General features: G+C 48.1%; 1 protein-coding gene across 4 annotated transcripts; it reads right to left on the minus strand.

The window, feature by feature from the left end:
* Window positions 1-2,476: 2,476 nt before the first annotated feature.
* IL1R1 (interleukin 1 receptor type 1) lies at window positions 2,477-57,649 on the minus strand. Of its 4 annotated transcripts, XR_013961464.1 has the most exons (12): window positions 57,060-57,268; window positions 35,390-35,456; window positions 19,621-19,855; window positions 19,323-19,512; window positions 17,318-17,486; window positions 15,738-15,803; window positions 13,596-13,713; window positions 12,057-12,208; window positions 6,498-6,641; window positions 5,634-5,801; window positions 3,374-5,087; window positions 2,477-3,293 (listed from the first exon to the last, which is right to left on the minus strand). XR_013961464.1 is itself a non-coding variant. In XM_080684747.1 (11 exons), exons 2-11 carry the CDS (start codon window positions 35,448-35,450, stop codon window positions 4,639-4,641), a joined length of 1,752 nt encoding a protein of 583 aa, XP_080540873.1. In that variant the 5' UTR covers window positions 35,451-35,456; window positions 57,520-57,649; the 3' UTR covers window positions 2,477-4,638. The 4 variants fall into 4 exon arrangements, 3 of the variants coding, with proteins under 3 accessions (XP_080540873.1, XP_080540872.1, XP_080540874.1); XM_080684747.1 differs by lacking the exon at window positions 57,060-57,268 and adding an exon at window positions 57,520-57,649 and having other exon boundaries at window positions 2,477-5,087; XM_080684746.1 differs by having other exon boundaries at window positions 2,477-5,087; window positions 57,060-57,315.
* Between the last annotated feature and the right edge of the window lie 13,478 nt (window positions 57,650-71,127).

Genomic DNA, 71,127 nt, shown 5'->3' on the forward strand with positions numbered 1-71,127 from the left:
GACCCCGCCCCCACGGTGCGCACATGGGACCGTGGAAACCCTGGCAGAAGTCCTGCGAAGCAGCCGCCAGCCCCACCCCCGCTGTGTGTGCCACTATCTTATGACAGCATTATTGAGTGAGGGTTAATTTGCATATTACTTCTTTATTATTTATATAGGATAATGATTATACTTCAATTAACATTTGGGGAGCCCACTATGTCAAAATACCAAGACAGGATTAACTCACTAAAATTGTATTAAGTAAAACCTATCATCATTTTAAAAAGTTAACACCAAGATTATACAACCTGCTCTCCCTCCACACCCCAAACCCTAGAATTTGAAAAAAGACACATTTTGGATATATAAATTTTTCTTTTAACTGTACTGACCAAGAGCTAAAATTAAGAAAATATATTTTGTTTTGAGATTCCACTGTTACTGTTCAGGGGCTTTGTCACATATAAAACCTTGAAACACTGGAAGTCCTATTTTACAGATTAGAAAACTGAGGTTCAAAATAACCAAGTGCTTTGCTTTCAAAACTGTGACAGTGCAGGAATTTATTATACTCAGGCCTCCTCCCACCAGTTGGAGAAGTTATTCCAAAGACAACAAGAAGAACATGAAAGCTTTTCTAAGGAATAGTTATCTGGTAAAAAGAGGAATAAAAATCCTCACAACAAAAACAAGACTTTTAGATGGCTGTATTGACTTTCCTGTTTGTTAATACATTAGCTTGTAAAATAACCAAAATATTATCTTAAAAAACTCTCTGAATTCTTCCATGAGAAATTGTGCATAGGCAAGCTTTCTGAAGAGCTGATTCTAACATCTTTATGTTCTTACTAGAGGCCCAGTGCATGAATTCGTGCACCAGTGAGGTCCCTCGGCCTGGCCTGCGGGATCGGGCCGAAACCGGCTCTCTGACATCCCCCAAGGGGTCCTGGATTGCGAGAGGGCGTAGGCCAGGCCAAGGGACCCCACCAGTGCATGACTGGGGCTGTGGAGGGACGTGGAAAGTTGGCCAGCCGGGGAGGGATTACGAGGGCTCCAGGGCATGTCTGGCCCATCTCACTCAGTCCCGATTGGCCGGACTCCAGCAGCAAGTTAATCTGCTGGTTGGAGTGTCTACCCCAGGTGGTCAGTGCACGTCATAGCGAGCAGTTGAGCGGCCTTAGCATATCATTAGCATAGTATGCTTTGATTGGTTGAACAGACGACCGGACACTTAGCATATTAGGCTTTTATTATATAGGATACTTTTAATTTTTATTAAAAAATCTCTTAGAGGTTGTTGCTCTCCCCAGTCTGTGAGACAGCCCGGCTGGGTCCTTCTCCTCCTCCTCCTCCTCCTCCTCCTCTAATCCTGGTTTTTCTACCCTCCTTCATAATGAATCTCGCTCATTAGTGCAGAATAAACTTCCTCTTTCAACACACACACACACAAAAAAATCTCTTAGAAATGTGTCAAATCTTTTTATTTATTTATACCATCAAACATCCTTTAGAGCTGGGGGCTGGCAGAAGGTCAGCACGAGCGTCAGCTCCAGCCATCAGTGGCCAGTGACCACCTCCTGGGCTGTGGGACTCGAGCTCCCAGCGCCCTCACCACCTGGCGTCAGTGGCTGTCTTCTCCGTTGTCCTTGGTTTCACAATGGCTTTGCTTCCTCCCGTGGCATCAATGGTCACCCCTAGTTTATCTTCTCTCTACCCATTCTTTCTACTATGACTTGAGAATGCAAAGTTTATGCATAGAACTGCTACTAGCAAAGCTACCATTTTCTGAGGACCTACTGTTTGCTAGGCACTGTGTGCGTCATAACCTATTTCATCTTTTTAATCCTTACACAATGCTATGAATTAGGCATTTTGTCCACTTTATAGGTGAGGACACTGGGGCTCAAATTGTTGGTCCAAGTGTTGATACAAAGTGGATGGTGGAGGCAGGGTTGAGGGAGGGCTCACACCATGTGGACAGTGGAGGCAGGGTTGAGGGAGGGCTCACACCATGTGGACGGTGCAGGCAGGGTTGACTGTGACTCCGCCCACTCTAGCTGACTAGCCCTTGGTGGACCTGCTCTGAGCGGAAGACAAAGGCACTACAGGTGCTGGAAGGGAAGGGAAGGGCCCGATCACCAGAATCTGTGCTCATTAGAGCTTGCAGTTTGACACCACATTTGCCAATTGTGTTTACCTCCTGGTCAAAGAAGAAAATAAAAAGAAACCTTTTGCAAAATGTGCAAGTCTATACAAACGTTGTCCTGCCTTGCTGGACAGGTACAGGTTAATAATCATAAGACATACATTACACTCCACACAGAATCAAGCAGAGGGAGCACGCTGAGGCCACTGGTGGGAGCTGGGGCTCACTGTGGGCTCCCGGGCCCTGACCCTCCCCGGCTGAAGGTGCCCTCGCCCTACATGGGGCCTGGGCATGTGCGTGTGAGCCCGGGAGGCAGGCGCAGAGACACTGCCATGAGAACCCTCAATACCAGGTTTTGACAATTTTATTAGAAAACAAGTACAGTCCACTGATCAATGATACATGCTGTACATGAATTGGTGTTTTTACTAAAAAAATATTTGGTATCTGCTGCTGACTTATTTATACACATGAGTCTGTAAAAATGCTCCTCCTCATTAACAGTTACAGATATAATTATCACAAGTGTCCTTCACACCAGCTCCATACTGCAACTGCAAATAAAATGGAGCCAGGAGGACGGAACAGAAACCCTGCTGGGCCCATGCAGCAGCTTGAAATGAAATACTTTGGTGCACGTGCAAACCCATCGCAAGCACTCAGCTGACAAAACTGTACCATCAGGGCACAGTGAAACCTAGTTAGCGAGGAAGCCCTGACAGGACAGGCTTAACGGAGGTTTTGGGGGAAACAGTAGAACAAAGGCAGTTCCCAGGGAACTCGGGGGTACACCTTCCTCTGGGACACTCCGCCCTCCTCTGCCAGGCATGGCCGCCCCTGGCTGTTTGCCCTCACCTCAGTTCCTAGCTAGTCCTCAGGTTCAGAAGTGGCTTTCCTGGGACTCCCGTGCGGGTATATTTCTACAGCTGACTAAAACTCTCAGCATGATGTGAAGCATCTGATTGGCCTGTGGGGAGAGGACAGTCCCTCCATGCACCCCCAAACTGCTGGCCAGGTCCCGAGCGCCGCCGGGTGAAAAGAAGGCGCTTTCCTTAAAAACAGCAGCTCCACAGCCACGCTGTCCCCCAGGCTGCCAGATTGAATCCAAGAGAAATAGGTGGGAGGAGGTGGCAGTGAATCCGTTTCTGTCCAGTTCTGATTACTTCTGAGGAAAAAAGTACCAAATGAAAGTTTGTGTTCACCTATAATATTAAATATTAAAAAGACAAAAAACAAAAGGCCTACCATGTCCATGTGACCTCAGCAGACGGCACACAGCTGTGCAGTGTCCTGGTTTTCTGTAACTGTCCTGGGACTACTATCCAGTGTTTAAAATATTCTTCTACACCAGAGAAATACAACTTGCTCTCATTTTTATTTACAAATATTTACTTTAGGGGAAGAATATATGGAGGCAGAAACTTTTCCATAAAAATCTAACGTGATTTTTGTTAACCCCAACATTCACAGGAATGAGAAGCAGGCCTGGACTTGGCACCATCCTGCAAACTACCATTTCTTCCCACAAGAGGCGGGGCGGGAGAAGCACAGGTGTGGCCCTGAGGTCACACCTCAGCCGCCCTGGATGCAGCGTGGCCAGCCCAGCGCTGAGAGTGACTGCTGTAAGCAGCTGCTGGCTTCATAAAATCAAGGCGACGGCAAACAGTGAAAGGTAGTCTGTGGGCACTCTCCACGTAGCACTGTGCAAACTGGCCTGGAACCCCCAGTCTGGACCACAGCCCCACAGTGACATGCCAGTGGGTAACTTGGCTTTGCTCCTGACCCTGGCAAGCTGCGCGGAGGAGAACAGTGGCTTAGGAGGGTGGCTAATCTGTGGGTCATGTGTGACCCAGTGGAGGAGGAAGGGACTTGGAAGTTGTCCTTCCAAAGAAGAAAAGAGCCAAGTGACATGCAGAAGAAAGTGGGACAGAATGGCCACCCAGGGCACCGCAGAAGGGTCCCTCTCTGCTACTCTTGCTTTGGACTCTCTCCCTGGTGGAAAGCCACGGTTATTGTAAAGCCTTGGAGTCCTGGAGAGCCCTTTTTGTTGCAATGGCAGTTTTAAAGGTCTAAACAATAAAACTCAGTCTTTGGAAGCTGTTGCTGGCTGTGGATGCGTGTGAAAACGCACGGCCAGTGGACAGTTCTCCAACACATCTCCTCTTTCTGAGAAGTAGCAGTCTTCCCACCTCCTGCCATCAAGGGACCCTGCCATCCCTAGTCTGGGCACAGCCCCCTTGAACTGTTGGTGACTTCATAACACTGTCTCTAGATCATTGATATTTTCTAAACGTTCTTTCTAGTTGTTTGCTCCCCCAGGGCCTTTTCTCGGCAGCTCACACGTCCGGAGGGCAGGTGCGGTCTTTGGAAGGCCTTCCCCACTCCTCTGCTTTGAGGTGCCCGGGCTGCTGTTGTCACCCACCCTGGTCCCTTAACAATCCGACTCCAGGTGGCCTGGGGTGAAGGGTCATGTGAGGGCACTCTGTGCCTGTACATCAGCGAGGCACAGGTCAGCCCAGTGCTACAGGACAGGCGTCACCTGCTCCCCGAGAGGCATGGGGCCCCCACCTCGCAGTCTCTCCCTGGAATCGGCCTTGGGGCTGCAGACAGCCACTGGCGCTTGGCTGGAGGGGCTGCTGAGCCGGCATGTGGTACCGAACCTTCTTCCAGAACCTTGTCTTTGCGGACTGGGACCTCCCTGCTGTCCAGTCCCCTGACCAACGGATTGCCCCCTGCTTCCGCTTGAGGAACTGGATGGACTCGGGCATTTTCTCGTAGTCCTGGATCTTCTCCAGCTCCAGCAGGACGACTTTGACCCCATCCTGAACGAGGGCATTGTACAACACGATGTGCTCTTCAGACGAACTCCCCAGCCAGCTGAATCCCGATGTTTCTCGGACCAAAATTATAATCAGCCTTCTGCTCTTCTTTATGTTTTCATTCGTGACCTCAACAACATCTGAGAAACACGAAGCATGGCATAGTAAGTGCAATTTCTATTTACAATCATTCTCTCCAGAACCAAAACCCCAGAAGGACCCCCATCCCCCATGTCCCCTAACACTTGCTTGCCTTACTTAGGGTTAAAGGAGGGTCCCACTTACAGACCAGCTCAAAACACTGGCCCCAGAAGCTGAGCTTTCTCTTAGGACTCAGAGCACTTTCAGTAGAAATTTAAAATCTGTTGTTAAACCGGTTGACCTATTCCTCTTTTATTTTATTGTATAGGCTGTAAAGCAATGTTCAGATCTAACTAGCAATTATGTTTTCCAAAACGAAATACAACTCAGTTAATTGTTGCCTAAACAAAATATGAGAAAAGTAAATACTTTGCATTAAAATAGTGTGAAAATCATCATTATGCACCACTGAAGAGGGTCTTAAAATTGTCAAATATGTGAGCCTATGCTAGTCGCCTAGAAAGATGAACCCCAATTTAATTAAACCAATTAATTAATAAATTAGTTTCAAAACGAGACTTTTACTTTTCCCTTTACACTCATACCTTCCCCAGCGTAGTCATCCCTTCCATAAATGAACAGCTTGTAGCCACACTGTTTTTCTAAGACCTCAGGCAAGATTTTAAACACAAAAGCATCCGAGTGAGAGGTGGACCCTTCCACATGGGCCTTTGGATACAGTATGTATGCATCATAGGTCTTTCCATCCGAAGCTAAAGGGGAAATGCGATATTTTAGAGCCACAAGGAAAAATACGAGGCTTGGAAAAGTCGATATTGCACACATGCACTTCAGAATGAACTATTATTTTGTATGATGGCATGAATGAAGTTTCAGTACAAAACGCAGCACACCTTTCCAAGTGCTGTGCCCTGACAAGTGTCTCTTTGTTACGTTTACTGCAAAACTGTTTTATGTTACTGATGGCCACCCACATGCAGCGCCCTTCACCTCTCTGAACGGGAAGGGCCTCCAGTCCTCATCTCCCTCCCCACGCCACAATGCCCAATTCTACCATTCTCCCTTCTATGTATTGTTGCAGCATTTATTTTTTGCAAGATTTAAACAAAAGAGAGAGTGCATGCATGAAAATTGAGTCCTTTCTTTGATTTGGTAGCAAATCTTGGGTGATCTGTCTTCTGCCCAGCACAGAGCAGGTCCTGAATAACTGGGTTTATGAAGACGCTCTAAATGCCATTTACCCACCACTATGAGCCTAAAGCAGTAACTTGGAAAACAATGTCAGTCTGTTCAGTTATGAAACTATAATTATATATAAGAATAACTACTACTTTTATATATGTTACATTTCATTTTAAAATTTAAGTAAAAACCCTCTTAGTTATCTTTTATCTCTCAACTATCCCCTCTCTTCAACAAGAAAATGTTGCATAAAATAAAAATTGTACCTTTTTTCGAGAGAAAATCATAGCAAGAATCCCTGTACCAAAGTACAATGTCAACCTTGAAGATTTTATAGATGAAAACAAAGCTCGTAATCACTACTGTTAATATGACAAATATACCAATCATGGGCTTCTGGAAACTGGAGACTATAGCAGAAAAGAGACGAAACTTTTATTAGAACCAAAGAATTAAAAATTTGAGCACAACAAATTAAACATCATCCAGTCCCAGAGAAACCATATTTGGGACTGGCCTATAATCCCAAATCTCAGATAGTATTAATCCATTCATTATCACTTAATAATGGGTATTAATGTACAAAGACATCTAGAATAGATACCATGTAGAAAAACTACAGTGCATTGTACTAAATTTCCACCTAAGTAGTATAATATACAATCTCATAGAAAAATAACAAAGACCATAGGATAGAGCACTCTATAGTAAAAGAGTCTAAGTTATTCAAAAGCCAGCAAAAGTTCCTAGAGGTAGAAGAGTCAGGTGGGAAAGGTGAAGGGTAGGGGGAAAGATAAGGGTGAGGGATGCCACACAGAATGTTTAACAGTTCGATGTTCTCCAGGCTTCACTGGCTAATTATTCATCCAGTGATTGATTACAGAGTGGGGGGTGGGGCAGAGGAGGAAGGTGAAGGAAAGATAAGGAGAAGAGGGTAGAGAAGAAGAAACAAGAAAGGTACGTACAAATGTCAGGGGTCAGGAAGAGAACCAAGATGGTGGTGTAGGTAAACACTGGTACTCACCACCTCGGACAATAACATTGAAACTACAACTAAAATACAGAACAGCCATCATTCAGAACCGCCTGAAAGCTGGCTGAATAGAAGTCTTACAATGAGAGAACTAAATAAGAAAGTACACTGAGATGGTAGGAGGGGTGGAGACATGGAATGGGCTGGTCCAACACCCATGTGTGGTGTGTTTTTTAATCGGGAGGGAGATCATCTCTGTGGAGGCCTCCCATGAGGAGTAAGGGGTCCCAGCCCCACACCAGACCCCCATCCCAGGGTTATAGAGCTGGGAAGGCAAGTCCCTGTAACTTCAGTTTGTAAAACCAGTGGGAATTTTGGCTGAGTGACTCATAGGCAGCTGGAGACCCACATGTTCTTCTTAAAAAGCCAGAGCACAAACTTACTCGGACTTGATTTCTCAGAGCTCCAGCACCGGGGCAGCAGCTTGAAAGGAACCTGGGACATTCAGGGAGGAACTGGATTGTCTGGCATCAGGGCAAGAATTCAGGGGCAGTTTTCTTCCAGACAGGGGGGCTCACAGAGGTCATTGTTCCTATGCTGGGACCTCCCCCATTGCAAAATTGACTGGCAGCCATATCTGCATTTCCATCAGCCAGGCTCACACTGTTTGCTCTGCCCTGGTGATTCTGAGAGCCCACCCCATCCAATTTGCAGTACCACCCAAACTGTTTGCAGTGGCTTTTTCATATGAATGGCCTATCCTGGCTCAGGCTTCAGACTTTCCTAAAATCTCTTAAACAAGCAGCATCTGGCATCAGCGTGCCCCAAACATATCAATAAGAGGCCCAAGACTGCCTTGCTTCACAGCTTGACCTCGCCTGGGCACTTCCAAGTCAAATACAAGTAGCAACCATCTATAGATCTCTCTGTAGCTCCTGCCCAGTGGCCCCAGGCAGTGGCTGACTTTGCACCTCCTGGGAGGCCCCTTAGCCCATACACCTGGTGGACAGGTTCAGACCAAACTAGATTAAAACTCTACACATCCACAGTGACACACTAAAGAGGCCGACTCAGTGAGCACCAAAGCCCCATTGAAGCAAGTCTGCTTCATAGGGGTGTCACCTGCACAGCAGCTCTTCCACTGTAGTCGCAGCTGGTCCTCAGCCAATTGGCCTAGAGGTCAACTCCTCCCAGTGATGCCAACAGCAATCAAGGCTCAACTACAACAAGACTGTGCACACAGTCCACATAGGGGTGCACCTAGAGTGCCCAGCTCAGGTGATTGGGGAGGCTGAGTCACTGGGCCCTATAAGACACCTATTACACAAGGCCACTCTACCAATTCCAGGAGACATAGCAGCTCTACCTAGTACATAGAAACAAACACAGGGGAGCAGTAAAAAATGCAGAGACAAAGAAACATGTCACAAATGAAAGAACTAAAGAAATCTCCAGAAAAAGAAGTAAATGAAATGAAAGCATGCAAACTACTAAATACAGAGTTCAAAACAATGGTTATAAGGTTGCTCAAAGATCTTAATGATAGATTCAAGGAATGTAGTGAGACTTTCAATAACCTTAGTGAGAACATCAAAGACATGAAAAAGGACCAGTCAGAAATTAAACTAAAGGTGGTGTCTGCCAACTAAACTGAAGATGCAGCATTTTAGACATTCACAGATTGATGTTTCTACAGTATTGCTTGCTAATGATCTGAGTGCACTGGTGATGATATGTATCCTCATTCTCTCACCTGAGCAAACGAGACCTTTTCTGAGTGGCGTTTCTCAAGGAGTGTGTACAGTGGGCCGGCAGACACGTGGGTCTGGGTGGTACGTGTGCTCTTCCTATTGTGCCAGTGTATTGGTGTAGACTTGCTCTGTTTTCAGCTTTATTTATAGCTGAATTTCTCAGCATAAACTTATCCCATTGTATTTTTTGTAAATAAATATTTTTAACATTAAAAAAAGAAATTAAGCATACACTAACTAAAATAAAGAATAATTTACAGGGATTCAACAGTAGATTAGATGATTCTGATAATCTAATCAATGATTTGGGATATGAGAAGGCAAAAAACACCCAATCTGAACAGTAAAAATAAAAAAGAATCCAAAAAATATGAAGATAGTGTAAGGAGCCTCTGGGACAACTTCAGGAGTATCACCATTCACATTATGGGGTGCCAGAGAGAGAAGAGAGAGACAAAGATATTGAAAACCTATTTGAAGAAATAATGACAGAAAACTTCCCTACCTGGTGAAAAAACAGATTTGTAAGTCCAAGAAGGACAGAGAGTCCCAAAAAAGAGGATCCCAAAGAGGCCCACACCAAGACACATCATAATTAAAATACCAAGGGTTAAAGACAAAGAGAAAATCTTAAAAGCAGCAAGAGAAAAGCAGTTAGTTACCTACAAGGGAGCGCCATATGACTATCAGCTAATTTCTTAACAGAACCTCTGCAGGCCAGAAGGGAGTGGCAAGAAATATTCAAAGCGATGAATAGTAAGGACCTACAACCAAGATTACTCTACCCGGAAAAGCTATCATTCAGAATTGAGGATCAGATAAAGAGCTTCGCAGACAAGAAAAAGCTAAAGGAGTTCATCACCACCAAACCAGTATTATATGAAATGCTGAAGGGCATTCTTTAAGAGGAAGAGGAAGAAGGATAAGGAGGAAGAGGAGGAGGAAAGAAGCAGAAAAATATGAACAATAAAATGGCAATAAATACATATGTATCAACAATTAAATCTAAAAGTCAAAGTACATGAACAAGGAATCTAATCAACAAAATAGACTGATGAATAAAATAGAACCAGAGGCATGGAAACATGGAATAGACCGACGAATGAATCTCAGAGGGAAGGGGGACAGAAAGAGATTAACCAAAGATCTTATATGCATGTATGCATTACCTATAGACACAGAAAAAAGCGTGGTGAAGGCCTGGAGTGGGGTGGGAGCTGCCTGGAAGGGGGCAATGGCGGGGGGAGAAAGGGGTACCTGTAATACTCTCAACAATAAAGATTTTTAAAAAATAAAAAATAAATAAATGTCAGGGGTATGTAGGCATCAAGAAAGAGAACCTGCCCAGACAATGGGCTCAGTGGTTGAGCATCATCTCATGCACCAAGAGGCCATCAGTTCAATTCCCGGTCAGGGCACATGCCTAGGTTGCAGCCTTGGTGAGGGGTGCATACAGGAAGCAGCCAATCAGTGTTCTCTCTCATTGTTGTTTCTATCTCACTCTCCCTCTTCCTTCCTCTCTCTCTAAAAACAAACAAACAAAACAAAAAACAACAACAAAAAAACAAACAACACATATTCTTTAAAAAGAAAAGAGAACCTAAAAGCTCTCTTGTTTTACTTTTTCGATTTAGGTCTTTGACCCATCTGCAATTGATTTGGGTATAAAGTAGAAATCAAGATATACCATTTTCTAGACCAATAGCCAATTGGTTCAATTGAATAGGTTATATTTACAATTTTCACAACTGTAACTTCATACAAGATCATGGTATCTATAGTATAAATCTTATAAACTTGTCATTTTTATTTAAGATAATCTTGACTGTTCTTGACTCTTTACATTTCCATATGACTTTCAGAATAAGCCTGCCCACAACACACACATACCCCCCCCCCCACACACACACACATACACACACGTACCCATACTTGCACAGACAGTGCTGAGATTTTGAGGGGGATGTTTTTAATCTATAAATTCACTTGGGGACAACTAACATCTTTATAATATTGAGTCTCTCAATCCATGAACATTGTATATCCCTCCATCTATTGAGGTCTTCTCCAATTTACTCAATAATATTGTTGTTGTTTTTTTAGTTTGTATTACTAACTAGAGGTCTTGAACAGCTTTTGCTAGCTTATTCCTATGTCTTCGATAATTTTTGATGCTACTGTAAATGATACCTTTTAAATTTAACTCTATTGGTTTGTTGTTGGTATTTATAGACATACATAGAAATACTACATGTATAGAGACTAGTTATCTTGCTAAATTCATTTATTAAGTCTAATAGTTTGTCTGTTCAGATTTTCTTCCATGTACACATTCATAAATACCATATTTTAACTACAAATAATCTTAAAATATTTCACAAATACTCTCAATACTGCATCTTAAGATTATACAACTCATGAAAATCAATAACTTCTGACACTCTCTCTGGAAAGTGGATATTTAAACTTCCCCCCAGTCAGCTGTTTTGGCTCAGTGGATAGAGCATTGGCCTGTGGACTGAAGGGTCCGGGTTTGATTCCGGTCAAGGGCACATGCCCGGGTTGCGGGCTCGATCCCCAGTAGGGGGGCGTGCAGGATGCGGCCAATCAATGATTCTCTCTCATCATTGATGTTTCTATCTCTCTCTTCTTCTCTGAAATCAATAAAAAATATTTAAAAAAACCTTTAAATTTCCCCTGCACATCCATCATTCACCTAAAAATATTCATTAGATACCTACCACGACCAGACTTAAGTTACTACTAGTTCTGGAAATAGAATAGTTAGGAAGATAAATGGTCTGCAGCACCACAGAATTTACAGCCAAGTAAATAAAACTAAGTAGGACAACTACTGTGGCAGGTGGGGACCTAGAGTGCTAGTGCCCTCACCTCATCTGTTTTGGCAGAGAACAGTACAGAAAGGCTCCCTGGCAGAAGAAACAGTTCAGCCAAGAAGTGAAAAAGCGAAGATGTTATCCAGGTTAACAGGAATCCCAGAGCATTCTGGGCAGAGAGAATGGCATTGCAAACCTCAAGGTCACAGAATCTTACCATGGTAACATAAAAGCACATTTCCAATAAACAGTTTTATTGTTTACCTGGGTGTATTAATTGGATATATGCTGAATTTATACCATATTTATTCCTGGCTACACAGGTAAATGGATATAGATAAAATTTACTTTTCACTTCTGAAATATTAAGCGTTAGGATGATTGTATTCGTTTTTTTGGATGAAGGATTTTCCACTCTGTTCAAAAGAGAGAGAGAGAGAGAGAACTAAATAAGTTGTTTTAAGTAAACTGCATTAACAACAAATAAGACACATGGATGGTTTTTCTCCTGATTTGTTGCATAAATTATAGCAGAAAGAATCACTAGCCTACGCACAGGTATAACTATCAGGCTGTTAGGCAACACTGATCAAGAAGTTATGGACCTAAGTTCATTATCGGTAAAAGACTCAGTAGGAGAGAAACTGAATAAAAATCAGCAGCTTCCAAGAAGAAAAATATGAACTTATGCATTTTTGTCTCCATGTGGCACAGAAAAGAATATATGGAACAAGAGTAGGGCAGGCAGACGGCCAAGGGTTTGAAGGTGATGCTAAGGAGTCAGGAGTTTATCCCTAGAGAGGTTAAGGAGCCCCTGGGGACTTGAGACATGGAGTGCATGATTTTTGGCCCCATTTTATGCGTCCTTTTTAGATTACTTAATAAAAAGTGGAATAACATGAAGATTGCTTCACCAGAATGTTGCAACATATGTAACTAATTTAACGGAAAGCCTTCCAAGTGGTCCTGAATTTGCACCATGATGACATGCATTTTTATCTTAAGACTAGAGGCCCAGTGCATAAAATTCGTGCATGGGGGAGGGGGAGTCCCTCAGCCCGATTGACCTGCACCCTCTCCAATCTGGGGGCCCTCAGGGAATGTCCTACTGACGGCTTAGGCCCTCTCCCCATGGTTCTCTGCTCTCTGCGGGGCCTGCCTGCTCCACACCATGATGATGGGCAAGCAGGCCCTGCTGGGTGCTGTCTGCAGGCCGGCTTGCCTGCTCACGGGTCGCCGCGGCTACAGCCAAGCAGGCCCTGCTAGGTGCTGCCTGTGGGCTGCACTTGCCTGCTCACGGGTTGCCGCAGCTACAGCCAAGCAGGCCCTGCTGTCTGCTGTCAAGCTGCGTGGCCGCTGATGGTCCCAGGAGCCTAAGGGCGAGGCTTGGCGTGGCCGCCCTTGCCTCCAGGGCCAGCAATGGTCCCGGGAAGCTGTGGGCTTGACGCCCATCGCTGGGACCTAGGCCGCTTGGCACCGCCCTGCCCCTGGTCGCTTGGCGCCTGCCTATGCAAATTAACCTGCCATCTTTGTTGGGCTAAATTGCATACTTACTCCTGATTGGCTGGTGGGCGTCGTGGAGGTATGGACAATTTGAATCTTTCTCTTTTATTAGTGTAGATGTACAAGCTCTTGTAAATCCTGATTAGCTTAACAAAGCTCAATATGGGTGGCAAAGGGTTAAGAACCAATCAACTGCCAAGTAACTTTTGCTATTAGGTTAAACCATCAAGACTGTATAAAGTATGATGTGCAATTTAACACCAAAACGTCTCTGCTGCAGTTGGTGCTCAGCATACTTACTGTATGTAGTCTTCTGCCAGCACTGGGTCGTCATCATCAATTAGCGACCCATTCCACTTCCAGTAGACAAAGTTAGTGTCATGGCCAGTGACATTGCACACCAACTGTAGCTGGGATCCTGTGAAGCAGTGTATTTTAAAGCCTAACATTAATTAATTTTTATGTGATCCATTTATCTATATTAACAAATGGCTATTGTATAAGAATTTTAAATTATAGGAAAGCACAAAGAAAAAGAAAAATCACCCTTACACTTACCACCTAGAGATAACCACTATTAGTAACGTTGTGTATCTCATTCCTTATCTTCTCTGTGTACACATGCAATTACTTAAATGGGGTGTTATTATCTACTATTTGTAATTATTATTGTGTTGGGAATGTTGGCTCACACAATTAGCCTTCCAAAATAGGCTCCTTTGTGGCTGGCTCAGCATTGCACAATCAGACAGAATATGATAATCATTTCCCTAGTGCTAAACACAATCAGTTCCTAATTTTTCATTATTATGATTACTATTCCAATGAGCATTCTTGTACATCAATATTGTACATTTTCTGAAACAGCACTCTGAATAAAAATCCAGAAGTAGAATCCAGTTAAAGGAGATACTTTTAAAAGCCAGCCCCTCTCGCCCACACAGGACTGCACTTCCCGCTTGCCCAGCAGGGAGTGCCGTGCATCCACCCCAGGCTGCCCCCCTAGTCAGTGCCGACTCAGAGAGGAAAAACATTCCATTCACATTTTTGCCTGTATTTCTCGAATTAAGGCGAATTGACATGTTTTTTATAAGCTTAGTGTTCATTTGCCTTTAAGAACTGCTAGTTATCCCTACTGTTCATTATTTACTGGCATTATTGTAGTAACTCTATCACACATGAAAACTACTCCAAAAATCCTCAGTGTTGCTTGCTTTCATCTCATTTTGTTTATGAAAATCCTTTGGTAAAGATATTTTTATTTTTTGCTTGGTCAAATTTATAACTGTTTATCTGTTTTCACTATTTTTTTCTAAAATCCCCCTCTACCACCAAATCAGGAAAATATCCATGTACATTTTATTTGGGGCATATAATACTTTAATTGTTTTATTGGTTTAAGGGGCCAAGAAAGGCTTAGCTGTTGCAAGGGTTTGTGGCCCTCAAAGTGCCATAGTACATCGACAGACAACATCTGTGATGTTAAATTCTGAGAAAGGAGCAGGGCTGGAGGGAAATGCCTTTTTAGGCTCCCAAAGGAGCACAGTAATGAAAAAAAGATTGGGAAATACTGCTTTCGATTCTATAGGCCCATATATAATTTTGAGTTACACATGCTTGTTAGTTTATATCTAAGAATTTCTTTATATTACCATACATCATGAATAACAAATTAACAGAATCCATAGGTCACAACTCTTACCTTCTAATCCTTGTCTTCTTGCAGTTACTATTACAGAAGAGAATTCTGTACACTAACTTGATTTTTGATCCTTTGGTACCAAAACCTGTCTTTACACTTAGACCAGCGGTTTCTAATGGAATGTTCAGTGATGGTGAAAATGTGCTCTATTTGTGTTAATCCTGAAGTCACTGGTCACATGTGGCTATTAAGCTCTTGACTGAGAAACTAATATTCAATTGAACTAAATTAATTTACTTAATTTAAATTCACATATGCATAACTACACGTGGCTAATGGCTATTGCACTGTACAGGGCTGGTCTGGATGCTTATAAGATTTCTTTATTCTTGAAATAACAATGTACAAGTTAACTGACTTGTGAAAGTGTTTTTCTAGAATGACATCCTTTTGCCTGCAGTCTAGCTCTCCTGCCTAAAGGCTTACTCTGGTGTCAGAGACACACTGCACCAGAAGGCACACTTCTCACCCTCGGCCTGTTGAGATTAGCCTTCGGCTGGGTTCTCGTGAGTGATAAGTCTCCACAGGAAAGCAAGGATAGCTAAACCAGATGTTGTTCAATTTGTACCATAAGAGGCAAGAAATCCAAAGGAACATTTAATATACAACCTATGCCACTTTCTCTCTAATTATAGACATATCCAGTAAACAGCTTAGGCTCTGTGTAGTAAAGGTACAATTTATCTTAATCTTGAATTCAGAATATATACTGCAGCCTGTCCTGATTGGAGGCTACTTACCCGGGACCACTTCCGTCGTCTCGTTCACCGGACTCACAATCACAGGGCTCTGGGGCCTCTTCTCCTCTGAAATAAACACCCACAGGCTCTCAGTCTCGCACAGATCAGAGTCTCGAATGATAACAACACTTGGCAAGTACACCAAACTATACATGGCATCTGGCAGATATTCCCTCAAATGCCAGATGCATTTATGGCAGGAGACAGAGGCAAGAAGTGAAAGAGGCCACAGCCAAATCACAACAACCTGCTCCAAAGCCTGCGCCCTCTGAGCCCAGCAGCTTGGGCTACACAAAACCACATGCAGCACAGGCCTGGCTGCAGACAAAGGCTCTCCTAGAGCCAGCCAGGACGAGGAGGGGGTGGGTGCCTCCCTGGTGGAGCATCTCTCCGCAGAGGGCCTTCGATGCTGGACCTGCTTAGACACGGGACCTTTACTAATGACCCAAGAGTAGAATGTCAAGCAATTTGGCATAGTTTATTAAAACAGGATAAAAATATTAAGTAGCTCCAGAAATCAATCTGTTATTTACAAAAAGATTGGCTTCAAGGGGTAACCTGTGGCCAAGCTTGAGAAACTATGAACTTAAATGTCAGCTCCATAAGGCAGGATACTGTCTCTTTGGTTTGCTAATACAGTGTATACCTAGAACAGTTCCTGGAACATAGTAGATGCTCAATAAATCATTTTGAATCTCCCTTTAGAAGATTTAAAAATGACCTCACCCTGATTAAGTACATTATGTCTACACAGGGATCAGAAAGGAGATGAAGACCATGTCTGCTAGTCTGGTTGCTGCAAGTCAAGAAAAACAAACCAGAGGTACACAATGACCAGAGAGAGGCTGCTCAAAGCTCAAGATGACTGTGACTGTTGAAAATTATGATTCACTGATACTAGTAGGAATTAATTCTAATTCAACAAAATAATAAACTTTGAAGAAATAAAGTAAGATGGAATTAAGAAAGCTCAGCTGTATGTCAGGCGGTCCGGTTCTGGGTCCCTGCCCTGGGACACTCCCTCTCGTGCCTGTTTCCCAGCATGATTATCAGTAGAGACCCCTTTAATATTCAAACCCCCACGAGTGAGCGTCTCTGTGTGTTACTGAAAGCTTACAAAATCAGATGCTTACAGAATGCTTGTGCACTCTTCCCTGCCCTGGGTAATTTTTAAGAGTGTATTTTGTTGTAAAATAGTTTTTAATATGTAACAATAGAAAACTGAAAGCTCAGGAAATTAATAAGAATAATTATCATATATGATTTATGGAGCTCTCAGAAAGAACCATCATCAGCCATCCCAAAGAATGAGCCTGAAAAAAAAAAAAGAAAAAAAAAAGAACGAGCCTGCTCGTTCAGATGGAAACACGGCTCCTATCGTCTGTTTAATTAGCACTTGGCCTGAAGCAAGAGGGAAGCCATTCACATGGTATTTAGCAACTAACGTTAAAACCATGTGACTCTGGAAAGTCATCCAGCTTCTCATGGCGCGAGTTCCTCCATGGACATGCTGGTGCTAGTAGAATCCTGATCCCTGGGCCTTCCCGGATGGGAAGTCTTAGGCTAGAGCTGTGACTCACCAAGAGTTAAAAGCTTGATCACCCGTGTGATGTGATACCGCTTTCCCAAGAGCACATAGGATGCACGGCAAGTGTAGTTCCCTTTATGCGCTTCAGTCACATTCATGATGATGAGTTTATTTGATTCGCCAATGAAGTTTACATTGTCAAGAAGTAGAGGTTTGCAATCCTAGATAGAGCAACAGGAAGGGAGTATTGAAAACCAATTAATAACTTTCTCCAGTCTGCCAGGAGGAAAAATTCCATTTTTCCATATCAGCAAATGTTTTATACATATGTATATTATATTTTATATATATTTATACATATATATATACAAATATATATTTATACACACACACACACACATATAGAGAGAGAGAAAGATTCCTTGCATAACAAGTTTTAATGTTGTGATTTTTGTGGCAAAAGTCATAATTATACTCCTAGGATATTAAATGCTTACACCTATGAGCCTTGCACTTTGAAAACAAATTTATTTGGCAATAAAGAAAAACACATTGGAGGAAAGAATGCTCACACTATAGTTTGTAATGCTGTACTTCCTTTCTTCACAGATATTACTGATTTTGTGTTTCTTACCCTGCACAGCATGATTCCCCAAAGAAGCCCTAGCAACCCAGGTAGATCTAAGGTAGCAAACAGATATGTTCCATGGAGTGCTAGGCAATCTCTTCTAAGGCAGTTACAGAAACTGCTGCCCTGGGCGCGGTGGCGCAGTTGTTTGGAGCATCCTCCCGTACACCAAAAGGTAGCGGTTCAATCCTCCATCAGGATTCATCCCCAGGTTGTGGGTTGGATTCCCAATTGGGGTGTGTACAGGAGACAACCTATTAATGTTTCTCTCTCTCAAATCAATAAAAACATATCCTCAGGGGAGGATTAAAATAAAAGAAAGAAACTATGAAGTTATTTAAGGACCACTTGATATTTTAATAAAACACAAAAGAATAAATTTTGTGCCCTGGCCTGTATACTCAGTGGTTAGAGCACCAGCCCATGTACCAAAGAGCTGCAGGTTTGATTCCCAGTGAAGGACATATGCCTGGGTTGCAGGTTCAATCCTTGGCCCCAGCTGAGGCATGTGTGGAAGGCAACAATGGATGTGTCTTTCTCACATTGATGTTTATCTCTCTCCCTCCCTCCCTTCCACTCTCTATAAAAATCTATAGAAAAAATATCCTTGGGTGCCCAGCTGGCATGGCTCAGTGGTTGAAGGTTGACCTATGAACCAGGAGGTCACCATTCAATTCCTGGTCAGGGCACATGCCCAGGTTGCAGGCTTGATTCCCAGTGTGGGGCATGCAGGAGGCAGCCGATCAATGTTTCTCTCTCGTCATTGATGTTTCTATCTCTCTCTTCCTCGCCCTTCCTCTCTGAAATCAATAAAAAAATATATTTTTAAAATGTATCCTTGGGTGAGGATTAACAAATAAACAAAAAAAGAATACTTTTTTAAAACTAATAGCTATCTCTTAAAAACCCTAAATTTATACTGCCTTATCTTTAAACTTCTTTTATTCTTACTATACTCTTCTTCAGAAAAATAACAAAAAGTAAGCTTTCAGTAAAGCTGCAAATTAAATATATGTAGTCTTACAACTTTTTTTAAAATGTCCTATTAAGTTTCACTACTCAAAAGTAAATGATATGCCAAATGAAAATGTACTTTGCAGATTCAACATATTGTCTGTGAAAGAAAACTATTTTATTTGTTTGAAAAGTAAAATACTGTATTTAATATAACATTACCTGAGACACAGAAGCATGAACAAACTATTGGACCTCAGAGAGAAGGCAGGGAGGGTGGGTGGGAACAGATCAACCAATGAACTTGTATGCATATATGCATAACCCATGGACACAGACAATGGGGTGGTGAGGGCCTGGGGTTGGGGTACATGAGCGGGCTAGAAGAGGTTAATGGGGGCAAAGGAGGACCTATGTAATACTTTCAACAATAAAGATTTAAAAAGTAATAATAAAAAAAATATTAAGACATTACCTTATCCCACTCTATTTTGGGTAACTCATTGTGTTCATCCTTAAAATAATCCAAATAAGGACACACAAGTTGCCCATTTCCTGCAATAATTAGTTTCTGTGTGTATATGGCTTGTGCACTGTAACACAAGTCAGGTTCATGTTGTACAAACTTTGCAGTTAGTTCAATCTTGAGGCAGTAAGTTGAATTTCTAAAATAAATCAAAATAGGTGAATCAATCATTATTAAAGGACATTTCTGTCTTAACTACTGTAGGTGCACAGCACACAAGTCTGTAACATGGTAACTTCTTCCTTACCTCACTGTGCAATAGTAATGTCCTGAGTCCTCGACCTTAGCTGGAACAAACCAAAGCTTATCTCTGTATTGATGAATCCTGGAGCCTCTTTCCATAGGTATAGATGTGTTGCTATCATTTTTATACCAATTTATAGTGCCTTTGTTTTCATTTGGGTTAAGAGGACATGTACGAACACCAATTTCATATGCAGAAGAAACTAAAATTATTTGTCCTTTACGTTCCTCACATTTACCTTTAAAAGGGAGAAAGGAAAAGTAAATTCTATATGAAATCTGTCAATGTTTCTTAATATAATATCTACATATAAATGTATCAATTACTCAATACATTAACTCATATGAAATATTTAACAGCCTTATGATTAACACCACTATCTTGGAAGTCTGAAAGATTTATATTCAAATTCAGTTGTGTTACTTAACTACCTGAGTGCCCTTGAGCAAGTTATGTAACCTCTCATCCCCTCTTAAGTCATCTAAAAACTGGTGAAAGTGTAGCAGGTGAGAGATGCTTCAGGACAAGATGGAGTATAAGGAACTGGACTTGCCCTCCTACCTGAACAACTGAAAAATGGACAATGTTTATGAAACAATAATGTTCACGACATTGGACATAAAAAATAGAAATATCAGAAAGGGGGGACTCCAAGGAGGTAAGCCCTATAATTCACCCAATCACTGCTAGAGAGATTCAGGACCAGGGCATTGCACGGAGGAAGGCCAGGCAAAGTCTCGTGTTCTCTGGGTGAGGAAATGGAGCTGGGAATCCAAGGAAACCAAAAGTGTGCCAGGCAGAGCACCGGACAGATCAGCCCTGCACACACAGAGCGAGCGGGAGAGGAAGGGAGCAAGCACTTTGCTGACCTACAGAGTCTCCCTCCAGTTTTCAGCTGAGTATTGATTAGCTTAAGTTATATAAGAAAAACTACCCAAGGTCAGAGTGCGAACTGCCAAAAGGATTAGAGTAAATAATACCTAACCCACACACAATTCTGGAAAGAGTTGCTGTTTACAGCTGGAATGGAAAACCTCAATAATCATGGAGCATCAGGTAGAATACCCAGAAGGGTTTTGACTCAGTAGATGGGGAAAATCAGGCCTAGAATAAAACTTTTTCTGATCATAACTAATAAAGTTTAACAGCAAGACCTGAAATGATCAACTGTTTTCAATAATAAACCTATGACAGAGCAAACTCAAGAACATTCTTCATAATACAAAAATATCCAGCAACTAACATGGTGAAAATAACAATGTCTAGCATCTTTTAAAAAATTACTAGGCATGCAGAGAAGCGGGATAATATAACCAATAATGAGGAGAAAATAATCACTACTGACCCAGAAATGACAGAAGTGATAGAATAGATGGAAAGTCAAAATAATTTGTGTTTTGCTTGTTTGAGATACTAGATCAAACCTGTTGAGAAGAGACGTGAGAGTTGTTTTTAAAAAACTTAAATCAAATTTCTAGAAATAAAAACTACAATGTTGATTAAAAAACCCACTGGATGTGATTAATGGCAGATTTGACATTGCAGAAGAAAAGATTAGTGACTTTTAAGACATGGAATTATAAACTATTCAAAATTAAACACACAGAGAAAAAGAACAAAATTAACAGGGCAGTATTTAGCTGCTGGCCAACTTCAATACATGACATAGGAATCCCTGAGGTAGAGGGAAGGTGAGTGAAACAGAAGGGTATTTGAAGGTATACAAGTAGAAAATTTTCAAGATTTAAAGAAAATGAGGAGCTCACAGACTCTAATATCACAATGAAACCCAGGCAAAAGAAGCATGAAGAAAACTCCACCCAACAAAGAAAAAATAATTCAGCCTTCTTGCCAGAAAAAATATACTAGCCAGAAGAAAGTGGAATAAAGGTAAATACTGAAAGATAAAAAGTCAACCTAGAAGTCTATACTCAGTGAAAATGTCTTTCAAAAATAAAGACAAAATAAAACTTTTTTGTGTATTTATAAGAGCTGTAAAATTTCATCACCAGTAGACCTGCACTATAAGGAAAATATAAGAAGTCCTTCAGAGATAAAGAAAATAATATTGGATAAAAATGAATCTACACAAAGGAATAAATACACCAGAAATGTTTACTACATAGGTAATTATAAAATAATTTTTCTTACTCTTTAGATCTCTTTTAAAATAACTGCATGTTTAAAGCAAAACTGATAAGTGTATTGTGAGATTTATAACATATAAAGCTGTAAAAGGCCTGGGAACAATGGGGCTAAGTTCTAGAATGGAGGTACACTGCTTGCTTTATGTTTCTTATACTCTGTGAGAAATGGCATAGTATTACTTAAAGGTAAACAGTAGTAATTAAAGATGGATACCAGAAGCCTGAGAGCACTTATTTTTTTATTATTAATTTCAGAGAGAGGGGAGGGGGGGGGGGAGAGAGAGAGAGAGAGAGAGAGAGAGAGAGAGAGAGAGAGAGAGAGAGAGAGAGAGATACATGTGAAACATTGAGCAGTTGCCTCCTGCACCCTGACCAAGGATCAAACCCATAACCTGGGAATGTGCTCTGACTGGGAATCGAACCCACCACCTTTTGGTGCACAGGCCAATGCTCCAACCAACTGAGCCACACTGGCCAGGGCTCTAATAGCACTTACTTAAAACAAAACCAGCTACTTAGTATAAGCCAACACAGGAAATTCTCAATCAATCCAAAAGGCAGCAAAATAAATAAATAAATAAATAACAAAGAATTGATGGGACAAATAGAAACTAAAATAATATGATCCTGAAATTAAATCCAAATTTATTAATAATCATATTTTAAAATATTAATGGTCTAAACATCCCAATTGAAAGGCAGAGGTGGTCAGATTAAATAAAGTAAGAAGAATCCAACTGTATGCTGTCTCATACAAACACACACACATACACACATACACACACGCCATCACACTTACACACACTTTAAATATAAAGATACAAATAACATTGCAAGTAAAAAAAAAATGGTGGGGTTAACACTAATCAAAAGAAAGTTTAAATGTTTGTTACATTGTTAACAACCAAATTAGATTTTATAGTAAAGATTATTACCAGGGATAAAAAGGGTCATTTCATTATGATAAAGAAGTCATTCATCAAGAAGTACACAATAATCCTAAATGTTTACTAAGCTACTAACAATGCTTCAAAATACTTGAAGCAAAAATGTTAGACTGTGTCCTAGCTGGTTTGGCTCAGTGGATAGAGTGTTGGCCTGCGAACTGAAGGGTCCCGGTTCGATTCCGGTCAAGGGCACATGCCCAGGTTGTGGGCTCGATCCCCAGTGTGGGGCATGTAGGAGGCAGCCGATCAATGATTCTCTCTCATCATTGATGTTGCTATGTTTCTCTCCCTCTCTCTTCCTCTCTGAAATCAATAATATATATATATATATATATATATATATATATATATATATATATAGATTTTAAATGTTAGACTGCAAGGAGAAATAGAAAAACCCACAATTATAGTCAGAGATTCCAATAACCTACTCAAATAATAATAGATAGAACAATTAGATAAATCACTAATGATATAAAAGATTTGAATAAAAAATTTGGCATAACTGATATTTATAGAAAATCCTACCCAACAATAGCAGAATACACATGTTTAACACAACAAATTTACCAACATATACAATATTCTTGTTCATCACTCAATAATTGATGTATTTAAAGGGATTCAAATTAGACAAAAAGCATTTTCTGGTGACAATAAGGTTCAATTAGAAACCAATAACCAAAAGCTATCTAGGAGTTGCCAATATGTTTGAGAAAACATTTTAAATGAATATAAAATACACTGTTAGCTGGGAATCCATACTGTTCTAATTTATCAGCTCTATAAAGTATCAGCAGATTTGAACATAACTTCCAGAGTATGCAGAATGCAATCATAAAAAATATTATTTGTATAATAATAAAATAAAACTAAAAACACACTTCTAAATAACCCATGAGTCAAAGAAGAAATAAAAAGCGAGAGTAGAAGGTATTTTGACTGAATGATAAGGAAAATACAACACGTCAAAATTGATGATATTCGATGAAAGCAGTGGGTAGAGGAAAACTGACAGCATTAAATGCCTATAGAAGGAAAAAGATCTCAAACTGGTGATTTCAGTTTCCACTCAATAAATTATAAAAACAATGCACCCAGTGTAAGCAGAAGATAAAAAATAACGTGAATCCAGCAGATAGCCAGTGAGCCCTGGCTATGTGGCCTCGGGGTTAGAGGGTTGGCCTGCGCCCCAAAGGGCCACAGATTCAATTCCCAGGCAAGGGCATGTACCTGGGTTGCAGGTTGATCCCTGACCCCGGTAGGGGTATGTGTGGGAGGCAACCAATGGATGTGTCTCTCTCACATTGATGTTTCTTTCTGCCCCCCTCCTCTCTGTCTCTCTCTCCCTCTGTTCCCCCCCACCACCCCCCGCCACCAATACCTCCCTCCCTTCTACTCTCTCTAACACTCAATGGAAAAAATATCCTCAGGTGAGGATTAACAACAACAAAAATCAATGAAATGGGAAACAAAAAAAATAACAGAGAAAAATCAGATACCAAAAGCTAGTTCTTTCAGAAAATATGATTGATAAAATCTCCATCCAGAATGACCAGGAAAAAAGAGAGGTATTATTTCTCAAGGAGTAATAAAAAAGTATTAAGAACAAATTTATGCCAATAAATCCAATAACTTATGTGAAACATAAAATTCCTTGAAAGGCAGAGACTATAAGAGCTCCCTCAAAAAGAAAGAAATAACCTGAATAGCCCTATAGATATTAAACAAAATGAATTTGCAGCTAAAACCTTCCAACAAAGAAAATGTTAAGCCTAGATAGTGTCACTGGAATATTTATGGAAGAAATTTTAGGCAAACTCTTGCAGAAAATTGAAGAGTCAGTAACATGTCCCTATTCACTCTATGGGGTCAACATTACTCTAATACTAAAACCTGACAAAGACATTACAAGAGAAAACATAAGCCAATCATCATAAACATAAATGCAAAATTTATTTAAAATAGTTCATCAAACTGAATCTTACAATATATCAAAAAAGGATAATATATTGTGATGTATACAGCATCCTAGAAATGCAAAGTTGGATTCACATTCAAAAAAATCAATCAACGAAATTCCATATATAAACAGAGTTTAAAATAAAAACTATATAATCATCTCAATAGACCCAGAAAAAAAAAACGACAAAATCCAACATCAGCAAACTAGGAACAGAGGTGAACTCTCAACTATGAAAAACCTACAGCTCTTATACACAGCAAGATTAGGAATGAGGTCAGGATTTTCCACTCTAATCACTTCTATACAATATTTTACTGGAAGATCTAATTAGTACATTAAGTTAAGAAAAAAAATAAATAGCACCCAGATTAAAGGGGAAAGTAAAATAGCTTTATTTGCAGACAACATGATCATCTATGTGGAATATACTATGAAATTTACAAAAGATTTAGAAGGATTAGTAAATTGTAATGTAATATGAGTATGCAAAATTGAATGGATTTGCAAATACTAGCTAAGAAAAATTAAAAACTGAATTTATAAAAATACTTTTATAATAACAGTAAAATATATGAATAGGATATTAAAGATAATCTGACAAAAGATGCATCAAACCTATCCAATGAAAATTATAAAACAGTGCTTAAATAAATTAAACAAGATCTAAATAAATGATCATGGATCAGAACACCCAATATCATTAAGATGTTAGTTGTCCCCAAATTGGGTTATATTCAATTCAATCCCCATTAATATCAGACCAGGACTTTTTGTACTAATTAACAAACTGATTCTAAAATTTATATATAATTAGTCAAAACAACTTTGATTTTAAAAAGAACAAAGTTGAGTTATACTGACTTAATTCAACATTTATTATAAAGCCACATGAATTAAGACAGTGTAGTATTGACATAAAGATGAATAGGTCACTGAACAGAAACCCCAGAAATAAATTACACAAACATATTCAACTGATATTTTACAAAGGCATAAAGAAAATTGAGTGGAGAAAAGATAGCCTTTTCAATAAATTGGATATCCTTATTAAAAAAACAGAACACACAAAATCTGATTTTTTGAGGCAGGATTTCCAGAATAGCAAGAATGAGGGTCTCCATAAATTCACTCCTCCATAAAAAATAACAAAAAGGCGGGACAACTGAGAAGCAGCTGCTACGGTGACCGCCTGAGGAGCAACCGCAGCCCAAGAAGCCACTGCCACCCAAGGAGCAGCCCCTGCACAACTCGACATCTAGATCAGTTGGTGAGACCAAAAATGGGTAGACAAAGATACCCCCAAAGGAAAGGAAAGGAGGAATCACCAGAAAAGCAGCTAAGTGAAACAGAGGCATGCAATATGTCAGAAAAATAATTTAGAATAAGGGTCATACAGTTCAGAAACCAGATGGAAGGAAAAATCAACACCTTATGTAAGAATCAAGAAGAAATGGATGAAAAAACCAACAACTTATGTAAGAATCAAGAAGAAATAAAGAGTGATATAGCTGCAATAAAAAACACCATGGAAAGTTTCAACAGTAGACTAGAAGTGGAGGACCGAATTAGCGAATTAGAAGACAGGGAAGCAAAACACAGCCAAACTGAATTGCAATTGGAGAAAAAAATTAAAAGACAGGAAGAGAGCCTAAGGAAGCTATGGAACAACATGAAACGAAGCAACATACGAATAATAGGGGTGCCAGAACAACAGGAAGAGGAACAAGGGTTAGAAGACCTATTTCGAGAAATAATGTCAGAAAACTTCCCTGATGTGATGAAGAAAAAAGTCACACAAGCACAGAGAGTCCCAAACAGGATGAACCTGAAAAGACCCACACCAAGACACATCATAATTACGATGGCAAATATTCAGGACAAAGAGAGAATCTTAAAGGCTGCAAGAGAAAGACAGAAAGTTACATACAAGGGAGCTCCCATTAGATTATCAAATGATTTCTCAACAGAAACACATCAGGCCAGAAAAGAATGGAAGGAAATTTACAAAGTGATGCAAACCAAGGGACTGAATCCAAGAATACTCTATCCAGCAAGACTATCATTCAAAATTGAAGGGGAAATAAGGAGCTTCACAGACAAAAAAAAAAGCTAAGGGAGTTTATCACTACCAAGCCAGCAATGCAAGAAATGCTAAAGGGAATGCTGTAAAAAGAAGAAATAAAAAGGTAAGAAGGAAAAGAGACACAAAAAATAAAAATGGCTACAAACAAGTACCTTTCAATAATAACTTTAAATGTAAACGGACTAAGTGCTCCAATCAAAAGACATTGAGTGGCTGAATGGATAAAAAAAACATGACCCATATATATGCTGTCTACAAGAGACCCATCTCAGAACAAGGGACTCACACAGATTGAAAGTGAAGGGATGCAAAAACATCTTTCAAGCAAATGGAAATGAAAAAAAAAAAAAGCTTGGGTAGCACTTATAGCTGACAAAATAGACCTCAAAGTGAAGGCCATAACAAGAGATAAGGAAGACCACTTCATAATACTAAAGGGATCGATACAACAAGAGGATATAACCCTGGTAAACATATATGCAACCAATGCAGGAGCATCCAAATATATAAAAAAACTCGACAACAATACAATCATAGTAGGGGACTTTAATACACCACTGATAACTCCTCTAGACAAAAAATCAGCAAAGAAACAGCAATTCTAAATGACTCACTAGATCAGATGGACTTAATTGACATCTTCAGAGCATTTCACCCGAAAGCCACAGAATATACATTCTTCTCAAGTGCACATGGGACATTTTCAAAAAATAGACCATATATTGGGTCACAAGCAAAGTGTCCCCAAATTCAAGAAGATTAAAATTATAACAAGCATCTTCTCAGACCACAATGGCATAATATTAGAAATAAACTACAATAAAAACATTCCAAAAAATTCAAACACTTGGAAGCTGAATAGCATGCTATTAAACAATGATAGGGTTACCAATGAGATCAAAGAAGAAATTAAAAACATCCTGGAGACTAATGACAATAAAAACACAACAATGCAAATGCTATGGGACACAATGAAAGCAGTCCTGAGAGGAAAGTTTATAGCTATACGGGCCTACCTCAAAAAAAACAAGAAAAAATGGTAGTAAATCATCTAACTCTACAACTCAAAGAATTAGAAGGAGAACAACAAGAAAAGCCCAGAGTGAGCAGAAGGAAGGAAAAAATAAAGATCAGAGCAGAAATGAATGAAATAGAGACCAAAAACAAACAAACAAACAAACAAAAACAATAAAAAAGATCAATGAAACCAAGAGCTGGTTCTTTGAAAGGATAAAAAAGATTGATGAACCTCTAGCCAGGCTCACCAAGAAGCAAAGAGAGAGGACGCAAATAAACAAAATCAGAAATGAAAGAGGTGAAACAACACAGACCCCACAGAAATAAAAAGGGTTGTTAAAAAATACTATGAACAACTCTATTCTAACAAACTAGATAACCTGGAGGAAATGGACATATTCCTAGAAAAATACAACCTTCCAAAATTCACTCAGGAAGATTCTAAAAATCTCAATAGGCTGATAACTATGGAAGAAATTGAAGCACTCATCAAAAAGCTTCCAGCAAACAAAAGCCTGGGGCCTGATGGCTTCACAGGGGAGTTTTACCAAACATTCAAGGAAGAACTAAAACCTATCCTCCTCAGACAATTCCAGAAAATTCAAGAGGAAGGCACACTTCCAAGCTCCTTCTATGAAGCCAGCAGCACCCTAATAGCAAAACCAGATAAAGATAACACAATGAAAAGAGAATTACAGGCCAATATCCCTCATGAACATAGATGCCAAAATCCTCAACAAAATTCTGGCAAATAGGATCCAGCAGTACATCAGAAAGATCATACACCATGACCAAGTAGGATTTATCCCAGGGGTGCAAGGATGGTACAATATCCGCAAATCGATAAACGTGATACATCACATAAACAAATTGAAAGATAAAAATCATATAGTCATATCAATTGACACAGAAAAAGCATTTGACAAAATCCAACACCATTTCTTGATAAAAACTCTCAGCAAGGTGGGAATAGAAGGATCATACCTCAACATAATAAAGCCATATATGACAAACCCACAGCCAACATCATACTCAATGGACAAAAACTAAAACCATTTCCCCTAAGAACAGAACAAGACAGGGATACCCACTCTCACCACTCCTGTTCAACATAGTGCTGGAAGTATTAGCCATTGCGATCAGACAAGAAGAAGAAATAAAAGGCATCCAAATTGGAAAAGAAGTAAAACTGTCCTTATTTGCAGATGACATGATACTGTACATAGAAAACCCTAAAGACTTCTTCAAAAAATTATTAGACTTAATAAATGAATTCGGCAATGTAGCAGGATACAAAATTAATGCCAAGAAATCTATAGCATTTCTATACACCAATAGTGAACTTACAGAAAGAGAGACTAAAAAAGCAATCCCATTTACCATCGCACCAAAAAAATTAAGATACCTAGGAATAAACTTAACTAAGGAGGTAAAAGACCTGTACGTGGAAAACTACAGGACACTGAAAAAAGAGATAGAGGAAGACATAAACAGATGGAAGAAGATACCATGTTCATGGATTCATAGAATCAACATCAACAAAATGTCCATACTAGCCAAAACAATCTATAAATTCAATGCACTTCCCATTAAAATACCAACGGCCTAAATAAATAATAAAATAAAATAAAATAAAATAAAATACCAACGGCCTATTTCACAGATCTAGAACAAACTTTCCAAAAATTCATCTGGAATAAAAAAAGACCTCGAATAGCTGCAGCAATCCTGAGAAAGAAGAACAAACTAGGTGGGATCTCAATACCAGATATCAAGCTGTATTACAAAGCCACTGTTCTCAAAACTGTCTGGTACTGGCACAAGAACAGACATAGATCAATGGAATAGAAAAGAGAACCCAGAAATCGACCCAAACCACTATGCCCAATTAATATTTGACAAAGGAGGCATGAACATACAATGGAGTCAAGACAGCCTCTTCAATAAATGGTGTTGGGAAAATTGGACAGATACATGCAAAAAAAATGAAACTAGACCACCAACCATACACAAAAATAAACTCAAAATGGATCAAGGACTTAAACATATGATGGGAAACCATAAAAATACTAGAGGAATCCACCGGCAGCGAAATCTCAGACGTATGCAGAAGCAATTTCTTCACTGATACTGCTCCTAGGGCAATGGAAACTAAAGAGAAAATAAACAAATGGGACTACATCAAAATAAAAAGCTTTTGCACAGCAAAGGAAACCATCAACAAAACAACAAGAAAGCCCACTGAATGGGAGAACATATTTGCCAATGATATCAACGATAAGGGTTTAATCTTCAACATTAACAGGGAATTAATACAACTTAATAAAAGGAAGTTAAACAACCCAATCAAAAAATGGGCAACGGACCTAAATAGACACTTTTCGAAAGAAGACAGAAGGAAGGCCAAGAGACATATGAAAACCTGCTCAAAGTCACTAATTATCCAAGAGATGCAAATCAAAACAGCAATGTGGTACCATCTCACACCTGTCAGAATGGCTATCATCAACAAATCAACAAATGACAGGTGCTGGTGAGGATGCGGAGAAAAAGGAACCCTCGTGCACTGCTGGTGGGAATGCAGACTGGTGCAGCCACTGTGGAGAACAGTATGGAGTTTCCTCAAAAAAACTAAAAATGGAACGCCTATTTGACCCAGTGATCCCATTTCTAAGAATATATCCCAAGAAACTAGAAACACGAATCAGTAAGGATATATGCACCCCTATGTTCATAGCAGCACAATTCACCATAGCTAAGATTTAGAAATAGCCTAAGTGCACATCAGCAAATGAGTGGATTAAAAAACTGTGGTACATCTACACAATGGAATACTATGCTTTGGTAAATTGGAAGGATTTCTTACCATTTGCAACAACATGTATGGAGCTGGAGAGCATTATGCTAAGTGAAATAAGCCAGGCAGAGAAAGATAAATATCACATGATCTCACTCATTTATGGAATATAATGAACAACATAAACTGATGAACAACAAAAACAGATCCAGAGACAGAGAAAGATCGATCAGAACGTCAAGCCTCAGGGAAGATAGGGGAGAGTGGGGGTAAGGGGGAGAGATCAACCAAAGGACTTATATACATGCATATAAGCCTAATCAATGGACACAGACAACAGGGGGCTAAGGGCATGAATGGGGGGGTGGGGGGTAAGGGCGGATAAGGACACATATGTAATACCACAATCAATAAAGAAATAAAAAAAAAAAGGCTGGACAATTTTCAAAATCAAAGGGATGCAACAATCAGAACATTCATTTTAAAACTAGAGGCCCGGTGCATGAAATTTGTGCACGGGGGGAGGGGGGTCCCTCAGCCCAATCTGCACCCTCTCCAATCTGTGAGCTTTTAGGGATGTCCTACTGACAGCTTAGGCCCGCTCCCCGTGGTTCTCTGCTCTCTGTGGGGCCTGCCTGCTCCACACCACGGCAATGGGCAAACAGGTCCTGCTGGGTGCTGTCTGCAGGCGCGCTTGCCTGCTCATGGGTCGCTGCGTGCTGCCTGCAGGCCACGCTTGCCTGCTGGGCTCATGTTGCCGGGGTGACGCCACCAGCAACCCCCCCACCACTATGGGTGCCGCCATCTTTCTCGTGGAGTGATGGTTAATTTGCATATTACTCTTTTATTAGATAGGATAAAACAACAACAAAAAAGCAGTGGCAGCTGGATCTCAGAACAGCGAGATTTGTAGCTTTGTAATTTAAACTACTCTCATCCGCCTCTCTTTCCAGCTCCACTATAAACTCGAAAACCAGCAGCCTTACAAACACAATAGCTATGAAAGACAGCAGGCTTGCAAGAGTGAACCAGGTTTGGAGCCCCTCAAAAAGTACCATTCCTGAGCATTGCCACAATTTGACCTGATTGGCAACTCTGTGGAAAAGTCACCCTCACAGAATGGTGTTATTATTGCCCTGACTCAGAGCTCCACAAGAAGTGCTATCCCAAGAGTGTTTGTTTAAAAAATCAATCAGTGGCAACTGTTTAATTCTGCAGCTGCCTGCAGCTATGATACCATTGACACAAACAAGAGTCTGGCCAAAAGGAAAAATAAAATCTGGGGAACTAAATGACCATAAAGAGATTCGAAAAGCTCTAATAGATGCCTGGATAATCCAGAAAACTGCCTATGTATGCAGGGCTGTGTACATGCCCAGGGAAGACCAGAGAAGGCATCAGTCTCTTAAATATGGATGACCTTAAAGTCAAGCACAGCAGGAAGTGAAGACTAAGAGTTGTGAGCAGCCTAAGTGTTGAAAGCATACCTCAACACACACATGGCCCCTCAGCAAAGGGTAGAAGGCTTATTGGGTCAAATAGTCTAAGGAAATTTCTGACCAATCATTAGATGACAAGCAGAGACTTCAGTATCCATACACTACAGGAAACAAGATCAACAGGAATCTTCAGAAAGTGATGAATATATATTCATTATCTTCACTGTGATGATTTCAAGAATGGAAATGTATGTCAACACACCAAATTGTATTCTTTAAACATGTGTGGTTTATTATATGTCAGTTATTAACTCAAGCTGCTAAAAGAAACACAGAATTGAAATAAAAGGGGCTAGGCACTCAGCATAGAACCTGTGCAGAACGAGGACTCCTAAGTATTTAGATAACGGAAATAGCAGTAGCAAAAGCAATAGAAATCTATCTATATAAAACCCTAATGTGCAAATCAACCGAATGGCTGACTGGCCAAATGACCAGTCGCTATGACATGCACTGACCACAAGGGGACAGATGCTCAATGCAGGAGCTGCCCCCAGCCCGCAGGCCCTGACCAGCAGCAGTGGGGGGCAGGGCCGGCAAGTGGGTGGCACTAGGCCAGCCAAGGCAGGTGCGAGCGGGGGCCCCCCTGATCGCCCCGCTGGTCGCCCCACAGAGGAAAGAGACCAGTGGGGGGAAGGGCTGGCGATTGGGCAGTGCCAGGCCAGCCAAGGTAGGTGAGAGCAGGGCCCCCGATCACCCCACTGGTCACCCCGCAGAGGGAGGCAACTGGTGGCAGCGGCAGGGGGCAGGGCTGGTGAGTGGGCAGTGCCAGGCCAAGGCAGGTGCGAGTGTGGGCCCCAATCACCACATTGGTGGCCCCACAGATCGTCCGTGATCTCTGGCCAGGCTTAGGAACCCTACCCATGCATGAATTTCATGCACTGGGCCTCTAGTCCTATCTAATAAAAGAGTAATATGCAAATTAACCATCACTCCGCTACACCCACAAGCCACGCCCACAAGGCATGCCCACCAGCCAATCAGGAGCGAATATGCAAATTAACCCAACCAAGATGGCTACGGCCACAGAGAGCAAGAGGGAGGCTTGGGTTTCCCTGGCAATGGAGCAAGCCAAGCTTTCCGCCTGCCCTTGCTGGCCTAGGCCTCCATTCAAGGCTACAAAGTTTCAATGATAGAAGATACATAAACCCAAACAGAAATGGCAGCAGCCACAGAGCTGGAAAGAGCAGGAGGCTAGGGTTGCCGCCGGCGATGGAGGAAGCCAAGCTTTCCGCACACCCTGGCCGGCCCAGGCCTCTCTTAAGGCTACAAGGTTTCAATTATAGAAGATACATAAATTCCAATAGAAATGGCTGCTGCCACGGAGCAAGCAGAAGGCTTGGCTCTGCTCCAGGCTACAAAGTTTCAATTGTAGAAGATAAATAAACCCCAGATACCAGGGCCTCCACTTGGGTTGCCAGGGGGCATGGCCGGCCTGCAAACCACCACAGGCCCCTCACCCAGGCCACCCCACGCCCCAAGGGAACCCCCACCCTGATCCAGGACACCCTTCAGGGCAAACCAGCTGCCCCCCACCCATGCACCAGGCCTCTATCCTATCTAATAAAAAGAGTAATATGCAGATTGACCATCACTCCAACACACAAGATGGCTGCCCCCATGTGGTCAAAAATCCTGCCCCCATGTGGACACAAGATGGCCACCACAGATGGCCAGCAGGGGAGGGCAGTTGGAAGGGACCAGGCCTGCAAGGGAGGGCAGTTGTGGGTGACCAGGCCTGCAGGGAAAGGCAGTTGGGGGGGACCCAGGCGTGCAGGGGAGGGCAGTTAGGGGAAACAGGCTGGCAGTGGAGCAGTTAGGCATCAATCAGGCAGGTGAGCAGTGGGAGCCAGCAGTCCTAGATTGTGAGAGGGATGTCCGACTGCCCGTTTAGGCCCGATCCCACCAGGATTGGGCTTAAACGGGCAGTCGGACATCACTCAAGGGGTCCCAGATTGGAAAGGGTGCAGGCTGGGCTGAGGGACACACACCCCCATGCACGAATTTCATGCACCGGGCCTCTAGTAATAGTAATAAAAGGAATAAAATAAAGTAAGGTCTCAGCTAGACATTCACTTCTATTTATCTGGGGTTTGACCCACCCATCCACCAAAATTGTTCTGATCAATGTCATCTATGACTTTTAAGTTGCTAAATCAAATAAACAACTTCAAACATCATCTTAGTTAGCATATCTGCAGTTGACATATATTATTAACCAAATGACCTCATCCCTTATCACCTCCCTCATTTCTCACTTGGCTCCAACCATGCTGGTATTTAGTACCTGGAACATGCCAGTTCCTTAGGGCCTTAGCACATCTGCCTGGACTGTTTCCCCATCCCCAACTTCAGGGTTGACTCAAAAGTCAACTTCTCAGTAAGTGTTCTCTGGTCACACTATCAAAAAATTTAACTTTCTGCCACCCACACATTCCTAAAACTTTATTTTTTAATATATTTTTATTGATTTCAAAAGGAAGGAAGAGGGAGAGGGAGATAGAAACATCAATGATGAGAGAGAATCACTGATCAGCTGCCCCCTGCACGCCTCCACGCCCCCCACTGGGGATCAAGCCTGTAACCTGGGCATGTGCCCTGACTGGGAATCGAATCATGACCTTCTGGTTCACAGTTTGATGCTCAACCACTGAGCCACATCGGCCAGGCCAAAAACTTTATATCTCCCTTTCCTGCTGTTTTTCTCTCTACACTTATCACCAATGACATAATAAAGGTTTACTTTTCTAAACCTACTGGAATGTAAACCACCTGCAGTCAGATTTTCTGTCTTGATCATTCACTTCTGTATCCTCAGCACCTAGCGCCTGGCACAGGGTAGGGGCTAATGTGTTTGTAGTAAAAGGAGGAAGAGGGACAGAGTGAAAATGAATAAACAGAGAAAAGAAATAACTGTCTCTTGATGGTTTTCAGCTGAGGGTTCATTAAGACTACATTTAACGCCTCTTCCTAATGAAAGCCAGGATTTCCAGTATTTTACTCTTTGACCAGCAATACAGTGGGAAGAGGCCTGGACTAGACACTGGAGAGCTGGATTTTAACTCTTGTTCTGAAACTAGAGATATGGCCTTGGGCTCTTAATCTCACTGGGTCTGTTTCCAAATATGTAAACAAGAGAATGAGAAGATGCTGAAAAGAATACTCATCAGTACAGTTCTGTGACCAGGAGGCTCTGTGTATTGGGATTCAACAGAAAAGATAAGAAAAATGATTCTGTTAGATAAGTACTTGATGTATTCTATCTAAATAATAGATTCTCTTAGCAGATAATAACACATGGAAATGCTTAACTTACCAGCTTCCAGAGAAGAAATCAGTAGAGCTATGAAACAAAAAAGCCTGAGTAACACTTTCATATTCTCCTAGAGAAACAGGAATGAAAGAAAAACAAAAATTAGAAATGTTACTATTCCAGAAAATTTCAAGATGGCGGTAGAGTAGGTGAATCTTGAACTTACCTCCTTGCTAAACTAAACTGGAAATACAAGTAAATTGGGGAACAATCACCCTGAATAACCAACTGAAAACTAGCTGAAGAGGAGTCTTATACTACTAATCAAGGATTTGCAGCAGAAGGTACATTGAGACTGGTAGGAAGGGTGGAGATGCAAGAGGGACTGGCCCCACTCCCACGGACGGCAGCTGAGGTGCTGGAGAGATATCTTAGCTATGGGGGCTTTCCCCTGGGAAGTGTGAGGCCTAACCCTAGCCCAGAGGCTCCCCAGCCCAGAGGCTCCCCAGCCCGGAGCACCAGAGCTGGGAAGAGGCACCCACATAGCATTCAGCTATGAAAGCAGCTGGGTTTCTGTCCCCCAAGGAGAGGCAAGTCTGCTGGAGACACCCGCTCCCTCTTCAAGAGCAAACTTTAAGGAGGGAGGGTGGTGCTGGCTGCAGTCATCTGAGCAGAGTTTGGAGTTTGTGGTTCTAGGGAGAGATGTGAGGGGACAGCTGCCAGTCATTCTCAGAGACCGCAGCAGCCACCTTTCTGGGCAGGGCAATCCCCTCCGAGAGCATCAGCCTGGGGGAAGGCAATTACCCCACCCCCAGGAGTCCCTTGTACCCCACCCTGCAAGGAGTCAGCAGCGTAGAGCAAGGAATAGAAGTCGGGGCAGACTTTGAGTGTCAGTGACTGGGTTTGAGGTGAGGCTTTACGCCCACTTTTTCTGTGAACCAGACTGGTACTTCCCCATCACAGGAGGTCCCATAGAAACACCCTCCCGGTTCTTGGCAGGCCCAACCTCTGGGCTCCGGAGACCCATGTGCCTGAGCGCTAGAGGATCCGCCCTGCTGAGGTCAGGGCAAAATCTGGGACAGACTCAGTCACATGGTTCTGGGATGGGGATCATACCACCACCTTCCCTGAAGTCTGAATGGCACCTCCCCTCACGAAGACCCACTAGCCCAGTGGTTGGCAAACTCATTAGTCAACAGAGCCAAATATCAACAGTACAATGATTGAAATTTCTTTTGAGGGTCAAATTTTTTAAACTTAAACTCTATAGGTAGGTACATTGTTATTAACTTAATTAGGGTATGTGGTATTTTGTGGAAGAGCCACACTCAAGGGGCCAAAGAGCCGCATGTGGCTCGCGAGCCGCAGTTTGCCGACCACTGCACTAGCCCCACCGCTAGAGGCTTTTTCAGTAAATGATCCTAACAGGCAGCTGGTCGACAAGGAAGGCAGAGGCAGGTTGCGGGGTGCCTCAGTACATGTGCCGAGCTGCCCCAGGGCCCAGTACTAGTAACAGCTGGCCTTGGAGCACAGCTTGGTCCTTCCTGTGTGCAGCCAAGCCCAGCAAAGGCAGCCATACTGTGCACCAGGCACACGGCAGCGTCTGACACTGGCCTGCACCACAGTCCTTCCCAAAATGACCAAAAGCAGCACACCAAGCGTTCAGCTTCAGGCAGCACTGGAGCAGGATCCAGCAAACTCCACAAACAGCAGATCGCAGCAGGCACTAAAAACTCTGAGGACGTGAATGCCACTTGTTTCTTTTCCAATTTTTTTCTTTTTCCTTTCTATTTCTTTATTTTATTTTTCTTATTGTTTTTTCTTTTCTTAAGATTTTTTTATCCTTTTTATTCTTTCTTTTTGTATTCTTTTATATTATTATTTTTTTATTTTTTTATTTTTTGGTCAGCATCTGTATAGCAACTCACATACCATGGTTGGGGTTGAGCATCACAATTAGACAGCCTGAGGGTTGATCCCATGCATGAACAGGCCAACAGCAATCAAGACTCAACTGCAACAGGAGGGCCCATATAACCCACACAACATTCCTAGTGCATCCAGCTCAGAGAGCAAGGAGACTGCACCACTGGGTCCCACAGGACACCTACTATATAAGGCCACCCTACGAAGACCGAGAGTCATAATAGATCTACCTAATACATAGAAACAAACACAAAGAGACAGCAAAATGGGGAGACAAAGAAACAGGCCCCAAATGAAAGAACAGAGGAATCTCCAGAAAAAGAGCTAAATGAATGGAAGCAAGCAATCCATCAGAGATAAGAGTTCAAAGTAATGGTACTTAATGACCCTCGAGGTACTTAATGAGAACCACAACAGCATAAAACAGAACATAGAAACCACGAAAAGGAACCAGTCGGGAAAGAAGAATACCATATCTGACAACAAGAATACACTGAAAGGAATAAAAAGTAGGCTGGATGAACCAGAGGATTGAATCAGTGATTTGGAAGACAAGACAGAAAAAAAGACAATCACAAAGAGGAAAAAGACTTTTAAAAAATGAGGATAGCTTAAGGCAGTGGTCGGCAAACGGTGGCTCGCGAGCCCCATGCGGCTCTTTGGCCCCTTGAGTGTTCTAATGCCACTTCTTCAAAATAGACTCGCCCAGGCCAAAAACCAACTTCTGCGCATGGGCCACGAAGTTTCAATCACACTGTATGTGTGCGCCCGCACGTGATACTTTGTGAAAGATGTAAGGTCTGGGGCTGGGAAAGCAGGAACTTTACAAACTTTGCTTTCTAGCCTACTTTAGCCTGCTTGAATAATGAGGAAAATAAACTTAAGCTGTCTGACCTTATAGGCCAGAGACTAGATATGCCCATAATTTCAATGTCATGCCAGGTGCATTTTTTAATTGGATAGAACTGTGTTGTTTTCAAGGCCAGCAGCGAGATAACCACTAAGTGCACATAGGGCTGGCTCTTTAATAAAAAGGGAAGTTCTGCTTGTAGCTTTGCTTAGAATTTGAATTCATTTTCTCTAAGCCCACTGCGGTGAATAAGTGTGACTCCCCCAGCCTGTGCTCTCGGACCGCGGGACCTCACCCGAGAGCTTTCAATAAATGCGATTTTTCGCTTTTAACCTGCTTGTCTTGGTCAACTTATTGGTTTCGGTTGGGTTAAGTCTTATATCTCTGATTAAACCTTACATTCTGGTGCCGAAACCCGGGAGGCTTATTAAGCCTCTCGGCCAGGACCTTCCTGACCGGACCAGTGGGCCTCAGAACCGATCTTCGCCCGGCGGTGAGGTAGGCTTCCACCCGTTCTATTCAGTGTTCCTAGGGCACCCTGTCTGTAGTCGCAGCCGCGCCAGGGGGCCCTCCTGCAAGGTATCCCAGGGATATCTTCCACGGACTTGCCTCTCCGGTGGGGACGCCCCCGAGACGGCCTGTCCCCTGCCTCTGTATTCGGAGTTCTCTCCCAACTGGGGACGCCTGCTTGAGAGACCTCTCCGACCCCGGACCTGAATCAGTATGGGCAGCAATTCCTCCAAGCCGGACTCCAAAACACCCGTAGGGTGCGTTCTCTCCAATTGGCTCGAATTAGGGTACGATCAGACGGAACAGAGAAAGCGACGCCTCATCCAATTGTCCACTGAAATTTGGCCTCGCTACACTCTGGACAATGGCTCTGTCTGGCCCCCGGGCGGCACTTTCGATTTCAGAATCTTGACTGACCTAACCAATTTTTGCCAACGCACAGGTAAATGGCCTGAAATCCCTTATGTTCAGGCTTTCTGGTACCTTCGCTCTCGCCCCCAGCTCTGTATGACCTGCTCTCCCACCCAAATTCTCCTCGCTAAAACAGACCCGAAAGCTTCTGCTCCACAAGTGCCGGATCAGCGACCCGTGGGCGACTCGCCCCCAGCAGAGCCAGAGGACTCAGTACTAACCATCCCGCCGGAGTTGCTTGCAACGCCCCCTGTCCGGGCACCTCCTCCCATCCCTGTGCCTGTCCCGGCACCTCCTCCCGTCCCTGCACCGGTTCCGGCATCTCCACCCAGCCCTGCACCAGTCTCAGCATCTCCACCCATCTCTGCGCCGTCCCCCACGCCCGCAGCCCTCTACCCCCAACTCCCATCTGCGTCGAATCCCCCTCCCCCTCCGTACGTTCCAGCTCCCGCTTCTCCTCATACCGCGGACTCTAAACCTCCGCTGGTTTCTTCCCCTATAGCAGGTCGGACCAGGTCAAATCACCCCACCCTCGCTGATCCCTGGACTCCCCCTCAGACTCACCAGACTCTAGCTCCCCTCCGAGAAGTCGCAGGACCTGAGGGAATCGTCCGGGTCCCTGTCCCTTTTTCTCTAGCCGATCTCTCCTCTATAGAAAAAAGGCTAGGCTCCTTCTCCGCTAACCCTACCCAATTTGTCAAGGAGTTCAGATACCTTTCTCAGGCTTATGACCTCGCCTGGCATGACATCCACATAATTCTAACTTCCACCATGACCGCAGACGAACGTGACTGAGTCCAAGCAGCAGCAAGAGACTACGCAGACCGAGCACACGTAGCCGACATCACCGCTGCTACAGGAGTAGAGGCTGTGCCGGTAGTAGACCCCCACTGGGGATATCAGGATGGGGAGGGGGGAAGGAGACGCCGAGACTACATGCTCCGATGCCTTATAGAAGGCATGGAAAGGGCGGCTCAGAAGGTAGTCAACTATGACAAACTCAGGGAAATCACCCAGGGCCAAGACGAAAACCCAGCCACTTTCCTAAGCCGCCTCACGGAGGCCATGCAACTCCATACCCGACTCTCCCCTGAAGACCCTGCTGGGGCTGTGGTCTTAGCGACCCACTTTATCACTCAGTCAGCCTCGGACATTAGGAGGAAGCTCAAAAAGGCAGAACAGGGCCCTCAAACTCCAGTATGGGACCTGGTAAACATGGCAATTAAAGTCTTTAACTCCCGTGAGGAGGATGCAGAGATAGCCCGCCAGCGCCAGGCTAAAGAGACTGCTACTTTCCAGGCCCAGGCCCTCGTGGCTGCTCTAAGGCCGGCGGCTGGGAAGGGGGTCCCGAAAAAAGGCGGCGTCCCTCCAGGACGCTGCTACAAATGTGATCAGGAAGGTCACTGGGCCCAAAGCTGCCCCAACCCTCGTCCTCCCCGCAAGCCATGTCCACTGTGCAAAAAGGCCGGACATTGGAAATTCGATTGTCCTGGGACCGCCGACTCACTCTCGGCGCCTCCATGTGGGGAGGGAGCTGAGGCCCCGGCCTTGGATCTTGCAATGCTTGGACTTGTGGACGACTGAGGAGGCCAAGACTTGGAGACCCCCATCACCCTCGCCGAGCCTAGGGTAACTCTCCCCCAACACCGCCTCAGAGCCAGTATCCACCTCCCTTCCCTCCCACACTCCTCTCTACCGTGACACTCCCTTCTCAAACCCGGCAGCCACCCATTTCCCCTACTGAGGTATATCCCATTGTATGGGACACTTCCTCCCCCAGTGTGGCTGCGCACCACCCTCAGGCCCCAAACCAAGCTATCTGCCACACCTGCTCCTCACCCCAGTGACAGGTGCAGCACTGCTCTGCACCCCCCACCGTGAGGGAACCCCCAGCCCCCAGCACTGCCCTGCACTCCCCACTGTGAGGGCACCCCCAGACCCCAGCACTGCCCTGCACTACCCACCTTAAGGGCAGACACACTGCACCCCCAGCCCCCAGCACTGCCCTGCACCCCCCCCACCGTGAGGGAACCCCCAGCCCCCAGCACTGCCCTGCACTCCCCACTGTGAGGGCACCCCCAGACCCCAGCACTGCCCTGCACTACCCACCTTAAGGGCAGACACACTGCACCCCCAGCCCCCAGCACTGCCCTGCACCACCCACTGTGAGGGCACCCTCAGCCCCAGCACTGCCCTGCCCTCCCCACCTTAAGGGCAGACACACTGCACCCCCAGCCCCTAGCACTGCCCTGCACCCCCCACCGTGAGGGCCCCCCGGCCCTAGCACTGCCCTGCACCCCCCACCGTGAGGGCCCCCCAGCCCTAGCACTTCCCTGCACCCCCCACCGTGAGGGCCCCCCAGCCCCTAGCACTGGGCGTGAACTCAGAATCCTTAACAAGTCCTCAGGGAATGAAAGAAAAGTGAGTAAAAGGTGCGGTTATCCTCCCACTTCAGCAGCGTGTCCAGAGCAGACCATGCTTGGATGACGTTGTGCTCTGAAAGCTTCCCTTTGGTTTAACGGGAGATTACACTGGCCTGTGTTCTTATCTGTAGCTCTAAGTTAATTGCAAACACACAATATTTGATGCAAGACATCACTCACTCAGACTCTAATGACATGCAACCATCTGATCAGTACCCAGAAAGTGCTCTATTGAGTAGTGGTGTTAACAGGAATGACAATGTTACACTGTGCTTGTTCAATAAATGGAGGAAATTCATCCCTGTGCCTGCCTCAAGCCTGGAAACTTACCTGGAGCAGCAAGACTGCGTTTCTGAAATGTCCTAAACTTTGACTTCTATTCTCATAACTTGGCCTTCTCTCAACTTAGCCTAGAATTGCATCCATAGTATCATCATGTTCCTCTTACCAGGGGTCCTCAAACTTTTTAAACAGGGGGCCAATTCACTGTCCCTCAGACCGTTGGAGGGCTGGACTATAGTTTAAAAAAAAAACTATGAACAAATTCCTATGTGCACTGCGGGCCCAGGACGAGTCAGCTGCTAACCAGGACAGGCAGCGGCACCCGGCGGGCCGGATAAATGTCCTCGGTGGGCCGCATGTGGCCCGCGGGCCGCAGTTTGAGTACGCCTGCAACTCTGTCAGATTATTGAAACAAGTTTGGAGGTGCTGCGCCCTACAGCCTGGCTACTGGCTCTCCGCCCTGTAAGGAAGTGTGCTTCCCCTCTGCCAGAGAAGGAAATAAAGGCTGCATATGGTTCCCAGTTCCAGGCCCACCAATTACTCATGTCAGTGTATCAACAACAAAACGAAGGTGCTATAAACCTAGTGAGCACGCCGGCTGCTGGCGCATTCACCCCGGCATCTGGCTTGTGCACCAGCGGGAGGCAAGGGCAGGCCCGGCTGCATTCACACAGCATATCTCAGACACGTTTCAAATGAACTCTGAGCACAGAGCATGCAGCAGCTGCAAGTCCAAAGCCAGCAGCCAGAGTGCAGGGTGCCTGGCCTCGGCCATGACCCCCTGGCCTCCGTGCCTCAGGTGCACGAGGTGGGTGATGAGTGAGACTACCTCAGACCTTTCCTGTTCCAAGAGCTTGTAAAACTCGGGATCTAGCGCCGGGGACCAGGCTTACTCAGCCAGCCCAGACCTGTTCTGGGAAAAAGCAGGCTGGGGGGCCCTCCCCGCAGGGGGCTTTCTGAATCCACCTCAGTCCCAGAACCCTAGGCCAGGCAGGCGTTGCTCCAGGCTATAGGAACCGGTTAGGGTCACATGATCACAGAGAATAAGGGCAGTGGGAAGGGAAAAATGCACCCAAGACTAAACAAACCACACGCCCAACAAAAATCAGCATAAACCCTGTGGCACCCAAAACAACAGAAATTCCAGGTGCGAAGCCAAGCCCGAGCTGCCTCCACACGGCCAGGCGGGGAAGGCGGCCCGCCCAGGCCTCACACTGCGCTCTGTGTGCTGGCGGAGGCTGGGCCGAGACAGAAACAGTGCAGAGTGCATACACAGTCAAGTCTGAAAGCAGACCTTCTTCTCGAGATAGTCACAGCGTGACCACAAGACGCCAAGCCTCTCCCGTGTGACACACAGGGATGAGGACACGGCATTTATGGGTATCTGCTGTGAGGATGGCACAAGTAGTCCTCATTTGAGGGCTGAGAAAACTGTCTGGCAGTGGTCAAACACAAATGTTAGCCATGGTCCATCTCCTCGTGCTCTGATGACAGAGAGGCTTTGGTAATGTGCCCTCAGATGTGCCCTCATGTTTTTGTTCCTCATAGTTTTGGAGCCAAACTAGACCAGCTTACTGCACGTCCACCACAGGCCCGCATCGCGCTTGGCTCTGGGAGCAAAGCAGAAATAATGACCCAGGGCCAGGCTCAGGGAGCTCGTCTACCAGCAGGGACTGGGCACGTCCACAGAGAATGACACCATCATGGGGAGCGGCGAAGGCAAAGAAACGCCCAGGGCATGCGGAGGCAGGCCTCCCCCGACCTGGAGGCCTCCCGGAGAGGCGCGGGGGCCAGGGAGGGCGTGGAGGAGATCATGCTTGGACCATAAGCTGAAGGTCGGGTGCCACCAGGAAAGCTGGAGCGCAGAACGTGCCCCAGACAGGGGAGACTAGGTCGCGGGCGGGATACGGTGAGAGGATGCAGAGGCCAAGCACTTTCTGATTAAACGCACACCTGGTACTTCCTAGGGGCGCAGAAAGGCAGCCACCGCCGGGCCCCCAGCCTAGGGTGAGGAGCGCCCTGAGGCCCACAGACCGCACCGGCCCCTCGGGACAGGCTCCTCGGCCCGCCTCCTCACCCGCACAGACGCACCTGCACTGCACATTAGTCACTACAAAACCTCCAGAGAGGGCTGGAGGTGCCCCCCCGCCCCCCCCCCCCACCGTGTGTCCTACAGACACCCCACCATCACCCTCTACCTCTTGGTGATGGGGAGCACCTGGGGTCTCGGGTCGAGGGCCGGATCACAAAACCCAAAGTGATGGTCTTCACCTTTTAGAAAGAGTCAAAGAGCTAGTAAGCACTCTCCAATATTCTTAAGACCAAAAAAGGTCAGCTCTAAAAACAAGGCATAAGAAAACGTACTTACAAAGCCAAAGAACCAGCGGGGGGAGATGGCAGCTGGGAGGATGGAGGTGAGGGAGAGGGTGTGAGTAAGTGAGGGGTGGAAGGGGAGTGTGTGTGTGTGGACATGTGTGGTGTGTATGTGAGTGAGGGACAGTTAAATCCGGTAGGAGTGTCAGGGGCTGGCAGACCAGGCTCTCCTGGACAGGGAGCCCTTACCACTGCTGCAGGCACTCCCCGGGCTGCGGGGCTCGGGCACAGAGCCCATGCCAGCTTGAAGGGGAGAGCAGAACTCATCAGCACCACTACCCAGACTGGCCTTGGACACTGCCTGCGACCCTGAAGTCACACAGCCAAAGTCCTGCTGCCTCGCCTGCAGACCTGCAGACCCTAGGACATCCACCTCCAAGGGCACACGGCTCCCGCAGCAATAGGTGCGACTTCCCACTCCCCAGCTGCTGACTCTGGACACCGCGGTCACGCTGATCCAATGCACGGACCCCCTGAGTCCTCTGCCCCAGCAGATGGCTCCCGGGTGCCTCTGTGAGCCACTGCTGAGTGCACACAAATCCAATCAAGGGCACAAGGCCCTGGCAGCAAAAACTGGGACTTCCCTCTCCCAGGCTGCTGACCTCTGGACACTGCAGTTGTGCCAATCCAGCGCATAGGACCCCTGAGTCTGCTGTCCCAACAGGCAACTCCCGGGTTCCTCTGTGAGCCCCCACTGGGCACTCACATATCCAAACAAGGGTGCACAGCCCCGGCAGCAGAAACTGGGATCTCCCCCTCCCTGCCTGCCTGCCCACAGACACCTTGGTACTTCAGCGTGGTCCCCCTGAGTTCACCGCCCAGGCAGGTGACTCCTGGGTGCCTTTGTGAGCCTCTGCTGAGCACGCTCATAACCAACCAAGGGCGCAAAGCCCCAGCAGCAACTCGGACTTCCTCCTCCTGGGCTGCTGACCTCCAGACACTGCAGTTGCATTGATCCAGCGAGCAGGCCCCCTGAGCTCGCTACCCCAGCTCGTGGCTCCTGGATGCCTCTCTGAGCCACCGCAAGGTGAAACCCCAGCTGCCAGCATCCAGTCCCCGCAGTAGCACCACTCCAGCACGTGGGCCCCCTGAACCCACTGCCCCAGAAGAAAGCTCCTGAAAGTCTCTGTAAGCTGCCGCTGGGCACGTGTATCCAACCAAGGGCGCACAGCTCTCAAAGCAAAAACTGGAACTTCTCCCTCCCCAGGTTGGCGTCTGGACACCACGACTGCACACTATGATCATGCCACTCCAGCATGCGGGCCCCACAAGCACGAAGCCCCAGCAGAGAGCTCCTGGGCCCTTCTGTGGGCTGCCACTGGGCATGTGCCTCTCCAACCAAGGGCACACGACTCTTGGCAGGATCCACAACATCCCCCTCCCAGCTGCCTACCTCTGGACACCTTGGTGAGTTACTGAGGACTTGCCTCACTGGACAAGGTCATGTTGTTTCAGCCACAGACTTCAAGATTCCCACAACCCCAGCTGCTGACTCCTGAAAAGCCTCGTGATTCAGAGAGGGAAATCACTTTGGCCAGAGGCCCACTGCCTCAACCACAGACTACGGGACAGCTACCCCTCCACCATCACAGGTTCCAGGACCCTCATAGTGAGTTGTAGAGTGATGCTACCCCAGCAAGAATCACACAATACCAGCCAAAGTTTCAGTACCTGAGCCTCAGGCCCCAAGACACCTTCCTCCCAGGCCATGGACTCCAGGAACTCACAATGAGCAAATACCAGTGAGACTTCAGGCAACCCTTTCCACAAGAGCTGGAACCACCATCACATCCACAACAGCTTGCACAACAAATCTGGGGGTGAGTTACATTGCCAATCTGTGATGAGACTTCATCCATGAATAAGAAACTAACATTCAAGATCCAACTACATCAAGAGAACCCAAATAGCTCAGGTATGGGGCTCCATTAGTTCACCAAACCCAGGAGATCTGAGAGACTGTACCACTTGGTCCCAAAAATCACCAACTACATATCACCACCCCCAAAAGAACCTGGGTAGCAAAGCAATTGGATCTAAGACATAGAAACAACTAAAACGTTACAGCAAAAAAAATAGGGAGACAAAAAAACAATCCCCAAAGGAAAGAAAAAGGGAATTAAATGAAATCGAGGCAAGTATCTTGTCAGAGAAAGAATTCAGAGTAATGGTTATAAGGATGCTCAAAACTCTGGATGACAAATACAGATAACTCAATGAGAATTATAAGGAGCTGAATGAGACTGTCACCACATGAAAAGGAACCAAGAGGAAATGAAGAATGACAGCTGCAATAAAGAATACAATGGAAGGCTTCAACAGTACACTGGAAGAGGCTGAGGACTGCATCAGTAAATTAGAAGACGAGGTAGAAAAACACACACAAACACAGCAGCAACTGGAAAAAAAAAAAAAAAACACTTAAAAAGCAGGAGGAGAGCCTAAGGAAGTTTTAGGACAACACAAAAAGAAACAACATCCGCATAATAGGGGTGCCAGAGGAGAGGAAGAGGAGCAAGGAATAGAAAACCTGTTTAAAGAAATAATGACAGAAAACTTCCCTGATGTTGGGAAGAAAAAAACCACACAAGTCCAAGAAGCACAAACAATACCAAACAAGATGAATCCAAAAAGACTGACACCAAGACACATCATAATTAAACTGGCAAACATCAATGACAAAGTAAGAATCATAAAGGCTGCCAGAGAGAGACAGAAAGTTATCTACAAGGGATCTCCCATTAGGATATCAACTGATTTCTCAACAGAAACACATCAGGCCAGAGATGAATGAAATGAACTATACAAAGTGATGCAAAGCAAGGGACTGAATCCAAGAATACTATACCCAGCAAGGCTATCATTCAAAATTGAAAGTGGAATCAGAAGCTTCATAGACAAAAAAAAAGGGCTAAGAGAGTTTATTATGACCAAGCCAGCAATGCAAGAAATGCTAAAGGGACTGCTGTAAAAAGAAGAAATAGAAAGGCAAGAAGGAACACAGGCATAAAGAATCAAAATGGCAACAAACAAGTATTTATCCATAATAACATTAAACATAAATGGATTAAATGTGCCAATAAAAAGACATAGGGTAGCTATGGATAAGAATGGATAAGAAAACATGACCCATATATTTACTGTCTACAAGAGACCCACATCAGAACACAGGATTCACACAGACTGATAGTGAAGGGATAGGGAAAAATCTTTCAGGCAAATGCAAATGAGAAAAAAGCTGGGGTAGTAAAACTTATATCTGACAAATTAGACCTCAAAGTAAAGGCCGTAACAAGAGATAAAGAGGGCCACTTCATAATACTAATGGAAGCAATTCAAAAAGGGAGCAATTCAATAAGAGGATATACTAGTAACTCTGGTAAACATATATTCACCCAATAGAGGAGCACCCAAATACATTTAAAAAAAAACAAACTTCTTGAGGCTATCAAGGTAGAGATTGACAGTAATACAATCATAGTAGGGGACTTTAATACCCCATTATAGTAGGGGACTTTAATACCCCATTGACACCACTGGATAAATCCTCTAAAAAAAATCAGCAAAGAAACAGCAACCCTAAATAACTCACTAGATCAGATGTAATTAATTGACATCTTCAGAACATTTCACCCAAAAGCTATGGAATATACATTCTTCTCAAGTGCACACAGGACATTTTCAAAAATAGACTTCATATTAGGACACAGGCAAAGTCTCTTCAAATTCAAGAAGATAGAAATCATACCAAGCATCTTCTCAGATCACAATGGCATAAAATTAGAAATCAACTACAATAAAAACAATAAAAAAAATCAAATACTTGGAGACTAAATACCATGCTATTGAACAATGATTGGGTTACCAAAGAGAGCAAAGAAGAAATAAAAAGCATCCTGGAAACAAATGACAATGAAAACACAACAATCCAAAATCTATGGGACACAGTGAAAGAAGTCCTGAGAGGTAAGTTCATGGCTCTAGAGGCCTACCTTAAAAAACAAGAAAAAATGGTAATAAATTATCTAACCTTGCAACTTAAATAATTAGAGAGAGAGCAACAAGAAAAGACCAGAGTAACCAGAAGAAATAATATTATAGTAGAAATAAATGACACAGAGACCAAAAAAAAAAAAAAAAAAAAAAAAAAAAGAAAGAAAAGAAAAAAAGATTAATGAAACCAAGAGCTGGTTCTCTGAAAGGATAAACAAGATTGATGAACCTCTAGCCAGGTTCACCAAGAAGCAAAGAGAGAGGACCCAAATAAACAAAATCAGAAATGAACGAGAGGAAGTAATAACCGACCCCACAGACATACAAAGGATTGTAAAAAAAAAAAAAAAAAATACTACAAATAACTGTACTCCAACAAACTGGACAACCTGGATGAAATGGACATATTCCTAGAAAAATACAAGCTTCCAAAACTCAATCAGGAGGAATAAAAAACCTGAATAAGCTGATAACTATTGATGAAATTTAAACAGTAATCAAAACACTTCCAGCAAACAAAAGCCCTGGTCCGGACAGCTGTACAAGGGAGTTCTATCAAGCATTCAAAGAACTAAAACCTATCCTTCTCAGACTATTCCAAAAAATTCAAGAGGAAGGCACACTTCCAAGCTCTTTCTCTGAAGCCAGCATTACCCTAATCCCCAAACCAGATAAAAACACTACAAAGAAAGAGAATTACAAGCCAATATCCCTCATGAACATAGATGCCAAAATCCTCAACAAAATTCTAGCAAATCGCATCCAGCATTACATTAGAAAGAGCATACACCATGACCAAGTGGGATTTATTCTGGGGATGCAAGTCTGGTAAAATATCCACAAATCAATAAACGTGATACATCACATAAACAAATTGAAAGACAAAAATCACATAATCATATCAATTGATACAGAAAAGGCATTTGACAAAATCCAACACCCTTTTCTATAAAAACTCTCATAAAACTAGAAATAGAGGAATCATTCCTCAACATAATAAAACCCTTATATGACAAACCTACAGCCAACATCATACTCAATGGGCAAAAATTAAAACCTTTTCCCCTAAGAACAGGAATAAGACAGGGATGCCCACTTTCACCACTCCTGTTTGACATAGTACTGGAAGTGCGAGCCATAGTGATTAGACAAGAAGAAGAAATAAAAGGCATCCAAATTGGAAAAGAAGAAGTAAAATTGTATTTATTCGCAAATGACATGATATTGTACATCAAAAACCCTAAAAACTCCATAAAAAAACTACTAGACAATGAATTCAGCAATGTAGCAGGATACAAAATTAACACCCAGAAATCTATAATTTTTTTATACAGCAATAATGAACTCACAGAAAGAGAAACTAAATAAATAAATAAATAAATCCCATTTACAATTGCAACAAAAAAATTAAGATACCTAGGAATGAACTTAACTAAGGAGGTAAAAGACCTGTACTCAGAAAACTACAGGACACTGAAAAAAGATAGAGGAAAACATAAACAAATGGAAGTATATACCGTGTTCATGGATTGGTAGAATCAACATCATTAAGATGTCCATACTACCCAAAGCAATTTATAGATTTAATGCAATCCCCATTAAAATACCAATGGCATATTTCACAGACATACAACAAACTCTCCAAAAATTCATCTGGACTAAAAGACCCTGAATAGCTGCAGCAATCTTAAGAAGAACAATGTTGGAGGGATCACAATACCAGATATCAAGCTATAATACAAAGCCACGGTTCTCAAAACTGCCTGGTACTGGCCCAAGAACAGACATATAGACCAATGGAAAAGAACAGAGAACCCAGAATTCGATCTAAGCCATTATGCTCAATTAATATTTAACAAAGGAGGCAAGAGCATACAATGGAGTCAAGACAGTCTCTTCAATAAATGGTGTTGGGAAAACTGGACAAATACATGCAAAAAAATGAAACTAGACCACCAACTTACACCATACACAAAAATGAACTCAAAATGGATAAAGGACTTAAATGTAAGACAGGAAACCATAAAAAGCTTAGAAGAAGTCATAGGCAGCAAAATCTCAGACATATGTCATAGCAATATCTTTACCAATACAGCTCCTAGGACAATGGAAACTAAGGAGAAAATAAACAAATGGAACTACATCAAAATAAAAAGCTTCTGCACAGCAAAAGAAACCATCAACAAAACAACAAGAAAGCCCACTGCATGAGAGAACATATTTGCCAATGTTATCTCCAATAAGGGTTTAATCTCCAACATTTACAGGGAACTCATACAATTTAACAAAAGGAAAATAATCCAATCAAAAAATGGGCAAAAGACCTAAATAGACACTTTTCGAAAAAGGACATACAGAAGGCCAAGAGACATATGAAAACCTGCTCAAAGTCACTAATCATCCGAGAGATGCAAATCAAAATGACAATGAGGTACTATCTCACACCTGTCAGAATGGCTATCATCAACAAATCAACAAACAACAAGTGCTGGCTAGGATGCAGAGAAAAAGGAACCCTCTTGTACTGCTGGTGGGAATGCAGACTGGTGCAGCCACTGTGGAGAACAGTATGGCGTTTCCTCAAAAGATTAAAAATGGAACTCCCATTTGACCCAGTCATATCACTTCTAGGACTAAATACCAAGAAAAGAGAAACACCAATCAGAAAGGATATATGCACCCCTATGAGAATTCATAGCAGCACAATTCACCATAGCTAAGATTTGGAAACAGCCTAAGTGCCAATCAGCAGATGAGTGGATTGAAAAACTGTGGTACATTTACACAATGGAATACTATGCTGCTGTAAAAAATAAGGAATTGTTACCATTTGCAACAGCATGGATGGAACTGGAGGGCATTATGCCAAGCGAAATAAGCCAGTCGGAGAAAGATAAATATCACATGATCTCACTTATTTGTGGAATATAATGATCAACACAAACTGATGAACAAAAATAGAACCAGAGACATAAAAGTATCGAACAGACTGTACAACCTATGAGGGAAGGCGGAGGTGAAGGGGTAAGAGATCAACCAAAGGACCTATATGCATGCATATGAGCATAACCAATGGACACAGACAGTGGGGGAGGGGGGGAGGGCTTGTGCTGGGGGCTGGGGGCCGCCAAGGAGAGGTCAATGGGGGGAAAAGGAGACTCATGTAATACATTAAACAATAAAGAATTAAATAAAATTAAAAAAGTGCCAAGAACCACACGATTAAAGAAAACACTTGGGAACTCTGTAGTTACCCCAAGGAGGTATTATAGGTGACCAGGCACTGGGGTCTCTCTCTTCCTGAGCTGCTGATCTTCCCCTAAGAATTTCAGGGGTGGGGGGACACCCTTTTAACATTTTACGTAATCTGGCTGTATCGTGACGTGGGAAGAAAAATCTCCAGGAGATAAAACACGAGGCAGCAAAGCAACAGCTCTGACGGTGAGGCTCTAACCACTCAGCTGAGCGCTGCCCTTCCTTTCCCAGGAAGAGTCCTTTGGCGGGAAAGTCTGGCAGCGCTGCCCTTGTCAACATCCACGGTCCTCTCACTCCTCCGGACCGCCGGGTCCCACAGACTCCCTCCCAGAGGCCAGGCTGGCAGAGCACCTCCCCTAACCACTGGAGGCTCCAGGATGAAGGAGAACATGGCAGTGACCTCAGAGGAGTTTCCAACTGTGCCATGTCTGTTCCCACTTGCACATATGAGCGACATACACTCATCCATACACAGACACCCTAATCAACAGCTGTGTGGCCATCACAGCTCTCACAGATGTCCCCCCGAGAGCTAGGAGCGAGCAAAACCACCCCACCACTGGGGCCACAGAAACACACACATCTCAGAAACCCGGAAATCCCGAGAAACACCGAAAGCTTGCAATCCTCCAATCAGCAGGTGGGGCCAAAGCCCAGTTCCCAGTAAATTTATGCGATTCTCTACCCGGACAAATGAGGCCTAGGACGCTCTTTAATCATCACAGGACCCTGTGCTCAAGGATGTGAAGATAAAGCAGAGGCGGCACAGAGTTTTTGGGGGTTGCTAAGAGACCTAAGTGTGCAGCTATGACGAGGCCCGCCCACCAGACTGGTGCTTCCCATGGGTTTGAAGGGCACAGGGGAAAGTAAACACAAGGGAGGTGGCTACCGTCACAGGAGGCTGCAACAGGAGTGGGCTTGCCCCAGCCTCCTGGCCCTGGGCTGCAGTTCAACAAGCTCCCCACTTTGCCCCCTCAAACCTCCTAGGGCTCCTGGACAACAGGAACCAGACCCGAGACTTAGATGGTTCTCGTCTAGTTTCTCCCGCCCTTTGCAGATGCTCTGCCTGCCCTCCAGCTTCTCCCAGCCTCCAGTGCAGCTCCAGGCCTGCGCCGGCAAAGGCTGGGACAGTCCTGCTTTGGACTTGTCACAAAGCTGACCATGAGCCATCCCTGAGCACGGCCTCCATCAGGCAGGGGCAGGGTCTGCAGGTAGTCTCAGAGGATCAGCTTTCTCCAAAACAATGTCATCGCTTTCATTTCTGTGGGTTTGTTATTGAGGTAAAATATGCATATAGAAAACACACAACAAATCTTAAGTGTGCAATGCCAGGAACTGGGACAACTGCATACACCAGGAATATTCTTTCAGGATATAAACCACTTCCACCTGCCAAGTCCCCTGTGTTCCTCAGTGTGGCCCCTGCACGTGGCCGCAACGTTCCAGTTTGTATTGGCATTTTCCAGCTCCATGGACAGTTAGCATGCATGAGCCTGGGGCGCACCCAGTGCCCACTTCCCTGGCAGGTGCACTCCCTCCTGTGTCCCAGCCCAGCAGTGGTTCTCAAGGGCAGTGTGTCCCGAGGAAGCACGTGAAGCCTGGTGGGAAGCGCTTCCTTTGGGGTGCTCACAATAATGCCTGCAGTGCTGGGAGCCAGAGGTGCTAGATTTCCAGAACAATGGAAGGCAGTTCTGCCCAAGAAAGACTTGCCCCTCAACCTGCATGGCTGCCAGGCATCACACAGCCATTCATGCCAACGGAAAGTGTCACTTTTCATTTCTGAGCCCAGCACCTAACACCTTCCCACACTAATGTAAAACATGTATGTATTGTTGGCACACATGTCATACATACTCAGTTTCCCAGCAGTGCAGCCACTGTGACCATTGAGAGACTGGCCTTTGACTACCAGTGAGACCTTGACCTAGAGTCGCCCATCGCTCTGTGGCCCCTGGATCTCAGGACTCGTCCGCTTGGACGCAGTGGCAGCTGCCCTGTGCCGGCCCAGTCAGTCCACAGAGGCACTGGCTGGTCTCATTTGGTTCCAGCTAGCTCTGCCCAAACATCCACACACCAAAATATACAATTTTAATACAGGTTACCTTTACATCTAGCTACTATATTGATTTTTTGGAAATTATGTTGTAGGTAAGATTTATTATATTACTTCAGAATTTATAAAGGGTGTTTTAAAGTATTTGCATTAAGTGGTACTGGGCTGCGAATGAGGTGCAGGGCGCTGACCTGGGTCTTGGCAGGCAGCCCTGCTTCACTGCAGGGCTCCGTGAACTCCGGTGTGGAAAGCCAGGTGTGAGGAGCCCAGGTGCCTCGACCCCCACCCACTGACTCCAGCGCCTGATCCAGCTGAGATGCAGTCACCAAACCCCACTTCACCGGCAGTCACCGCAAGAGACAGCCTCCAACTTGCTCATCAGCGGGACCCTCGGGAATGCCCTGCTTCTCTGCACCAGGAATGCTCTCACTTCCCAGCACTGCTCTTCCCCCTGGAAAACACGGACAACCATGCCCGCCAGGCGCCTTCTCCACTACCTGCACGAGTGGCATCAGTGCTACCAGCCCGGGCATCATGCTAGAATCACTTGGGGGCTAGAATCATGGGCATGCTCCTGAGCATGCAGAGCTGTTTCTCCAGGTCCAGTCCGGGTATATCCGAGTGCCAAGGTGCAGGCCAGGTGGGGGCACCAGGCTCACCTCCACATATGCAGCCCCATGTGGCAACTTTATAAATGTTCAGTACAGTGAGGTTTACATTTTACAGTAGTTCTTCCTTACCCATGGGGGTACCCTCCAAGACCCCAGTGGATGCCTGAAGCCTGGGACAGCAGCAAATCTTCTATTGATTAAGTGTTTTTCTATATTTACACACCTTCTCCCTCGAGGGGAGCACTGTAGGGCTCCCCTTTGGCATACCCGATTGCCAGCACCATACTCTTGTACTTCAGGGCATCATTAAGTGAACTAGGGTGACCTGAGCCCATGCACTGTGACACTGCGAAGTGACTGACGGACGGGAGTGTCCACAGCGTGGAGATGCTGGACTAAGGCGTGATTCACATCCGGGCAGGACGAGTGGGATAGTGCGTGATTTCATCACGCTTCTCAGAGCAGCGCACAATTCACAACTTATTTCTGGAACTTTTCATTTAATATTTCCAGACTGCGGTTGATCGTGGGTAACTGAAACCGTGGAGAGTAAGGCTGTGGGTGAGGGACGACTGATTCATTTCTACACTCGGCTCCACTTTGTCTCTGCTCTAGTTTTTATTGTATCCTATTTTTAACTTATGGCATCTTAAACGTCCTTTCCAGGATAGGTAGGAACGAAAAAAAAATTGCCTCCATTATTCTGCCACATGCATGAAAAGAAGAGATGGTGCAGTATCCGAAGGTGTGAGGCGACCAGGAGTGGGAGGGACCCCAGGCCCCTTCGACACGTGGTGGGATCACTGGTGCCAGGGCCCTCCGTGCTCCCAGGTGCCTTCACCAGGAGACTGCAGCCGCACTTCCGGGCCCGCAGGCCAGCAGTGCAGACCCTGCCAGGCCACATAAGCCTCAAAAGAGGAAGACGAACCGACGCCTGAGGACAGCAGCTGACGGACCAAGGGCTGGCCCTGCCAGGGAGCCGCAGTGCCCCCATGACTTTGTCCTTGCAAGTGGCACGTTTGAGGCGCGTCTGTCATGTAGCATCATTATCATAATCTCTGCACCTCCCTGCCCCCAAGGCTGTGTAGTTTCACTGCAATTGTCCAGTTTTGCCACTTTGAGAACGGGACATTCTCTCCACAGCACCTCCACCTGCCTCCAGGCATGCACCCACCTCCCCCTGCTGCATCCCAGGTTTCCCATCTACCTGGTCCAAGCCTCAAAGTCTAGCTCAACACCCTGCCACTCTTTAGGGAACCTAGGCGCTGTGTCCCTGCCCACCGCCCTCCTGTCTCTCCACTGCAGGAGCAAAGCAGTGTCCAGCTATGAGCAGCCAGGGGGCCCCATCCTGCTCACAGGGGCACATTTCATACACGCTTAGCTTATCCATGTCTGTAGCTAGGCCCCCCAGCGCCCTTCTCGAGCTGGGGGCTCACAGTGGCCCTGAGACTCCCCAGAGCACCCGTGGCCATCAGAGGGCATGGTTTACCTGAGACACGGTGCTATCCTCAGCACTTCAAACAGCACCTGGCACATGGTAGATAGTCAATAGCACTTGTTAGGTAAATAAGTGAATATACTATCAAAATGTTTCACCACGAGTAAAGGAATGACTCAGAAGATGCTACTTGCTTCAAAGCCATAAAGAAAGCCTAGTGCCACAGCATGCCACACCAGGCTCAGTAGAGCCTGTTAGAAATGAGGGGTTTGGTCATGTGACAATCCAGGTCAATTACTCTTTCTGAGGACACAGGGAGGCCCCCCAATAGCGGAGGAGGACGGGGCTGCTCCACTTGCAGCAGTATGTCAGCTAGCCAATGAGACTGCACATAAGCCAGGGGTCTGCACCTCCTTCCACCAGATCCCCATCCCAAAGGCCCCACTTCGTCTAGCACACACCATAATATAAGCTATGCATATAGAATATTAAGTGAAATAATAAATAGGATATTAAATAAATAAGAAATTAAAGGAGTCAATGGAGAAAATAATTCCCATAGCTGCATAGTAACGTAGAGAGGAAAAAGGGTGCCTGCCTCTCCGAGTTCATCACAGCCAAGGAGCGTCATCCTGACGTCCGCCTTCCAGAAGTCGGCCCCGCGCTGGACGAGCCCAACTGACCTTTCCTGCGCACGTCATGGCCCTCGCTCCGTGGCTAAGCTTAAACCAACTGAAGGTGCCATCAGATGGGCACCCACTGCCCCCCGGGAAGCACTGCGGACAGCAGGGCAGGAACTGGAATTCGCACTGGCTCAGCAACATTCCTCCCTCCCAGCTGGGAGGGACCTGGAGGCTTCACGCCCTAGGAGAAGGCTCGGGGCTTGGAGCCCAGGGCGCCTGCTCTGCCTGTGGGCGCCTGCTCAGGCTCAGGTTCCGGCTCCGGCTCCGCTGCCAGCACTTGGCTAAGCTGCTTGCTCTGATGAGAGGCGGGTGATAGCAGCAGCTCTGGGACTGCTGGGAGGGTACGAGCATCAGCGGAAAGGGCCGTACAAACTGTAAAGTGTTGGGCACGCCTGTTGCGAAGGAGTGTCCTCTTGGAGTCTGTAGCTACCCCCAGGGTCACCCTTGACCTGGAGGCTCCACAGTGGCCCGCCCCCACTGTGCTCAGGGTCTTCATCCCTATCCTGTCAGGGAGCCGGACCTTCTGAGCCTAAACCCTTACGAGGTAAACTCCTGAACCCCTAAGAGAGACATTCCTAAACCAGTTGAACTTGGCCGGATTACAAGGCCTGGAAGCAATTTACACATACACACACACACACACACACACACACACACACACACGTGCGCGCGCGGCCACCTACGCACACACGTATAACAGCTATCCAGAACCACCGGCAAGTCACGCCTTCAAGGGATCCAAACAACCTTTATCCTGCTCCAAACAGGGATAGAAACAAGCAAGCACCCCACAGATTAACCGCCCGCACCCCACACTCACTGAGACCAGGGTAGCTGAGAAAGGACGCCTGCTATGCGCTGAGGACTCCGCGCAGGTGTCCGCCTCGCGCCGCCCCACCCGCCCGCCCGCCCCAGCCTCTCCTACCTGGGCGGCCCCGCGGGACCTGCGGGGTTGCGGCCCGCCCGCCGGGCTCCCCGGGAGCGGAGCGAGGGCGCTCGGGGCGGCGCAGGGCAGTCACATTCCCGCGCGCTGGCGGCGCCCTTCTCGGAGCGGGGGGCAGGGGGGACACGATCCCTCCTCCTCCGCGGCGTTCCCAGGCGCTCGGCAGAGCGCAAGCAGCGCCCGCGGTGCGCGGGGACTGGAAGGCGGGACTGCGGGCGTGGCTCCGGCTCCAGCCCGCGGCGCGGGGGGCGGGCGGAGGGCGGAGACTGCGAGGCCGGGCCACAGACGCGAGGGAGCTGGCAGGGCGCCCCAGCCTCACCCCCTTCCGGCGCCAACCCCTGCCCCCCACCCCCACCCCCGCGGCCCTCGGGCGCCAGGACGCCGGGAGTCTGCGGGCCAGGGCGGCCGGTGGTACCGCCCGAAGTGCGCGGGGACTCCTCACCTTGACCTTGAGAATGGGCTGCCTCCCAGCTGTCAGGCCCCTGGGCCTGAGTTCACAGAAGCAGACACTGCTGGCCCCAGCCCTCTCGGGCTGACTGTGAACTCGGACAAGTCGCTAATGTCTTTGCACCCCGGTTTCTTCTTCCGTGAAAAGGGATCATAACAGCTCCCATCTCACGGAGTGACTGGAGAGATTCAATGAGCAATTACTGCAAACCAGCGCGCAGCAGATCCGACTGGAGCCCTGATAACTCTATTGTCAGTCATGCCGCCGATGGCTAGGCCCCTTACAGGCGCCACAGTCTTGATGAGGGGCTTCTTGGCCAGATGGGCTCTTCTTTTAAGCTTAAAACCCACTTAGTCCAGGGACTGATTTTGCAAATGAGCTCTTACTCAGAGAGATGCAATGAATGGCTGGGGGCACACCTCAAACCCCATACAGGTGGGGAGGACCTGCGCCCTGCAGCAGGCCAAGGCCAACAGCCAGGAGTGTGGCCTGCTCTCCCCATCGTCTCCTGCCACCAGCCCTAGCAAGCAGTTGCAGCCCGGCCTGCTTTTAGGGCTCCTGGGCCCTCTTCCCAGGAGGCACAGAGTGAATGATTGCTTCCTTCCTGCCACAGCTCAGTAGCCTTGCCTGCGACCCTCCGGGCTGTCTCCCTGCCCCATCCTTCCATATCCCCATCACCTGCATAAAGGAGCAAGCTGCAATAATCCGCAAGCCTACTATGTCTTGTAACCTGGCCTAATGACAATTTCCCATTTGTTTTTATCTGGTTCCAGAGCTTACATGAGTCCTCTTTCTCAGGGGAACAAGCTCAAGAGGGAAGCCAGTGACATAATACTATGAGAATTCATCAGAAGTTCCCTCTTCGTATCCCTTTTTACCGTGCTGCTTCTCCCAACCTGTCTGCACATTGGAAGCCCTGGGAGACCTGACCTCTGATGCCCAGATCAGCCATATCTGAATCCTGGGGCTGAGGCATGAACCTCAGCGTTTGGGGAGCTCCTGGGCAGTTCCACTGCACAGCCAGGCTGTGGGCAGCTGTTCTCACAAGCCCCAAGTGGAGCCCTTCCCCGCACCTCCACCTGAGCTCCTTCAGCACCTTGTCCAAAATGGGCGGAGGCTCCACGCTGCAGCCCCAGGCCAGGCACCGCATGCTGGGGAACATAAATGGGTCTCACCACTTCTGTAGTGAAGGTTGTTTAATAGTTTGCAAGTAGAGAGAAAAATTGACTTGTGCAATGATGTGGAAATGAAGTTATACTTTCCTTTTATTTTCCTTTACATTCTAGCACCTCCCACCCACTCCTACCCCAAGTTCCCTGCTAAACACCTAGACACAGGTGGGCTCTCACACATGCGCGAGTGGGGATGGGGTTGGAAGACCTTCCCATCTCACCTATAACCACTCTCCTCTTGGAAGTCCTGGGCTTCCTCCCCTGCCTCAGTGTGCAAACCGCTCTCCCCTCTCCCCCTGGTCCCCTTTCCTGGGCGGGCACCTCAGGGGTCCAGCTGCCTTGCTCACCCCCTGGGTGGAGGCTGCCTGGGGGGCAGCTGTCCCTCCTACATCACTCTCTGCTGGGTCTTAGAACCAAACAGATGCTCTGAATGCCAGTGTGTGCTTCAGTGTCAGATGCACCCCTCAGGAAGACGGTGGCAGATGCATCTGACAGGGACACGAGGGAGCAGAAATCACCTCCGAAGCCTTGGGACGTCTGGTGGAGTGCATCTTCCTCGTTGCCCTCCCCCCAGGGCGCACCATTTGGAAAACCAGACGGTCTGCCAGGCCAGGCACCTTCCTGCAGAGCGGCCATGCCCCGTGCAGGTGTTTGGTCTCTCTCACCTGTCAAGCTGCTCAGAGCACGGGCCCCTTTGAGGAGGAAAACCTGCTAATGCCTACAAAAAGTCACAGTGACCTGGGCAGCCTGACCAGTGATCTGAGAAACAACCCACCCTGTGGCCTATGTGTCCTGAGTGCCCTGTGTGCCCTGTGTGCCCTGTGGCCTGTGTTCCCTGTGTTCCCTGTGTGCCCTGTGTGCCCTGTGTGCCCTGTGTGCCCTGTGTTCCCTGTGTGCCCTGTGTGCCCTGTGTTCCCTGTGTGCCCTGTGCCCTGTGTTCCCTGAGTGCCCTGGGTGCCCTGTGTTCCCTGTGTGCCCTGTGTGCCCTGTGTGCCCTGTGTTCCCTGTGTGCCCTGTGTGACCTGTGTGTCCTGAGGGCCTGTGTGCCCTGTGTGCCCTGTGTTTCCTGTGTGCCCTGTGCCCTGTGTTCCCTGAGTGCCCTGGGTGCCCTGTGTTCCCTGTGTGCCCTGTGTGCCCTGTGTGCCCTGTGTGCCCTGTGTTCCCTGTGTGCCCTGTGTTCCCTGTGTGCCCTGTGTGCCCTGTGTTCCCTGTGTTCCCTGTGTTCCCTGTGTGCCCTGTGTGCCCTGTGTTCCCTGTGTGCCCTGTATTCCCTGTGTGCCCTGTGTGCCCTGTGTGTCCTGAGTTCCCTGGGTGCCCTGTGTGCCCTGTGTTCCCTGTGTGCCCTGTGTGTCCTGAGTGCCCTGTGTGCCCTGTGTTCCCTGTGTGCCCTGTGTGCCCTGTGCCCTGTGTGTCCTGAGTGCCCTGTGTGCCCTGTGTTCCCTGTGTGCCCTGTGTGCCCTGTGCCCTGTGTGTCCTGAGTGCCCTGTGTGCCCTGTGTTCCCAGTGTGCCCTGTGTGCCCTGTGCCCTGTGTGTCCTGAGTGCCCTGGGTGCCCTGTGTTCCCTGTGTTCCCTGTGTGCCCTGTGCCCTGTGTGTCCTGAGTGCCCTGGGTGCCCTGTGTGCCCTGTGTGCCCTGTGTTCCCTGTGTGTCCTATGTGCCCTGTGTGCCCTGTGTGCCCTGTGTGCCCTGTGTTCCCTGTGTGCCCTGAGTGCCCTGTGGCCTGTGTTCCCTGTGTGCCCTGTGTGCCCTGTGTTCCCTGTGTGCCCTGTGTGCCCTGAGTGCCCTGTGTGCCCTCTGTTCCCTGTGTGCCCTGTGTTCCCTGTGTTCCCTGAGTGCCCTGGGTGCCCTGTGTTCCCTGTGTACCCTGTGTTCCCTGTGTGCCCTGTGTTCCCTGAGTGCCCTGTGTGCCCTGTGTTCCCTGTGTTCCCTGTGTGCCCTGTGTGCCCTGAGTGCCCTGTGTGCCCTCTGTTCCCTGTGTGCCCTGTGTTCCCTGTGTTCCCTGAGTGCCCTGTGTGCCCTGTGTTCCCTGAGTGCCCTGTGGCCTGTGTTCCCTGTGTGCCCTGAGTGCCCTGTGTGCCCTCTGTTCCCTGTGTGCCCTGTGCCCTGTGTTCCCTGTGTGCCCTGTGTGCCCTGTGTTCCCTGTGTTCCCTGTGTGCCCTGTGTGCCCTGTGTGCCCTGTGTGCCCTGTGTTCCCTGTGTGCCCTGAGTGCCCTGGGTGCCTGTGTTCCCTGTGTGCCCTGTGTGCCCTGTGTTCCCTGTGTGCCCTGTGTGCCCTGTGTTCCCTGTGTTCCCTGTGTGCCCTGAGTGCCCTCTGTTCCCTGTGTGCCCTGTGTTCCCTGTGTGCCCTGTGTTCCCTGTGTTCCCTGTGTTCCCTGTGTTCCCTGTGTGCCCTGTGTTCCCTGTGTGCCCTGAGTGCCCTGTGTTCCCTGTGTGCCCTGTGTTCCCTGTGTTCCCTGTGTTCCCTGTGTGCCCTGTGTGCCCTGTGTTCCCTGTGTGCCCTGTGTGCCCTGTGTGCCCTGTGTTCCCTGTGTGCCCTGTGTGCCCTGTGTGCCCTGTGTTCCCTGTGTTCCCTGTGTGCCCTGTGTGCCCTGTGTGCCCTGTGCCCTGTGTGTCCTGAGTGCCCTGAGTGCCCTGTGTGCCCTGTGTTCCCTGTGTTCCCTGTGTGCCCTGTGTGCCCTGTGTTCCCTGTGTGCCCTGTGTTCCCTGTGTGCCCTGTGTGCCCTGTGTGCCCTGTGTCCTGTGTGCCCTGTGTTCCCTGTGTGCCCTGTGCCCTGTGTGTCCTGTGTGCCCTGTGTTCCCTGTGTGCCCTGTGCACTGTGTTCCCTGTGTTCCCTGTGTTCCCTGTGGCCTGTGTTCCCTGTGTGTCCTGTAGCCTGTGTTCCCTGTGTGCCCTGTGTGCCCTGTGTTCCCTGTGTGCCCTGTGTGCCCTGTGTGCCCTGTGTGCCCTGTGCCCTGTGTTCCCTGTGTGCCCTGTGTGCCCTGTGTTCCCTGTGTGCCCTGTGTGCCCTGTGTGCCCTGTGTGCCCTGTGCCCTGTGTTCCCTGTGTGCCCTGTGTGCCCTGTGTTCCCTGTGTGCCCTGTGTGTCCTGTGTGCCCTGTGTTCCCTGTGTGCCCTGTGTGTCCTGTGTGCCCTGTGTTCCCTGTGTGCCCTGTGCACTGTGTTCCCTGTGTTCCCTGTGTTCCCTGTGGCCTGTGTTCCCTGTGTGTCCTGTAGCCTGTGTTCCCTGTGCGCCCTGTGTGCCCTGTGTTCCCTGTGTGCCCTGTGTGCCCTGTGTGCCCTGTGTGCCCTGTGCCCTGTGTTCCCTGTGTGCCCTGTGTGCCCTGTGTTCCCTGTGTGCCCTGTGTGCCCTGTGTGCCCTGTGTGCCCTGTGCCCTGTGTTCCCTGTGTGCCCTGTGTGCCCTGTGTTCCCTGTGTGCCCTGTGTGTCCTGTGTGCCCTGTGTTCCCTGTGTGCCCTGTGCACTGTGTTCCCTGTGTTCCCTCTGTTCCCTGTGGCCTGTATTCCCTGTGTGTCCTGTAGCCTGTGTTCCCTGTGTGCCCTGTGTGCCCTGTGTTCCCTGTGTGCCCTGTGTGCCCTGTGTGCCCTGTGTGCCCTGTGTGCCCTGTGCCCTGTGTTCCCTGTGTTCCCTGTGTGCCCTGTGCCCTGTGTTCCCTGTGTGCCCTGTGTGTCCTGAGTGCCCTATGTGCCCTGTGTTCCCTGTGTGCCCTGTGTGCCCTGTGCCCTGTGTGTCCTGAGTGCCCTGTGTGCCCTGTGTTCCCTGTGTGCCCTGTGTGCCCTGTGCCCTGTGTGTCCTGAGTTCCCTGTGTGCCCTGTGTTCCCTGTGTGCCCTGTGTGCCCTGTGCCCTGTGTGTCCTGAGTGCCCTGGGTGCCCTGTGTTCCCTGTGTTCCCTGTGTGCCCTGTGCCCTGTGTGTCCTGAGTACCCTGGGTGCCCTGTGTGCCCTGTGTGCCCTGTGTTCCCTGTGTGTCCTATGTGCCCTGTGTGCCCTGTGTGCCCTGTGTGCCCTGTGTGCCCTGTGTTCCCTGTGTGCCCTGAGTGCCCTGTGGCCTGTGTTCCCTGTGTGCCCTGTGTGCCCTGTGTTCCCTGTGTGCCCTGTGTGCCCTGAGTGCCCTGTGTGCCCTCTGTTCCCTGTGTGCCCTGTGTTCCCTGTGTTCCCTGAGTGCCCTGGGTGCCCTGTGTTCTCTGTGTCCCCTGTGTGCCCTGTGTGCCCTGTGTTCCCTGTGTTCCCTGTGTGCCCTGTGTGCCCTGAGTGCCCTGTGTGCCCTCTGTTCCCTGTGTTCCCTGTGTTCCCTGTGTTCCCTGAGTGCCCTGTGTGCCCTGTGTTCCCTGAGTGCCCTGTGGCCTGTGTTCCCTGTGTGCCCTGAGTGCCCTGTGTGCCCTCTGTTCCCTGTGTGCCCTGTGCCCTGTGTTCCCTGTGTGCCCTGTGTGCCCTGTGTTCCCTGTGTTCCCTGTGTGCCCTGTGTGCCCTGTGTTCCCTGTGTGCCCTGTGTGCCCTGTGTGCCCTGTGTTCCCTGTGTGCCCTGTGTTCCCTGTGTGCCCTGAGTGCCCTGGGTGCCCTGTGTTCCCTGTGTGCCCTGTGTGCCCTGTTTTCCCTGTGTGCCCTGTGTGCCCTGTGTTCCCTGTGTTCCCTGTGTGCCCTAAGTGCCCTGTGTTCCCTGTGTTCCCTGTGTGCCCTGTGCCCTGTGTGTCCTGAGTGCCCTGGGTGCCCTGTGTGCCCTGTGTGCCCTGTGTTCCCTGTGTGTCCTATGTGACCTGTGTGCCCTGTGTGCCCTGTGTGCCCTGTGTTCCCTGTGTGCCCTGAGTGCCCTGTGGCCTGTGTTCCCTGTGTGCCCTGTGTGCCCTGTGTTCCCTGTGTGCCCTGTGTGCCCTGAGTGCCCTGTGTGCCCTCTGTTCCCTGTGTGCCCTGTGTTCCCTGTGTTCCCTGAGTGCCCTGGGTGCCCTGTGTTCTCTGTGTCCCCTGTGTGCCCTGTGTGCCCTGTGTTCCCTGTGTTCCCTGAGTGCCCTGTGTGCCCTGTGTTCCCTGAGTGCCCTGTGGCCTGTGTTCCCTGTGTGCCCTGAGTGCCCTGTGTGCCCTCTGTTCCCTGTGTGCCCTGTGCCCTGTGTTCCCTGTGTGCCCTGTGTTCCCTGTGTTCCCTGTGTTCCCTGTGTGCCCTGTGTGCCCTGTGTTCCCTGTGTGCCCTGTGTGCCCTGTGTGCCCTGTGTTCCCTGTGTGCCCTGAGTGCCCTGGGTGCCCTGTGTTCCCTGTGTGCCCTGTGTGCCCTGTTTTCCCTGTGTGCCCTGTGTGCCCTGTGTTCCCTGTGTTCCCTGTGTGCCCTAAGTGCCCTGTGTTCCCTGTGTGCCCTGTGTGCCCTGTGTTCCCTGTGTTCCCTGTGTGCCCTGAGTGCCCTCTGTTCCCTGTGTGCCCTGTGTTCCCTGTGTGCCCTGTGTTCCCTGTGTTCGCTGTGTTCCCTGTGTGCCCTGTGTTCCCTGTGTTCCCTGTGTGCCCTGAGTGCCCTGTGTTCCCTGTGTGCCCTGTGTTCCCTGTGTTCCCTGTGTTCCCTGTGTTCCCTGTGTGCCCTGTGTTCCCTGTGTGCCCTGTGTGCCCTGTGTGCCCTGTGTTCCCTGTGTGCCCTGTGTTCCCTGTGTGCCCTGAGTGCCTGGGTGCCCTGTGTTCCCTGTGTTCCCTGTGTTCCCTGTGTTCCCTGTGTGCCCTGTGTGCCCTGTGTTCCCTGTGTTCCCTGTGTGCCCTGAGTGCCCTCTGTTCCCTGTGTGCCCTGTGTTCCCTGTGTGCCCTGTGTGCCCTGTGTGCCCTGTGTGCCCTGTGTGCCCTGTGTGCCCTGTGCCCTGTGTTCCCTGTGTGCCCTGTGTTCCCTGTGCCCTGTGTGTCCTGAGTGCCCTGGGTGCCCTGTGTGCCCTGTGTTCCCTGTGTGCCCTGTGCCCTGTGTTCCCTGAGTGCCCTGGGTGCCCTGTGTTCCCTGTGTGCCCTGTGTGCCCTGTGTGCCCTGTGTTCCCTGTGTTCCCTGTGTGCCCTGTGTGCCCTGTGTTCCCTGTGTGCCCTGTGTTCCCTGTGTGCCCTGTGTGCCCTGTGTTCCCTGTGTGCCCTGTGTGCCCTGTGTTCCCTGTGTTCCCTGAGTGCCCTGGGTGCCCTGTGTGCCCTGTGTGCCCTGTGCCCTGTGTTCCCTGTGTGCCCTGTGTTCCCAGTGCCCTGTGTGTCCTGAGTGCCCTGGGTGCCCTGTGTGCCCTGTGTTCCCTGTGTGCCCTGTGCCCTGTGTTCCCTGAGTGCCCTGGGTGCCCTGTGTTCCCTGTGTGCCCTGTGTGCCCTGTGTGCCCTGTGTGCCCTGTGTTCCCTGTGTGCCCTGTGTTCACTGAGTGCCCTGGGTGCCCTGTGTGCCCTGTGTGCCCTGTGTTCCCTGTGTGCCCTGTGCCCTGTGTTCCCTGAGTGCCCTGGGTGCCCTGTGTTCCCTGTGTGCCCTGAGTGCCCTGTGTGCCCTGTGTGCCCTGTGTTCCCTGTGTTCCCTGTGTGCCCTGTGTGCCCTGTGTGCCCTGTGTGCCCTGTGTTCCCTGTGTGCCCTGTGTTCCCTGTGTTCCCTGTGTGCCCTGTGCCCTGTGTTCCCTGAGTGCCCTGGGTGCCCTGTGTTCCCTGTGTGCCCTGTGTGCCCTGTGTTCCCTGTGTGCCCTGTGCCCTGTGTTCCCTGAGTGCCCTGGGTGCCCTGTGTTCCCTGTGTGCCCTGTGTGCCCTGTGTGCCCTGTGTTCCCTGTGTGCCCTGTGTGACCTGTGTGTCCTGAGGGCCTGTGTGCCCTGTGTGCCCTGTGTTTCCTGTGTGCCCTGTGCCCTGTGTTCCCTGAGTGCCCTGGGTGCCCTGTGTGCCCTGTGTGCCCTGTGTGCCCTGTGTGCCCTGTGTTCCCTGTGTTCCCTGTGTGCCCTGTGTGCCCTGTGTTCCCTGTGTGCCCTGTATTCCCTGTGTGCCCTGTGTGCCCTGTGTGTCCTGAGTTCCCTGGGTGCCCTGTGTGCCCTGTGTTCCCTGTGTGCCCTGTGTGTCCTGAGTGCCCTGTGTGCCCTGTGTTCCCTGTGTGCCCTGTGTGCCCTGTGCCCTGTGTGTCCTGAGTGCCCTGTGTGCCCTGTGTTCCCTGTGTGCCCTGTGTGCCCTGTGCCCTGTGTGTCCTGAGTGCCCTGTGTGCCCTGTGTTCCCAGTGTGCCCTGTGTGCCCTGTGCCCTGTGTGTCCTGAGTGCCCTGGGTGCCCTGTGTTCCTTGTGTTCCCTGTGTGCCCTGTGCCCTGTGTGTCCTGAGTGCCCTGGGTGCCCTGTGTGCCCTGTGTGCCCTGTGTTCCCTGTGTGTCCTATGTGCCCTGTGTGCCCTGTGTGCCCTGTGTGCCCTGTGTTCCCTGTGTGCCCTGAGTGCCCTGTGGCCTCTGTTCCCTGTGTGCCCTGTGTGCCCTGTGTTCCCTGTGTGCCCTGTGTGCCCTGAGTGCCCTGTGTGCCCTCTGTTCCCTGTGTGCCCTGTGTTCCCTGTGTTCCCTGAGTGCCCTGGGTGCCCTGTGTTCCCTGTGTGCCCTGTGTTCCCTGTGTGCCCTGTGTTCCCTGAGTGCCCTGTGTGCCCTGTGTTCCCTGTGTTCCCTGTGTGCCCTGTGGGCCCTGAGTGCCCTGTGTGCCCTCTGTTCCCTGTGTGCCCTGTGTTCCCTGTGTTCCCTGAGTGCCCTGTGTGCCCTGTGTTCCCTGAGTGCCCTGTGGCCTGTTGTCCCTGTGTGCCCTGAGTGCCCTGTGTGCCCTCTGTTCCCTGTGTGCCCTGTGCCCTGTGTTCCCTGTGTGCCCTGTGTGCCCTGTGTTCCCTGTGTTCCCTGTGTGCCCTGTGTGCCCTGTGTGCCCTGTGTTACCTGTGTGCCCTAAGTGCCCTGTGTTCCCTGTGTGCCCTGTGTGCCCTGTGTTCCCTGTGTTCCCTGTGTGCCCTGAGTGCCCTGTGTTCCCTGTGTGCCCTGTGTTCCCTGTGTGCCCTGTGTTCCCTGTGTTCCCTGTGTTCCCTGTGTTCCCTGTGTGCCCTGTGTTCCCTGTGTTCCCTGTGTGCCCTGAGTGCCCTGTGTTCCCTGTGTGCCCTGTGTTCCCTGTGTTCCCTGTGTGCCCTGTGTGCCCTGTGTGCCCTGTGTGCCCTGTGTTCCCTGTGTGCCCTGTGTGCCCTGTGTGCCCTGTGTTCCCTATGTTCCCTGTGTGCCCTGTGTGCCCTGTGTGCACTGTGCCCTGTGTGTCCTGAGTGCCCTGAGTGCCCTGTGTGCCTGTGTTCCCTGTGTTCCCTGTGTGCCCTGTGTGCCCTGTGTTCCCTGTGTGCCCTGTGTTCCCTGTGTGCCCTGTGTGCCCTGTGTGCCCTGTGTCCTGTGTGCCCTGTGTTCCCTGTGTGCCCTGTGCCCTGTGTGTCCTGTGTGCCCTGTGTTCCCTGTGTGCCCTGTGCACTGTGTTCCCTGTGTTCCCTGTGTTCCCTGTGGCCTGTGTTCCCTGTGTGTCCTGTAGCCTGTGTTCCCTGTGTGCCCTGTGTGCCCTGTGTTCCCTGTGTGCCCTGTGTGCCCTGTGTGCCCTGTGTGCCCTGTGCCCTGTGTTCCCTGTGTGCCCTGTGTGCCCTGTGTTCCCTGTGTGCCCTGTGTGTCCTGTGTGCCCTGTGTTCCCTGTGTGCCCTGTGCACTGTGTTCCCTGTGTTCCCTGTGTTCCCTGTGGCCTGTGTTCCCTGTGTGTCCTGTAGCCTGTGTTCCCTGTGTGCCCTGTGTGCCCTGTGTTCCCTGTGTTCCCTGTGTGCCCTGTGTGCCCTGTGTTCCCTGTGTGCCCTGTGTGCCCTGTGTACCCTGTGTGCCCTGTGTGCCCTGTGCCCTGTGTTCCCTGTGTTCCCTGTGTGCCCTGTGTTCCCTGTGTTCCCTGAGTGCCCTGTGTGCCCTGTGTTCCCTGAGTGCCCTGTGGCCTGTTGTCCCTGTGTGCCCTGAGTGCCCTGTGTGCCCTCTGTTCCCTGTGTGCCCTGTGCCCTGTGTTCCCTGTGTGCCCTGTGTGCCCTGTGTTCCCTGTGTTCCCTGTGTGCCCTGTGTGCCCTGTGTGCCCTGTGTGCCCTGTGTTCCCTGTGTGCCCTGAGTGCCCTGTGTTCCCTGTGTTCCCTGAGTGCCCTGGGTGCCCTGTGTGCCCTGTGTGCCCTGTGCCCTGTGTTCCCTGTGTGCCCTGTGTTCCCTGTGCCCTGTGTGTCCTGAGTGCCCTGGGTGCCCTGTGTGCCCTGTGTTCCCTGTGTGCCCTGTGCCCTGTGTTCCCTGAGTGCCCTGGGTGCCCTGTGTTCCCTGTGTGCCCTGTGTTCCCTGTGTGCCCTGTGTTCCCTGTGTGCCCTGTGTGCCCTGTGTGAACTGAGTTCCCTGGGTGCCCTGTGTGCCCTGTGTTCCCTGTGTGCCCTGTGTGTCCTGAGTGCCCTATGTGCCCTGTGTTCCCTGTGTGCCCTGTGTGCCCTGTGCCCTGTGTGTCCTGAGTGCCCTGTGTGCCCTGTGTTCCCTGTGTTCCCTGTGTGCCCTGTGCCCTGTGTGTCCTGAGTTCCCTGTGTGCCCTGTTTTCCCTGTGTGCCCTGTGTGCCCTGTGCCCTGTGTGTCCTGAGTGCCCTGGGTGCCCTGTGTTCCCTGTGTTCCCTGTGTGCCCTGTGCCCTGTGTGTCCTGAGTACCCTGGGTGCCCTGTGTGCCCTGTGTGCCCTGTGTTCCCTGTGTGTCCTATGTGCCCTGTGTGCCCTGTGTGCCCTGTGTGCCCTGTGTGCCCTGTGTTCCCTGTGTGCCCTGAGTGCCCTGTGGCCTGTGTTCCCTGTGTGCCCTGTGTGCCCTGTGTTCCCTGTGTGCCCTGTGTGCCCTGAGTGCCCTGTGTGCCCTCTGTTCCCTGTGTGCCCTGTGTTCCCTGTGTTCCCTGAGTGCCCTGGGTGCCCTGTGTTCTCTGTGTCCCCTGTGTGCCCTGTGTGCCCTGTGTTCCCTGTGTTCCCTGTGTGCCCTGTGTGCCCTGAGTGCCCTGTGTGCCCTCTGTTCCCTGTGTTCCCTGTGTTCCCTGTGTTCCCTGAGTGCCCTGTGTGCCCTGTGTTCCCTGAGTGCCCTGTGGCCTGTGTTCCCTGTGTGCCCTGAGTGCCCTGTGTGCCCTCTGTTCCCTGTGTGCCCTGTGCCCTGTGTTCCCTGTGTGCCCTGGGTGCCCTGTGTTCCCTGTGTGCCCTGTGTGCCCTGTGTGCCCTGTGTTCCCTGTGTTCCCTGTGTGCCCTGTGTGCCCTGTGTGTCCTGAGTGCCCTGTGTGCCCTGTGTACCCTGTGTTCCCTGTGTGCCCTGTGCCCTGTGTTTCCTGAGTGCCCTGGGTGCCCTGTGTTCCCTGTGTGCCCTGTGTGCCCTGTGTGCCCTGTGTTCCCTGTGTGCCCTGTGTGCCCTGTGTTCCCTGTGTGCCCTGTATTCCCTGTGTGCCCTGTGTGCCCTGTGTGCCCTGTGTTCCCTGTGTGCCCTGTGTGCCCTGTGTTCCCTGTGTTCCCTGTGTGCCCTATGTGCCCTGGGTGCCCTGTGTGCCCTGTGTGCCCTGTGTTCCCTGTGTGCCCTGTGTGCCCTGTGTTCCCTGTGTTCCCTGTGTTCCCTGTGTGCCCTGTGTGCCCTGTGTTCCCTGTGTGCCCTGTGTTCCCTGTGTGCCCTGTGTGCCCTGTGTGAACTGAGTTCCCTGGGTGCCCTGTGTGCCCTGTGTTCCCTGTGTGCCCTGTGTGTCCTGAGTGCCCTATGTGCCCTGTGTTCCCTGTGTGCCCTGTGTGCCCTGTGCCCTGTGTGTCCTGAGTGCCCTGTGTGCCCTGTGTTCCCTGTGTGCCCTGTGTGCCCTGTGCCCTGTGTGTCCTGAGTTCCCTGTGTGCCCTGTGTTCCCTGTGTGCCCTGTGTGCCCTGTGCCCTGTGTGTCCTGAGTGCCCTGGGTGCCCTGTGTTCCCTGTGTTCCCTGTGTGCCCTGTGCCCTGTGTGTCCTGAGTACCCTGGGTGCCCTGTGTGCCCTGTGTGCCCTGTGTTCCCTGTGTGTCCTATGTGCCCTGTGTGCCCTGTGTGCCCTGTGTGCCCTGTGTGCCCTGTGTTCCCTGTGTGCCCTGAGTGCCCTGTGGCCTGTGTTCCCTGTGTGCCCTGTGTGCCCTGTGTTCCCTGTGTGCCCTGTGTGCCCTGAGTGCCCTGTGTGCCCTCTGTTCCCTGTGTGCCCTGTGTTCCCTGTGTTCCCTGAGTGCCCTGGGTGCCCTGTGTTCTCTGTGTCCCCTGTGTGCCCTGTGTGCCCTGTGTTCCCTGTGTTCCCTGTGTGCCCTGTGTGCCCTGAGTGCCCTGTGTGCCCTCTGTTCCCTGTGTTCCCTGTGTTCCCTGTGTTCCCTGAGTGCCCTGTGTGCCCTGTGTTCCCTGAGTGCCCTGTGGCCTGTGTTCCCTGTGTGCCCTGAGTGCCCTGTGTGCCCTCTGTTCCCTGTGTGCCCTGTGCCCTGTGTTCCCTGTGTGCCCTGTGTGCCCTGTGTTCCCTGTGTTCCCTGTGTGCCCTGTGTGCCCTGTGTTCCCTGTGTGCCCTGTGTGCCCTGTGTGCCCTGTGTTCCCTGTGTGCCCTGTGTTCTCTGTGTGCCCTGAGTGCCCTGGGTGCCCTGTGTTCCCTGTGTGCCCTGTGTGCCCTGTTTTCCCTGTGTGCCCTGTGTGCCCTGTGTTCCCTGTGTTCCCTGTGTGCCCTAAGTGCCCTGTGTTCCCTGTGTTCCCTGTGTGCCCTGTGCCCTGTGTGTCCTGAGTGCCCTGGGTGCCCTGTGTGCCCTGTGTGCCCTGTGTTCCCTGTGTGTCCTATGTGCCCTGTGTGCCCTGTGTGCCCTGTGTGCCCTGTGTTCCCTGTGTGCCCTGAGTGCCCTGTGGCCTGTGTTCCCTGTGTGCCCTGTGTGCCCTGTGTTCCCTGTGTGCCCTGTGTGCCCTGAGTGCCCTGTGTGCCCTCTGTTCCCTGTGTGCCCTGTGTTCCCTGTGTTCCCTGAGTGCCCTGGGTGCCCTGTGTTCTCTGTGTCCCCTGTGTGCCCTGTGTGCCCTGTGTTCCCTGTGTTCCCTGAGTGCCCTGTGTGCCCTGTGTTCCCTGAGTGCCCTGTGGCCTGTGTTCCCTGTGTGCCCTGAGTGCCCTGTGTGCCCTCTGTTCCCTGTGTGCCCTGTGCCCTGTGTTCCCTGTGTGCCCTGTGTTCCCTGTGTTCCCTGTGTTCCCTGTGTGCCCTGTGTGCCCTGTGTTCCCTGTGTGCCCTGTGTGCCCTGTGTGCCCTGTGTTCCCTGTGTGCCCTGAGTGCCCTGGGTGCCCTGTGTTCCCTGTGTGCCCTGTGTGCCCTGTTTTCCCTGTGTGCCCTGTGTGCCCTGTGTTCCCTGTGTTCCCTGTGTGCCCTAAGTGCCCTGTGTTCCCTGTGTGCCCTGTGTGCCCTGTGTTCCCTGTGTTCCCTGTGTGCCCTGAGTGCCCTCTGTTCCCTGTGTGC

Source organism: Plecotus auritus (genome assembly GCF_963455305.1).
Source record: "Plecotus auritus genome assembly, chromosome: 8".
Lineage (NCBI taxonomy): Eukaryota > Metazoa > Chordata > Mammalia > Chiroptera > Vespertilionidae > Plecotus > Plecotus auritus.

What these genes read in the sequence shown, in the direction of transcription:
- IL1R1 (XM_080684747.1), bottom strand. Translation starts at nt 35,450, where the DNA reads ATGAAAGTGTTACTCAGGCTTTTTTGTTTCATAGCTCTACTGATTTCT. An exon ending in CCAAAATAGAGTGGGATAAG is followed by an intron (nt 17,487 to 19,322) that starts GTAATGTCTTAA and finishes TGCTCTATCTAG; the next exon opens with GATTGCAAACCTCTACTTCT. An exon ending in CTGGCAGAAGACTACATACA is followed by an intron (nt 12,209 to 13,595) that starts GTAAGTATGCTG and finishes TCTTTTGAACAG; the next exon opens with AGTGGAAAATCCTTCATCCA.